Here is a 71,250-nt window from a genome sequence, read left to right on the forward strand (position 1 = left end):
CCCACAATTTACAATACTGTTGTCCATTTTCCCCTTGTTGGTCACGCCTGACATTTTTCCAGATGGAGTGGACTCCACGTCATCCCTTAAGCTCTAGAACCCAGGGCACTAGATGCCAGCTACATAATTCTACACATTCGCGTGACTGTGATGCTGTGCTTTCCCCCGCCCTGCCCCCGGCTCCCTTCTGCTCCCCCTACCTGTGTCTGTCCCACAGACGTCCTGATAAGGGCTCCAGGCTGCAGTGACCCAGTCTGTATCTGCCTCCCCAGGTCACCACTTCAAGGCTGCCTCTTGCCTTGGAAGTCAGTCTCGCAGGGCTTGGAAAAATGAATGACAGGCCTGGCTTTGAGCCCGGCACTCCCAAACTCCAGCAAACACTGTGGCCCCGCGTCCCTCCGGGCAGGCCCCCCTCCTTCAGGGACCCAGCATGGAGCTCATCTGTGAGGCCTCGGCCCTGCGAGCTGATGATGCCCACCCCCTAGATGGGAACAGTGCAGGTTGGCTGGCCAGGGCCCTGTGGGGGCTACGGGAACAGCCAAGCTGGGGCCCCAGACTTTCCAGCCCCTCTGCACCGCTCGCCCTCAGCTGTATACCTCGGCTGATGCTGTTCCCTGAAGCTCCTTATTGCCCGAATAGTCCAGACTCCCTCCCTGCCAAGAGGCCATCCTGCCTCTCAGCAGGCTGAAAGATGTCTTAGAAGGCAGATAGGATCCGATGAGCGCAGGTTTAAACACAAGAGCCTTAACACACAGACCAAACGCTTCACGTTTGCTCCCCAGGCCCTCCAAAGTTGCCAGCTTCTTCTCAGCTTCTCCACCCTGTTCCGCGCTCCCCTACACCAGCCTCTCTCTGCCCCTGAGACATTGCCCCTGAGACTGCACCTGTGTCTTAACCTGCAGAGCACCCCCTCCCCTAGACAGCGTCACCATCCCGACGATTTCATCCCAGACCGGGCCCCTTCCGGACCCGCTCCTGTCCTGCACCCTTTTGCAGGTCTGGGCAGCTCGCCTTCATCAGAGAGCTCTGCTGCCATTTTAAATGTGTCTTTAATTCCTTCTCCCCACATGAACCAAGAAGGTAGGACAGGGACTCGTAGGTGAGGCTCTTCAGAAGCACAGAATTTGGGGTCTGGCACGTTTAGCAGGGATCGGCCCCTGTCAAGGGAAGTCAAAGACAAGGGAAGTGGGACTGAGCCCAGGGAGAAGTCTGGCGTTGGCGTGGCAAGGCTCAGCCCAGCTGGTGGCGGTGGCTGGGGGTGGGGGCCGGGGGTGCTGCAGCAGGTGAGCCCGGCACCCGGTCCTGCCTCGAGCCCAACAGCCGGACCTTCGGCCCCAGAGCGGCTCAATCGCCAACGCTAGCTGCTCTGGGTAGGTGTGACCTCGTGAAGGACGGTCTCACAGCCGGGCAGTCCTTCCTTGAAGCGGAGGAGGGCACCTCTCTCTGCACAGCACACGGGCATCCAAGGGCTCGGCGGAGGACAGCGATCCAGCCGAGTGCTCCTCTTCCAGCGGCTCCGTGGAGCAGCCCCTTCCGGAGGGGTCGTGCTTCCGAATTTGCATGAAGGCACCATATGGCCTGGCAGCTGCCCCGGACATCCTGGAGGACAGGGCAGAGGAAGAGCCTTCAAACGTCTAGCCAGGGGCCCCGGACACATGCAGCTGCCCTGGCCTGGCCCCCACATTTGCCCAAGAGTTGATACCAAGCAGGTTTGTGCTGAATTAGAATTCCACGCGTCTGTTTGTTTCTTTGATGGAAACGTCTTCACTCTTGTTTTTCAAATCTGTCAGCCGGCACTCCCCGGCCCCGGATCTGTCAGGCCGGCAGGAGCTGGCGGTTTTCCTCCAATAAGAGGTCAAGAACCTCTTATTGTTTTCAGGCGTAGAGCTAGAAGGAGCGATGTGTCTGTGTGTTTCTTGCACAGTATCGGGGAGGAGCAGAGTGGACAAGCCAAGGAGCTCAGCTCTCGACTTACGTCTGCATTTCCAGCATCATCAGAGGCACGGAAGGACTTTTTCCTTCCCACGGAGAGTTCGTTCTGTCATATCATCTTGGCCAGCCAGGCAGGAAGAGAGATTTTTTCTAAGTCCAGACCCAAGGACGTCTAAGTGCTTGTCTCCCTCACTGCCTCGGCTGTCCCCCACTTGCGATTTAAATGCAATTTACGTCAGCGTCACTCCTATTTGCCAAGTGGCTTTTATTCTAAACATATCCCGTAACACTTCGCACAGATAAAGAATAACATTTACGAAAATGTGTGATGGCGACATAGAGAAACCCTGGGCTAGATTCCGATGAGTCACAGGACGGAGCAGAAAAGGCGACGTCAGGTTGGGAAAAATTACTAGGAAATAAAGTCGTGATGGGGTGGGTTGCTAATTACCTAGAAACAAAATTTTATCTGCTAGTTAATTTTTAAAATGTTTTTGATAGCCAATTAAATAGTTTAAAAGCTTAAAGGAACCCTACGTCTGGGTCAGTAAAGCCACTTGGTTAGGCCAAGACATGTCAATCCCCTACCGGCCTGGGAGCAGCCGCCAGCCAGCTACCGCCACAGTGACTACTCTTTATTGAGCTCTTGCTGTGTACCAAGCTCCTTACACATGTTTCAGCCCTTGAATCAACTCTGTGGAGCTGTCATTGGATGTCTACTTCATAGACAAGGCACAGAGGCAGAGGGAGCTGCTCTTTGCCCAACGTTGGCATTGTTTATGTCCACGGTCCGCCATCTGCTCATCCGTCCAGTGCTCGTCCCAGCCGAGGAGAGTCCCCCGAAATCTCCTTCGCGATTGCCCACCTGGCTTCATCATCGCTCTGGACCCACAGGGCTTTATTGAACGACGCTGATGCATTGTGGGTACGAGCACCTTGGCGGGCAACAGCTCGGTTCAGACCCAAGTTCAGGTTTTGGCACATTGTGTGTTCCCACCCGGAAAACAGAGGGAGTTACAGGAAGCCCCCACTTTTCAGAAGTTTGCCTCAGGTGACTCTGCTTCTGTAGAAGACCTGGGTTAGGATCTGTTTTTGCTAACGAAAGAAATCCGAGGAGAACGTCTGATTTTCAAAAAAAAAACAAAGTGAAAAGTGAGAATCGAATTCAGCGTTTGCTTTGCTCTGAGGTTTCCCAAGGCGGCGAGGGTGGTGCCCCCCAGCTCCTTTCCGGGGAACCACACGCAGCCTCCAGCCTCCAGACCCTGAACCGTGTCTGTGCTTTATCTCCATTTATTTTGTGACTTTGATAGCAAGATGTGTCGTAAGGTATCAGAAAAACCTAAGAGAGGTTGTTTTTTGGGTCTGGGAACACTCAAAGAATTTTCCATATAAATTAAGGGTAATTGCTTCTTGGCTTTATGCCATGTCTGCTTATGAAAGTTTCCGTGGGAGCACTCTACTTTCAGAGAGTGGGGGAAACCTGTATCACCTTGTTGAGTTGCTGTTAGTTATAAGTGAAATGGTTAAAAATTAAAAACTGTATCTGGCACATTACAGACACTCAACTTTTTATTAATATGGCTCTTAAATGTTACCAAGTGCTTCTGAGTTCAAGAAAATCCCCACCACCCTAGATAGTGTTTTTCCACGTATGTTGCATGGACCACCTTCATTAGGGAGGCTTCTAAAGCATGGATTCTGGGGTCCTACCCAAGCCCTCCTGAGCCTGAATAGTGAGGGCAGGGCCCGGGAGTCTGCATTCTTAGGACGCTCCCCAGCCTGATGATTTACACGCCTGTCAAGTCTGAGGATCCTGTAATACCACAGGTCAGTGGGGATGAGGGCAGTGAGCCCACAGTGCTGCCGCGGACTGAATATTCAGTTCCCCAAAATTCGTAAGTTGAAATCTAACCTCCAAGGGGATGGTGTTAAGAGGTGGCGTCTTTGGGACATGGGTAAGCCATGACAGGGAGCTGGAACTCCCACAGTGGGCTTCATGCCCTTTCAAGACCACACGGGAGAGCCCATCTCCCTCTCCGCCACGTGAGGACACGAGGAGAAGGAGACCGTCTGCACACCAGGAAGTGCGCCCTCCCCAGGAGACTCCGTGGTCAGTGCCTTGACCTTGGACTTCCCAGTCTCCAGAACTGTGGGAAAGTCTTGTCTGCTATCAAGCCCCCCACTTCTGATGTCGTTGTAGCTCCCCAGACAGACTAAGACAACTGGAAAAAGAAAGATAAATCAAAGAGCCTCGAATGTACTGTCTTTCACCTTCCTGAAAACTGGACAGGAGTGGGGGTAGCTGTCAACGCGGGTCTTACTCGGGAGGAGCGCAAGGACCTGGCGGATGGAACGGCTCCTTGCGCTGCTCACCTCACGGCCCCACAGTAGCAAAATCATACTCAACCTTCTGCCCTCGAGGGACCTTGGTGACCCGCATCTTCTTCCCCGAATCTGCCCCAACTATCCAAACCCCCTCTTGTCTTCACTTCCATCACAGGGCTGCATTTTTAGAAGGAAAAAAAATCAAGTCATTGATGCACAGTGAGTTATCATATAAAGGCAACAAAGTGTTGAGGGAAGAACTAGGACTTTGGAACTTTGGAAGCCCACTTCCGTCACCGATGCATCGGGACACACACACACACACACACACACACACACACACACGGACCACCTGTCCCCTGCCAGGCACCACGTGGGCATTTGGGGTGGCACGGTGGACAGGAAAGTGGTCCTGACCTTCCTCACAGGATTTACAATGGTGTGCACGCCTGCGTGTGCCAACAACTTACAAAGCACTTACCTTGCAGTCCTGTAAGGGCTGTGATTGGAGAAATCTGGAAGCAAGGAGACCGGGGTCCTTAAAGGAACGAAGAAGCTTCGGGCAGGGGTGGGGGGGTGAGAGAGACACACAGGCAGGGGAGAGAGAGAGAGAACGGAATGAGAGTGGAAACAGGACGGCTCTAACCAGACTGGGGGTCGTGACGAGCTCCTCTGGGAACCACATTAAGGAGTTTGTACTGTCTCCCCCAGAGCTCTGGAGAGCCCCTGAAGGATACGGAGCTCCCTCTGTAGGGCTTGACCATTTAGAGAACTCTGGCTGCAGGTTGGTGGACAGACAGAACAGGGACGGGGGTCAGGGTGGGGGTCAGGAGCTGTGCTGTGAGTGCAGACATGCCCCGTCTCGCCTCTTGCTGGCTGTGACCTGTTGGGGCGCCGAGGCCTAGGGGCTCCTTCTGGGCGGGTCTGAGGGAAGAGTAAGTGATCGCATGCCGTCCAGCCAGGGACACGCTCGGCGCCATCCCTGGCGATTCTCCTGTGGCTCCCCTTGGCCCCGTCTCGGGCTTGGAGTCTGGGTGACAGCCTTCTTGTCCTGTTAGAGCCTCCGGGCCCCCGCCCACACCAGCATCAGGACCTGGCAATCATTCCGGTCCCGGAGACTCACTCGGAACCCCAGGGCTCAGCCAGTGGGGGTGTGGGGACGTTTGGCAGTGCTCTTAGGTCCTGACAGTGGCTTTTCTTTACAGGGGGACGCTGGCGCAGCCCGCAGGGTGATGGAGGCAAGGCCCCCCCACGGCTCTGGACCTGAGCCCCAGCCTTGGTCAGAAATAGTCTTTAATAGCGACTTGTACCACTCGGCTGACGGAGGGGCCGGGAACTTCCTGCAGCCCGAGCACAGACCGCCTGAGACAAGGGGGTTTCAGAGATGCGTGTGCAGGCGCCCAGCGCCCGGCCTCTTCCCAGGCCCTTCCTGGCATCCGTCCTCTTTGTGTAGGGTTCAAGACCAGAGGCTGCCAAGTTTCTGCCTGTGGCTCTGGCCGTGGCAGCTGGCCAACCTCTTAATAGCTCCACAAGCTGACAAAAGCAAGGGGAAGCCGAGTGTGTACGATGAATGGTTCGCTCCCCGGCTGCGGGGCAGAGGGCAAGGTGGGGTGGCAGGGGCGCCGGGGAGAGGTCCTGTCCTCAAAAACACAGACGATGCTGGCTGCCCAGGCCTTCGGGGGTGTGTGTGGGGGGTGCTGTGCTCAGCACCAGCCTTCATGGCCTTCTTAGGCAATGAGGTGCTCCGAGTACGTGGGCCAAGGCAGAGAAAATCCACCGGGTCAGAAATGGTGCGAGTGACGATCCCACGGTGCAGAGGACTCCTCTCCGTCCGCTTGCTGGTTCGGTGTCCACCGAGCGGTAGCCTGCTGCTCCCTGTGGAAAGGCTGTGTTCTGTGGTGGTTCTGGGGGGGACGTGGCACAGATGGCCCAAGTTCAGGTCTGGTGAACCTGTGCTTCTGAGGGACAGGGAGGTCAGCCTGCCCTCGAGCCTCTGCACCCTGCTCTGTGGGATCAGCATGTTGGGAGGAGGACGTGAGCCGCCGACTGATTGGAAGCCAGGATAGTACACGTGGCATGAGTGTGCTCACACAGGTTTGGGGGACGCAAGTATGGGATGGGCACTGGAGCTGGGAGTGAAGCGGAGAACAGGACATTGGTGCCGTTCCAGTGGGACAGCCAGATGGAAGGAGTTGCTAGTGCAAAGGCCCTGGGGTGGGAGGGAGTGTGGTGTGTTTAAGGATGCACAGGGAGGCCACGGGCCTGGACGGGGGTGCTTGCAGAGAGAGCTTGAGGGCGTGCTCAGCCTGAGAGCCATGGTGAGGACTCTGGTGGTCAGTAAGGGAGGAAGCCATGTGGGGGCAAAAGATATCTCTGATGGAGCTCCTACTACGTGCCAGGCGCTGGGGATCCAAGAGTAGGAAGGCAGGTATCGCTTCCCTTCAGAATGCAAGGGGACTTTCTTCTGAAGAGCTTCAAGGCCGTCCGTGAGGACTGCCTCACTGGATGCCTCACCCACCATGTCCAGCAGCTCACATCCATTTGGCAGGTAGAGAAACCGAGGCCAGAGGGGACTCATGTTCCCAGGAAGACTGCTGTGCAGCCGGGCTCCCTTGCTCTCAGGTGACTGGCTGGGTTGCCGGAGAGGGTGGGAGGAGTGAGGAGCTGGGGTGTCGATGCCTCCGCTTCCCACCTTTGCGGCTGGTGTTGACGGTGCCTGCAGTCTTCACCTCTGTGGCGTGACTGCTAGCTGCAGGTCTTGCCAGGGGCCTGGAGCCCTTCTTTGGAAAAGGGGTCACAGCTTCTGTGGTTGCAGGTCTAGGTGGAAGCCTTGTTTCTTGGGATTCCCATACCTTTGTAAAGAGGACTGTCATTAACTTCATGGTTTTCACCCATTTTGAGTGGGTACTATTCTAGCCAAGACCTGCTGAACACACAGTGAACAGAGAACAAAACAGGAAGATGCCAGGGAGGGTACCCGTGACATTACCAAGTTGCTGAAGCCCGCCCTTGGCTGGGGGTCCTGTTACAAAAGCCAGTAAAAGACCTCGTGCCACTCAGAGGTGGATTTTCTGTTTCATCCATGGTGATTCAATCACGCAGCAGGGGGTACCCTACCCACCCCCCACTTTACTTCCCCCACTTGCCCAGTGTCCAGTGAGGAACACAGGCTCCAGGCTAGACCAAAGTGGGATCAAATCCCAACCTGGCCACTTAAGAGCTGTGTGACCTTGGGCAGGTTACTTAACCTCTCTGTGCACCAGCTCTCTATTTCCTACCCTGGGGAGGATCACGGTTCGTGCCCCCCCAGGGTTACAGCTGCAAGATTCAGTGAACGACTTCACAGTGTCTGGCACAGAGCGGACCCGTGGAAGTTTCTTTAGCACTGTTTTTCTATGTTTACTTTTGCACACTGGGAATAATTTTGCTGCATTTCCATTACTGAAATGATGGAATGGTGCTCATAATTTTTTTCTGCCTCAGCATACCCATTAGTAAATAGCACTTGTAAATAGCACTAGTAGCATTAGTAAATAGCACTGCCCTCGAGGGGATTCTGTTTGTGACCTGAACATTCCTCTGTCTCTGAATCCTGTGCCACCTGTGACATGCTGGGTGGCCCTCTGCTCCGACCCGTGAGGTTTGGGGTAGTTGACTTAATGCAGAGGAGGGTGTGTCCCAGGGTGCTCAGGTAGGACGTCAGATTGCGCCCTTCCCCTGTCTTCTATGGGGACATGTCCTCAGCAATGTCCCTGAGCCTAGCTGTCCCCAGACCAAGGGACCAGGTCTTAAGGAGCCCATGACACGTAGCCCAGGACCAGCAATGAGTCTTGATGGATGAGTTCCTTGTTTTCTGAAGGGGACTGAGGTGAGGATGCCAATTGCTTTTCCCCTTCCAGGATGTTCAAACTTTCTGGATCCATCCCTCCATCCCTTTGTCCTATCGACATGGACTGACCGTCCCTTATATTTCTGGTGACAGTTTTAGGTGCTGGAGATTCCGTGGTTAACAGGACAGAAGATTCCAAATACAGACCTTTCCTCCCTCTGGGACGTCCAATTAAAAATTGAAAGAGGAAACAAGCAGAAAATAGACACATAATTTTTTCCTCCCATTAAAAGGCCACAGAGGAAAATACGGAAAGGCACAAGGAAGGAAGGATCTCGTCTCCTAGAGACCATCACTGTCATATTTCAGTGGATTTTCTTCTGTTCTTCCAAAATGTGTGTTTTAAGTACCATCAAGACGCATCTGTGTGTGCAGGGGTTTAAACCTTCGTTGATTGTAAAGCAAAGCAGATCGAAAGACACACTCCACAGCTGTCGGCCTGGATGGGCTCCCATAGGCTGAACATCCTCAAAGCGGCCCCTGAACCAAGGAGCGAAGGAGCAGAACCTCACCTTCCACCTTCAGAGACCCGCCGCTCTCCCCACCCCCTCCTCCAAAAGGAAATGTTCCCTGCCTTTCAAGCAACATCTTTGCTTTTGCATTTGTCTCCTGTTTTACCCACCCCCTCCCGGGTGGGCTGCCCTAGCCACTGCGGTTTAGCGCTGCCCTTTGGAGGAAGTCTGTTATGTCTTTCAAATCTCTTTTAACCTGCAGTTTCCTCCTCCTCCCCCGCCACTCCCTCCCAGGATTCGTTATCATCTGTAGAAGAGCCCAAGAAAACTGACCTGTGGAATTTCCCACGGTCTGGAATGGTTTAACATACTCTTTTGTCCTCGGTATTTTCTGCAAATTGGTAGCCGATTCACTGGCCGTTTAGGCAAAGGCAGCAAGACACGGAGAAGAGAAATTACATGAGATACTTCTTTGAGTCTTGCAATTTTACTTAGAATACAACCCAGGGGTGGTCCTTCTGGGTGAATATCTGTGGGTACTGCATACCCTCGCATATGTAATTTTAAATCATTTTTTAAATGGAGATATGCTTTGCCTACAGTGAAATCCATGCTTCATGCTGTACATTTCTATCAGTCTTGACAGAGTCACGTAAGCACCGCCACGGTTCCGACCTGGAGCTGTTCCATCATTCCTTCCACGGGAGGAATCCGATCTTCTTGTGTTCAGGGATGTTTCCTGTTGGCCGTGTCCTTGCTTTGCTGGGCTTCTTGGGAGACTCCCCTTATCTCTTCCTTAGAGCTTCTTTTCCATTCTTCAAATCTTGTCACTGTCCCAGAAATCCTCTTCTTTTTGTTGTTGTTTTTAGTTCTCCCTGCATTTTTGGGTATTTTCAAAATTTTTTTGAATATTTTATTTATCTATTTGACAGAGACAGAGTGAGAGAGGGAACACAAGCAGGGGGAGTGGGCAAGAGAGAAGCAGGCTTCCTGCAGATCAGGGAGCCCATGTGGGTGGGGCTCGATCCCAGGACCCTGAGATCATGACCTGAGCTGAAGTCAGTCGCTTAATGACTGAGCCACCCAGGCACCTGAATATTTTCAATTGTTAAGTATTTAAGTTCACACGTCTTTTCTTCTGTGGTGTCTGGTCTGTTGGGAATCTCACCTAGTGTGTTTCTCTTGTCAGATATTATTAGCTTAATCTCTAGAAGTTTGGGTTCTTTTATATATTCTCCATGTATCTCTCTGATGCTTTCCCCATCTTCCTGATAATTGATGTCACCTCAAACCAAAGAAGCTACCCAGATGTTTTCCCCCATCCTTCTCTCTGGATCCCATTCTTTCTCTGGTGGGACCACTTGCCATACAGGAAGGGTTTGCTGTTCATCTGTCCAGCTCTCTGTCTGTTCAGCGTGTATTTATTGAGCACCTACTGCATGCTGGTTTTAGGGCTCGCAGATCAGGGCAGACGAGGTGCCATCTCTGCACATACAGAGCTTTCATTCTACTCTGCAGAGTTGAAAAACAGACAAAGAAGCAAATGTATAATCAGAAATTGTGATGATGCTACGAAGCACAAGAATTTGGGGGGAAATCTACAAAGAACTCTGAGAGGAGGTGACATTGAAGCTAATCCTGAAAGAGAGGAAAGATCAAATTGTGGAGGCAAACAGAGATCCCAGGCAGAGAGGACATCTTGACCAAAGGCCCTGGGCAGCAAACGGGTCTGAACAAAGGCCAGCGTGTGGTGGTTGGTGTCTGGAGAGAAGAGCAATGAAAGGGGAGGTTGGAGTCTCGATTCACAGAGTTTGGTCTTAATCCCAAGAACAAAGGGAAACCATGGAAAGTGTTCAAGGGGAAAGTAAGATAGTAAACTAAATTTCCTGGAGACATCAGTGGCAGTGCAGAGAATGGACTGGGAAGGGGGAAAGGGAAACGGGGGCCAGGTAGGGAGAGCACACCTTCAGAGGGGGCCACGCTGGCCTTGCTCAGGGAGCCAGTGAGCAGTGAGGGAGTTGGGGTAGGTTTGGCAGTGGAAGAGATGGGTTTGTGGCATTAGGGGAAGGAGATGTGATTCCATCCTTGGGTTCACCAGTGGTCAGCTGGATGGACCTGGAAATTTCTCATCCGTCCCCCCATTTTTCCTCAATTTTCAAAATTGTAATCAAACTTACATAACATAAACATTACCATCCAAACCATTTTTAAGAGCACACTTCAGCGGTACTAAATACATTCCCGGAGCTGTGCAGGCACCACCACCATCTCCAGAACTCTTTCATCTTCTAAAACTGGAACTCTGTCCACATTAAATTATAGCCCTTTGCTCCCTGCTCCCCCAGCCCCTGGCCACCGCCACTCTACTTTCTGTCCCTATGGTTTTGACCCCTGTACGTATTAGTATAAGTGGAATCATATAGTACTCACCTTGCGGTGACTAGCTTACCAGCTTAGCGCCATGTCCTCAAGGTTCATCCAGGTGGTAGCAAGTGTCAGAATTTCCTTCCTTTTTCTGGTTGAGTAACATTCCACTGTAGGGATGGACCACGTTTTGTACCTCTGTGTGCCTTGGCATCTGATAGGTGGTGCTTCATGTGTCTCATGAATGAATGGAAAGTGACATGGATGGATGAATGGATGAGTTGTTGGGTGGACCCGTCCATGGATGACGGATGGGTGGATGGACGGACAGGTGGGTAGATGGGTGAGCGGTGCACGGTGGACGGACCACGGGTGGATGATGGCTGGCTGGCTGGCTGAGTCAGTGGGCAGGTGAACGATGATGAATGGGTGGATGGAATGGTGAATGCGTGGCTAAGATAGATGCATGGATTGATTGATGCATAAAAAGCCTTTCTGCAAGAGGCATGTCTTGAATGGTTTTCTCTAAAGCTTTCCAAATGGGGCAGCGTGAGCCACTGGAGGAGAGAATGCACTTGGCTTGATCTTAGGCAGTGTAAGGTAGCGAAGCGTTCTCAAACCAGAGGCCTGGGGCCATCGTTGGCCTGCAAGTGGTGAGCACTTTCATCAGATTTCATCAGACTGTGAACTCTAAAAGTCAGGCTGTTTCCTCAAGAATCCAGAAGTTCTGACTCTCCTGGGGACTGTTTAGCTCTGGCCTCAACAGGCTCACATTCTGTCTGAAACCAAGTAGTTGGAGCTGAGTGGCAGGCCTCCCTTTGGGGGGCTGGGCCCACACCATTCCCTGATCCCCCACAGGTCTACCCTCTGGGCTCCTGCATTCTGTACTCACAAGAGAGGTAGCCAGCCCGGGAGCGGTGCGCTCGGGGATGGAGGCGCCTGGGGCAGAGTCTAACCCCATCCTGGTCTCTGTGTCCTTGGGCATGTCGCTTGCCCTCCTTGTCCTGTTTAAGAGGCTGTGGGAGAACAACGGGAGACGACCTCACACCTGTCGGGGCGGCTCAAATTAACAAGACAGGGAGCAACCCATGTTGGCGAGGATGTGGAGAGAGGGCAGCCCTCTTACACTGTTGGCACGGACGGAACTAGAGGGGATGAGGTTAAGTGAAATAAGCCAATCAGAGAAAGCCAATTATCATATGGTTTCACTTATATCTGAAGCATAGGAAATAACCCAGAGAATCATAGGGGAAGGCGGGGGGGGTGGGTACCGAATGGGAAGAGATCAGAGCGGGAGAGAGACTCTGGACTCTGGGAAACAAACTGAGGGTTGCAAGAGGGGAGGGACTGGAGGGAGAGGGTGACGGGGAGATGCCATTACAGACGGCGTGTGCTGGGAGGAGCGCCGCGTGTGATACACAACTAATGAATCACTGAACACTACATCAAGAACTAGTGATATACTGTATGTTGGCTAACTGACTTTAAATAAATAAAAAATAAATTGAAAAGGAAGAAAAAGAGGCTGTGGGAGAATCAGCTTTGGCTAAAGGGAATCCCTCAGCGCCAGCTCGTCCTGCTTTGCCGCAGACGCCGCATCTGAGACATGGAGCGATGGCCATGGCGGGGGTTTTTGCTACTCACGCGCGTCGAGGGCCTTACCTGTATCAGCCACCGAACCCCAGCTGGGTCAGTGCGGCACCCCCACATGAGGGGACCCAGTCCTGCCAAGTCCGCCCAGCCAGGACAGGCCGAGCTGGGATGGGGGCTGAGTCTCCGGTTCCCAGAGCGTCTGTCTGCTTCCGGCAAGAATGCGCGTGGCACGCTGAGCCGAGGCCCCTCTGGGCAACCCACGGCTCCCCTTCATTGTGCGTCTGCGACAACTTTGGGACAGGCAGGGCGACCCCGGGGCCTCTTCTCTGTGGAACATCCCAATGTAGAATCCTTGGCATGTGATTCCTCCTTTCCAGTCCCACTCCAGGCGCCTGGCGGCTGGGCGGTCCCTTTCCCACACAAAAGGGCCTGGTGGGCACTGAGCAACGTGTCAGACAGAGCGGAGGCCTGTGTTCCCAGGCTCCCGGAGCCCCAGGGACTGGCCGGCCTGCTGGATGCCTCCCAGCTTCAGCGGGCTTCCCACTCAAATCTGTCCAGCTGACTGTGTTCCCAGGGGACAGTGTCTTTCCCACGGCCACACGGGCCCCTGGAGTAGCCTTGGCCACCGGCTTGTCTCTGAGGTCCTCCGGGTGGGGGCTCTTCTCTCCCTGGGAGGCAGTGCGGACAGGAGCCAGAGCCCAGGACGGGGACTCAGTGAGATCGGGGCTGGGCTCTGGGCAAATGCCTTCTCTTGTCTGAGCGTCCCCCTTCTTCCTCTGTAGGTCGGGGTTGATTATGATTTCTCCCGGGGGCGTCAAAGAAGGCTCCTTGGATAAGCCTTTCTGCCGAACGAGCCTCAAACTGCATCTCCCTTGGGAAAGGCCCTTAAATTCACATACACCCCCTCGTGTGACTGGTCACTCACGTGCTCTCGAGTCTGCAAAGTTATTGGGCTTGTACGTTCCCCACTGGGCCCAGGAACCAGACTCCAGCCAACTGGTGTGACTGTCAGGCCTCACCCTAAAAGGACACGGGGCCCCTCTTTGATGACGCTTCCTGCTGGTGAAGCAAAGGTGACTCGGGTCCGAAGGGGTGTATGTTTCTTGCGGCTCCTGGGGACCAAGGTTGTCCTTTCTGGGCAGAGCTGGAAGAAAAGGAAATGTCACGTCTTCTGCTATCTTTACCTAAACAAGATAGAAAGAAAATAAAATCAAGCCCGCAAACATGATGGGCATCATATAAAGTTTGTGCACGAGGTCCTAAAATGGAAAAAAAAAACCTAATGACTAGACAAAATATTACACAACTTTCAGGTCAACTTCAGGGTTGGATACAGGAGTCACGGGATTGCAGGAGAAGGTAGCATCGCCAAGAATCATCAGGCATTTGCCCTCACTCTGCCAAATGTTAACTTGAAGTGTTCATAGGGCTGCCAACAGAGAGTCTTAAAACTCAAGGCCACCAGCCACTCAGCTCTGTTTTATATTAAATAGGAACAAAAGGATATTTCTTAGAGAACATGTTGTGCATCTGTTTCAAATGAATAGGCCAAGAAATCATCAGAGCAGGGGCTTCTTTAGAAGAACCTGAAGGCCCCCCAATGTCATCATGAAGGTTAAAACCATGTGAGTGATTTCTGAACGGTAATTCCTATGGCTTTGTGTAGGTAATTATGAAGGTCAGAGGTGTCCACCTGGCGAGGTGACAGTCCCCAGGTGTCCATTCCATCCCTCATCCAGGTGCCCCAGTGGAGGTATTTTGTAGATGTGATTACAGTCCACAGTCAGTGACTCTACGGAAGGGAGACTGTCCTGGATGCTCTGGTGGGCCTGGTCCAATCAGTTGAAAGGCTTTAAGAATTGGGCTCAGGCTCTCTGGTGAAGACAGAATTCCACCTGTGGACACTGGCCTCGACCTGTGCCTGAGGGCTCTAGCCCTTCCTGACAGCCGGTGTCACGGGTTCAGACCTGCCTAGCCAGCCCCGCACTCACCCATGCCCACACAGTGCAATAAATCCCTTGCCTCCTACTGGTTCTTTTTTTTTTTTTTTTAAGATTTTATTTATTTATGTGAGAGAGAGAGCACAAGGTGGGGGGAAGGGCAGAGGGAGAGGGAGACGCAGTTTCCCCATTGAGCAGGGAGCTGGATGCGGGGCTGCACCCCAGGACCCTGGGATATGAGCTGAACCCAAGGCAACCGCTTAACTGCCTGAGCCACCCAGGCACCCCCCTGCTGGTTCTCTTTTGTTATTAGAACCGTGACTGATACAGTAATTAACAGACAATACAGACCCCCCCCCTTTTTTTACTGACCTTTTGAGTTATGTCCTAAAATCTTCATCTAGTCATTAAGTGTGAAACAAGCCAGGTCTTTTTCCCCAAGCTCTCCGCCTCGGGGGTCTTTGCCTGTGCTGCCCCTCTGTCTGGACGGCTCTCCCAGTGGCTGGCTCTCACATGGCCGGAGCTCTGTCCTAGGCAGGTTGCTACAGTCATTCCACCTGCTGCACCTGCTGGGCCCCAAAGGAGCCCCTCCCCCACCATCCTTCTCAGACCCTCGGGAGCATTGCTTGCTTTGCGTTTGTCTTCGCTTTTTTGGATATTATCTCATTGATGTTTCTGCTTCCTGGCTTACTACTCCCTCCTAGCACTCAAGCCCCTTGGAACTTGTCTGTTCTCTTTCTGCTCTATCCAGATACCATGTCCCAGAGTCATGGCGCATATCCACGGAGGAACAGAGGATGAGTAAATGCATGAATGATATGGGGGCGGAACGGGGAGGGCTGGGGGCACGGCCAGACTTCTCTCATCCTGGTTCCTCCTTCTGCTTCTTGCTGTCTGCGGAACGGCCTCAGCCTGGCGCGGCCTGCCCTCCTTCTCCAGAGGCTGCCGCTGGGACCTTGGACCCAGAGGCATATTGGAGGGAGCACTGGGCTGCCTCTCCCCAGGGCCCGGCCGGACTCTGGGACGTCCCTGCCCTGGTCACTGGGCACCTGGCCTTCCTCCGGTTCACGTGGTTCCCATAGAAAATGTCTCATCCGCAGCAGGGTGCCAATGGTTCTGGGTCACACAATGTGAACAGCCAACTTGTTCTGATAGGGACACCTCATTTTCTGTTAAGGCAGTGGGCTGCACGTGGCAGGAGCAAAGAGTCTGGCCCGGCCCAGGAAGTATTTCAGTAGACTTGAACCTGGCTCCTGGCCTGGGCTCCGAGGTCAGGAATCAGGTTGGGAATGCAGTAAGCTCGGAGTCTCTCAGAGGTTCAGGGTCTGCAAACCTTCCCTGGACCCGGGCTGTGCGTCCAGATTTTCATTCCTCAGCCCTGCAAGCTTCTTGAGAACATGCCCCATCTTCCCTCCACGCCAAGACCACACGTCCCATAGCAATAGAAACACTCCTGCAGAGCCGGGCGCTAGCTCACACGCAGGGTCCCATGGCACCCCCAAAGCCTAGTAAGAGGGTATCATTCCTATGGTACAGAGGAGGGAAATGAGCCTCTGGAGGGTGAACAGACATCGTGCCCAAGGGCAGGCGGTGCGGACCATAGCCCAGATCTTCTGATTCTGTGAGTCTGGGAACAGGGAGTCACCCCCCTCCAAGGAGGGAGAGATGAGGGGCTTCGTGGGACCCCCTCAGAGAGCTCTAGGTGCATCCCTGCCTTGGGGGGGGGGCTCCAGAGACTCATTTCTGGTGGGGCCAAGTCAGCCTGTGTTGGAGACTTGAGGTTGCGTCTGGGAGGGGCGCTCCTCTGGGGCACGGTCTGTGCCATGTGGATCATGGGCACTGGGAGCCTGCGGGCCATGCAGGGAGAGAGGGCTCCTGCATGACCGTGGTCCTGGGGTGCGGCCAGGGACAGCTGTGAGAGGCCCTGTGCACCACCCAGGAGTCTTATTCCATCGGTGGAACCCCTGCCCCGAGGGAGAGCCCCACACAGTGCGGGGCTGTCCACCTTACTGCGCCTGGGCCCCGGGCGAGGGCTCCCTGGCTGGAAGCAGCCTCCTCACCGCAGGCCCATGGGGAGCAGGGTCCTATTAATCCCTATTAAACCTGGGCAAGTTGGTGATTGCCCAGGACTGGGCTTCCTCAGTGGTCGAATGAGACCGTTTGTGGCTTTCCCTGACCACGGGTCTGTCTGCGGCTGGAGGGTCCAGCAAAGTCATCGTCATCGCCTGCGTTCCCACCTGCTCAGGCAAACTTCTATCCCGTGGACACGGGACAAGGACCAGGGGTCGACAAAACGAGGTTGGCTCCTTAACTACTCCCACATGTCCAGTACATTCTATCTGCCCAGCGCTCCCCGCGGGGGCTCCCGGAAGGCCGTCCGCACAGGCCTTCTCCACTGGCATTGGCGCGCTCTAGGTCGTCAGAAGGGCCTATTGAGGAAACAGGGAAAGGGGATGTCCGACGGCTGTGCAGTTGGGGGATATCTTGAAGTGAGCGCACGTCCTCACTGTCGTCATCGTGGGACCAAGCTAACCCCAGAGTGGGGGTCAGGGCTGTAGCGAGGTGGGGGGCTCTGTGTGAGGAATTTTGGTTTTATTCTTTATTTTTTTTAAGATTTTATTTATTTCTTGGAGAAAGAGAGAGAGAGCAAGCAAGTGGGGAAAGAAGGGGCTGAGGAAGAGGGGGAAGCAGGCTCCCCACTGAGCAGGGAGCCAGATGTGGGGCTCCATCCCAGCGCCCCGGGATCATGACCTGAGCTGACGGCAGACGCTCAACTGACCGAGCCACCAGGCGCCCCTGGTTTTATTCTAAGTGCAGCGGGAAGCCGCTCAGAACTTTAAGCAGGGGATCGATGAAACACGGATTTTTGGAAAAGGGCATTGTTTACTTTTAAGAAAGCTCCCTCTGAGCTGGAGGGGCGTCGGTCCCTGCGAGGGGGCAGGAACCAGGTCTGTTCGTGGGCGCCTCAGACGGCTGACTCTCCTCAAGGAGGCCACACCGCTTCCTCCCATCTGGCTTGCCCCGCGGCCCCTTCTGGGGGAGAGGATGTTGTCATCCTTTCCCTTTGGGGGTGGCCCCTGGAGGGGACCCACCGACATGACCTCCCGTTGACCCATCTTCTGCCCAAGTCCATGGCTGTTGGATCGTCTGAATAGCCAAGAGATGAACTCATCGCCACCTCCCGCAGGGCCACTGTCTGAGTGTGTCTGCGGCTTAATCAAGGGACAAGCACGCTGTGTCCCAGGGCTGGGCCCGCCAACGTCCTTGATGAGTAACTGGGACAGTCGAGGGGACGGACTCGGGAAGTGGCGACAATGCCGCTATTGTTCTTTGGTGCAGGGCCCCCGAGCGCCGGGTCTGCACGGCCGGCTGGGCTGGGCTGGGCGCCACAGCTGCTGGCTCAAACCGCCGGGCAGCCTGGTCAGCGCAGCAGGAGACGAGGGGGCAGGTCTGGCGGCCCCGGGACACCACCTCCACAGACCCCCCCGCCCACCCAAACCTCCGCCCCGAGGCTTACAAAGCAAACGTCTCTTCTTGTCTACAAACCACAGAGTTCCTTTCTGGGAAAGGACTGGGCAGCCCTGCGCCCAGGAGGCCATCTGGATTCATTTGCGCCTTCATTCATTCTCTCCTCATTCATTCGATATTCACCCGGCCCCTTTGAGCATTTTACCCAAAAGACAAAAATAAGCAGTCAATGCTTAACTGACATACATTTTTTTGGTCTGAGAGACTGACTTCATTATGACATGGAATCCTCACCATGTACAGAAGCCTGGGGCCAGTGGCTGAGTTTGGACTCTCCCCGCTTCTCCCAGGGGCATGGTCTTGCGCTGATTCCTTCCCCTCGTGACGCGCAGCATGGCGTGGGGATAGTGGATAACTTATTTGGTTTCTGTTCGCAGAAGCAGAGACAAAAGCAGACCCATAGAGGGTCTGCATAATTTAATTAACAAATGCAATCCTATCGAAGGATTAAAAAAAATGAAAGGATGAATAGAGAATATACTTTCTCTTCCTTCTTCTTTTTTTTTTTTTTTTAAAGTCACAAATAAACCCTACAACCTCAATACATTCCGAAAAAGAAGTCATGGAGACTGATTTTGACCGTACGTTGAAAACCATTCACAACGAATGAAAACAAAACCCAGAAAGAAGGTAAGTATTTGTGATTCGTCCACTTTGGGAAACTGTTAGGCGTGTCGCGTAGGTCTAGAGATGAATCAGTGTCTGCCCCCTGAACCCACGACCTTCCTCCTCGGTGCATGTGCCCCGAGAAACTAGAACGTTCTGCAGATCTGACAGTGAGCACACACCACCACGTAAGGCAACGTGGGTGAATCCCACAAAATAATTTTCATTTTGGGCTTCCATTTATGTAAAATTCAGAAGCCTGCAAAACTGGTCTATGGCGTTAACAGTCAGGATGATGGTTATCCCTGGATGGGGGACTTGGGGTGCGTCCGGAAGGGGCACAAGCGGGCTTTCGGAGGTGATGGCCACATTCCATTCCCACATCTCTGGGCTGGTTACATACATACGTTTACGTGGTGCAGACTCATTGAGTTGACAGTTGGGATTTGATGTGTTTGGGCAAGTATGTTAATCTCAAGAAAAAGCATACCAAGAATATAAGATTTATGAATAAAAGAGAGCACGACCAACCAAAATAAAGAATTATCTCCTAGATAATTCTTGGGCCAATGAGAAAACCAAAACTGTGCTGGAAAACACCATTTGTCCTGTGAAATTAATCATGAGGCTTCTGATCACAGGGTGGTTCAGAATAGTAAAAAACGGGGCATCATCCCAGTGCCTGACAGAGGAAATTGGGTAAACACACTATGGCGTAGTCAAACAATGGACTATTATATAGTTATTAAAATTTCGTTGTGCAGAAAAACGTTTGATGATGTGGAGAACTTCATAATATATTATTAAGTGGTTATGATAGTTTCTTTAAAACATGCATTTTCTCTCTCTCTTTTTTTTTTTAAAGATTTTATTTATTTGACAGAGATCACAAGTAGGCAGAGAGGCAGGCAGAGAGAGAGGAGGAAGCAGGCTTTCCACTGAGCAGAGAGCCTGATGTGGGGCTCGATTCCAGGACCCTGGGATCATGACCTGAGCTGAAGGCAGAGGTTTAACCCACTGAGCTGCCCAGGTACCCCCAAAACATGCATTTTCCATAAGGAAAAATAAGTGGATACAAATACATCAAAACATTCATAGTCAACTTTGGATAACTAAACAATGGGTTACTAAATTATTATTTATTCTTTTTTTACATTCTCCAAATGCTCTGGGAACTTGTATTATCACTGTAATCCCCCCAAAAGTTTATTTAAAACAAGATACCTGCTTTATTATCATCATTATTATTATTACTATTATTTTGGCCCCTAGAAAGTGCTTCCAAGAGAATGAATTCCTGGTGGATGTTTGTCGAATGACTGAGTGATTGATTTCCAGAGTGAAATCTGAATGCTGTGACAGAAGACGGGGGAGGGGCGTTTCCATGAAGGGTCCGGGGAGAACGGCGGTGAATGATCGCCGTCTGTGGGAGGAGAGAAGAACCGAGAGGACTGTGGTCTGGGGGCCTCGGGGAAGGAGCTTTCCAGGCTTAGAAACAGACGGAGGAGCAGAACAGACAGGGTTTTACGAGTGTGATTTTTGACATCAAGAGACTCTGCCCCACCCCTTGACCTACTGTGGCCCCCGGGGGGTTACGGATGATGGCCTGCTTCATCCGTTCACTTTACTGAGCAGTCACTTAGGGGCAGAAACCGAGAAATGCCAGCTGGAAGAGGCCGTGTGTGTCTACCACTCGATACTCGGAAGACTTGCGAGCTGGTTCTTGAACCACAGACAGCTGGGGACCATCCCTTACAGAGCGTTTATGCCCGGGAACTGGTAAACCAGGGGATTTCTCCCGCTTTGTTCTGGGGAGCTGGCTACCAGCACAGCCCTGGACTTCATGTGCTGGTCATAAAATCATTGCAGCTCTCGTAAAACAAAACAAAACTGCTCATTCTGGTGGGGGTCAGGGTTCAAGATGTGCTGTGCCTGCAACCTGCTTCCAACCACCCAGGGTAGCCCCACCCCCAATCAAGCCCACAGGAGAGCTGGCGTGGGCCTGGAAGCCCTTTCACACATCACGGCTGCCGCCCACCAGCCCCTCCACAGATGGGAGACCCCCACTCTCTAGCCCCGCTACCCTAAGCCTCCTGGTATTCCTCCCCACCGTTTCTCCCGAACCTGGCCACCAGTCGGTTCCGGGGAGTCCTCCGCTGATGGTCGTGAGGGTAGAGTGGGGCTAGTCCACGACCTCCCAAGTGACACAGACCTTGGCCTGAGCCCCTTTCCTTTGCAGTTTGTGAAATCCTTCAGGGCAAAGGATGCCTCTTTGCGGGGAGGGCAAATGCGCCCAAGCTCTCCTCCCTCCACTCCCCCCCCCCCGCCCTTCCTCTGCCTTCTCCTGCCCCCCCCCTCCTCCTGTCCCTCTCTCTCTCTCCCTCCCTTCTTTCCTTGCCTTCCAGAAAACTGCAGCTGTCCTGGGCTCACTGCCGGGCTGGGCCTTCAGGGGGTACAGCCCCTCCCAGCCCATGCACCCCACAATCTGACACGTGCTCATCCTGAAACCGTGTCATCAGAAGGGTGAGCTCGGACTGTGGCTGAGCCTGGAACACTCTTCTCCCCCTCCCCGAGCCGACCATCACCACCGCTGTCAGTGGGCAAGTCTCTGTCTTCCTCAGGGCTGTCTTGCCAAAGGCACTGATTCTTAGGCCTCAGAGGTTTAACGATAACATCCCCAACATACCTGTTGAGCACCTACTCCGCGCCAGACTTGCGTGAGATGTGAGAAGCCCCTTTCTTGTTTTCTTTAGGCCCCTGCCTCGAAGCACCGTAGCCTCCCTTCTAGCACCTTCCACATTCCACATGCCTCTCTTGGACTTACGTAGAGCTCGTGGCATGGTGGGAGCTCGGGACGGACTGAGGGCCCACTACGTTCCATTTCTGTGAGTCGCTCACTGAAATACAGACCCACAGCCGCCGCTGACACCCCTGCCCCTCCACAGATGGGAGACCTGCTGTTGAAAAGGTGTGGATTTGCCTCCACGGAGGGTCCGAAGCGTTTTTTCTTCCTCTCCCTGCCTTCTTTAGCTCAGTTTTCCCAGAACGTGATAATTTCCAACTTGATGAACAGAGGCCGTTTTTACCTTTGACCAAGGCTAAGAACCACACTCCGCGTACGGGGCAGCAGGCATCAGCGCTGTCATCAAATTACGCTAATTTACTTAGTGCTGCAGGTGTCCTGGGGCTCCTTTTTCCGAAGAGAGCTTTTGAAAGGTTCAAAATGAGGAAAACAGGTTTTGCTCGTGAAACGTCTGCACTCAGCGCTCACTGACCCAGCCACGAATGGCTGCGACCTCCGAGCTCTGAGCACCTTAGCAGATGCCATAGAATTCGAGCTTCTGGAATGTTCCTGAATTTTCTGGTCATGAGACCAAGCTGGGGGCAGATGGGGTGGCTGAAGACGCCCGAGGGTTGGACGGCTCTGGGATGGCGATGACTCACACTTCCACGGAAAACCCTAGCCCTCTTTTGCGAAGTGGCATTCTTTCGTCCAAGTTGGGGGTTCGGGAGAAGGAGCTCTCCCGGGAGAGCTGCACCGGGAAAACCGTTGGAAAACCTATGGCTTCCCAGAGAAGCCAACACCCGTCGCCGAGTGGAAGGGATCCGACCCCCACGCCAAGACAGCCCACCGCCTCTGAGACGCCAGGCCGGAAGCCACCTTTCTCAGTCTGTGGGATTCTGGCCAGGCCGCCGGGGACTTTGTTGGCCTTCTTCTTCCATTTTTTTTTCTTTTAAAGATTTTATTTGTTTATTTGACAGAGATCACAAGCAGGTGGGGGGAGGAGCAGGATCCCCGCTGAGCAGAGAGCCCGACGTGGGGCTCAATCCCAGGACACTGAGATCATGACCCGAGTCGAAGGCAGAGCCTTAACCCACTGCACGCCCCCAGGAACCTCTGTTTGCCTTTTGACACTGACCCCGACTGCAGCGGGCTCGTGGGCTCCGGGCGCCGGCCTGGCTGGGGTGGGAGGGGCCCTCCTGAGGGCCCCGGCTGCAGAGTTTTCTGCCCCCATGGGCTTCCTGGGAGTACCTTGGCCGTTTTCCTTCTGGAGACACATGGCTTCCCCTCCCCGAAGCTGGCCATCAGGCCCCCTTTTCGGGAGCAGCACCACCCAGGATTTAGTTCCTTATTAATTACTAATTAATAAGAAGCCACTCATTTCCTTGCCTCCATCACCACCTGCCCCCTCCAGCCTCAGCTCGCCCCTGCCCCGCCGGGGGTAGAATCTTGACCCTGTGCCTCGAGCTGTGTGATCCCAGGCCTGTGGGCCCCCTTCTCTATTCCTTTGGTTCCTCCTTTATAAGACGGTGACAGTGATGACAACGAGCACCAGGGCTGAACTTGGGCTTGAACTTGGGGTAATTTGCATCATGCCAGCAGAAGGCAGGCAGTGGTGATAAGTGGGAGCCTCTGTGACAGTTGGAACATATCTCCATGCCCCCTTCCTGTCTCCCCCTTGTCACTGCCTTGACTCAAGCTGTTAGCCTGCCCCAGGGGGGACCCGGGGACAGCTTCTGTTGTGGCTCCCTGCTTCTTCCCCGCCCTGGGAATCGGTCCTGCGGGTTTCAGCCAAAGGGGAACTTTTAAACATTGCTTTAGTTTCCAAGACCAAATGCTCACACCCTTGGTGGCTCAAAACAACAGGTGTTTTCCCTCCTACCTTTCTGGAGGTCAGAGCTGGAAATCAAGATGCCTAGAGGGCAGTGCCCCCTCCTGAGGCTCCAGACAAACCTCCCAACCGCCCCCCGCCCCCCTCTCCGTTGTGTGCCTTCGGGAGGACTCAGCCACTGATGGATCCTGGCGGGGGAGGGCGGCGGTGAGACCTGACAGGGACGCTGTCTGGCCACTGATGTTGCAAAAACGGTTAATAACAGTCAGCAGGAAAATGCAGTTAGAGCCGTGCCCAGGGGCCAGGCCAGGCGCGCCCCGTAGGTCAGCATAGGATACAGATTATATTCTAATTGTGAAGAGAAATCACTGAGGGTTTTGAACAAGGAGGAAAGGATGTTGTTTGTACTCTACATAAGTCTCCCTCACTCAGGGTTGCCGAATTTAGCAAACCGAAGTACAAGGTGCCCAGTAAAGTTTCATTTTCAGATCAATAACGAATACGTTTCGTTTTTAGCGTAAGCGTGGGCTCAACTGAGACATACAGAGGCTAAAAATGTATTTGTTACTGATCTGAAACTCGCACTCAGCTAGACGTCCTGTGTTTTGTGTGGGGACCTCACGGTGGCTGCTGCACGGAGAGCGAGTCGGGTGCGAGCGAGGCTGGAGTCTGGACACCGCGGGTCTGGGCCGTGGCCCACGGCAGCGAGGATGGCGGCTGGGAGAGGCGGTGTCCGAGGGGGTGGAGAGCAGGGACCCGACTGGAGAAGGATTTAACAGCAGCTGGCATTCATGAGCGCTTTATCTGTATTATCTCATTTACTCTGTAGGATAGCCGTCTAACGTAGGTATCATACCCACTACACAGATGAGAAAAACAGAGGCACGGAGAGGAACTCGCTAGTTTGTGGGAGAACCAGCATTCGAGCCAGGTCCCAAGGGGTCTAGTCCTAACTATTCTAAGATAGTGGTGGTGTAGACGGACCCCCCCTTCACTGTAGCCCCTGTATACTGCCCCCCGTGCTGAGATCCCAGCTGTGCCGAGGAGGGGGTGTGGGTAGATGGGAGCAGCGCGACGGTGGAGGGGCCCCTGCACGGAGTGACGAAGGTCGCCCCGGGCAGTGACCGTGGGGTGGAGAAGTGGAGAGGGGGGCCCTCTGTATTCAAGAGACTTGGGGAGACGGATGTTGTCCTTCAGCACCCCGCTGTTTGCCTGGGAAAGAGACTCCTGAGGAAAAGCTCCCTGCCCCCCGCTCCTAAGACACACAGAAACACGAGGGACCGTGAAGAACTGTTTCTCCACACCCTCTTTGCAGGCAGGGGAACGGACTGTGGGGTGGCACTGGGAGGCCCTGTCTGAACCCTGCCAGGGGTCACGCTGCCTTACCCTAGCACTGCTCTGACGGCGGTGTGCGTGGGAGTCCCCTGGGGACCCGGAAAAGGGCCCCGGAACCTGCAAGGGCCCCGGAACCGCCACGCTGGAGCCAGTGGCGGGCTCTAGGTCGGGGTCCTCGGAGCCTGGTGCTGAGACCAGCCGCATCCCTGTCACCTGGGACTTGAGACAGGTGCAAATCTCGGGCCACCAAGGCATGCTGTGCCAAGACCTCTGGGTGAGGCTGGTTCTCACTGGGTATGGAGAACCGAAAGCCCGTGCAGCTGTGACAGAGGAGGGCCCTGCCCACCCCCAGAGGAGGAGCTGGTGAGGGCGGATCGGAGAAGGGTGTGGTGGTGCAGGCCCAAAGACTTGCCGGCACACGCCCCCCATCCTGGAGCAGTCTCCCATAGGCGGCCGTGCGACACAACCAGACCAGGGAGATGGAGAGACAGAGAGGAAGACGCGCACCCCCAGACACTGTCCCCCAAAGTTCTCCCCCAGGGAGGTTCACCCAGAACCGTCCATCTGTCCAGCTAGCTGGCTCCCTAGTCAAGACTTTGGGTCACACTAATTTTTCTACCTGAGACTCGGAAACCCTCGAGCCACTGGCCTCCCCCACTTCATGCAGGGAGGAGAGGATGCAGTAAACGCCCCCTCCCCACCCTCACCAAGGAGGCGATGCTGTTCCCCCGTGGGTCCCTGTATGTGAGCATCGCGTCCCTGCCTCCGGCCGCCGTGCGTCTGGGACCCCTGGTGAGAGTGTTGCGAGCTGGTCCTCCTCTTTCTTTGTTCACTCCTGTCAGATGAGGCAGGTCACCTTGGCGCCCAGTCTCACAATTGGGTCATTCGAATAAACAACCGGCTGAGCGGCAGAAATAATTGCAAAGCAGTTTCTGTTTTTGCTGAAATCTCTCAAAAACGCTCAAGGAGCTCGCATTCTTGATGCACACGGACGCTCTGTGACACCCTCTATCCCAGTGGCTCCCAGCCCCACCCAGATGGTTAGGGCCAGAATCCCCGGTCCCTGGGTATGCCCTTTGCTCACTCCCAGGTGTCCCCAAAGCACAGCCACGTGGGAGAAGCTCCCCAGATGCTCCCCCAGTGCACCTTCCTTTCGCTTCCCTGTACCCCCTTTCCTCTACCTCGTGCTTCTCTTCATTTCCCCTTTGCTTCTGCTTCTCTGCCCTCCCTGTCACCCATGAATCCTGCTTGTAGGACAAAGACCAGAAATGAGCCAGCCAAGTCAAAGTTCTTCCCGACAGGTAGGAGAAAGGATGGGAGTATGGGTTTGCCTATTAATATGGGGGCACACACCGGTCTGCCAACATTCCTTAATGCTCGCTGTGTGCCAGGCACTGTGTGAGGCCCACGGAGGCAAAGGTATTGAAATCAAAGGATGAGAAAGGGCTGTGGTTTGAGGGAAGCAAGCCTGAGCCAATGACAACAGCGGTCAAGACAGGCTGTAAGAACGATGGGGAGTTCTAAGTACCCGTCACCTGCTGGGTTCTGCTCTCAGTCCGTTATGTGGGTTAACCTGTTTAATTCTCATAACAAACCTGTGGTTTAGGTACCCATGTGAACTCTAATTTTTATAGATGATGAAACCAAAGAACAGAGAGGTTGCTATTTGTTTAAAGTCACACAACAGGTAAGAGGTAGAGCTGGGGGGTGCCTGGGTGGCTCAGTGGGTTAAGCCTCTGCCTTCGGCTCAGGTCATGATCTCAGGGTCATGGGATCAAGCCCTGCATTGGGCTCTCTGCTCAGCGAGGAGCCTGCTTCCCCCTCTCTCTCTGCCTGCCTCTCTGCCTACTTGTGACCTCTCTCACTCTGTCAAATAAATAAAAATTTGGCGGGGGGGGAAGAGGTAGAGCCGGGATTCTAATCAGGGATTTCTGGATTCCAGAGTCTGTCTCTTACCCACAGTGCTATCTTCACAGAAGGCTGTGGGGTGAGAGAGATGGGATTTTGAACAGCCTGGGAAAGCATGCTAGGGCATCAGGGAAGGCTTCCTGGAGGAGGCAAATCCTGAACTGAGCCTTGAAAGATCAAATGTTTCATCAGGGTTCCTCTGTCTCTGTCACATCTAGCATCCCAGATTAAGGCAGGACATGAAGGTTGAGGGGAAGAAAGGTGGGCAAGATACCCAGAGGGACGTTTCCTGACTGACTTGAACAAGAGAAGGAAACATAAAAAACTAGATTAACAACAACAATAGCAACAAAACCCCAGGAAATTTTTTGACACGCGCAGCTTCGAAGTCGAGCAGTTTGGCAACCTTCAGGCACGGCTGTATCTAGGGAGTCATTTGACAGCAGCAAGACTTGACTCTTCTCCCACAATCTCTACGCTCTTCCTATTTCTAGTTGGTTTCATTCCAAAGCAGGCTGGGTTCCAAATGACAACAGAGATGGCCTCCCACAGCCCTGAGCCTCCATTGCCTCCAGAGCTGGGGGACGTCAGAGAACAGATCACAAGCTTCCTGCAGAGTCCATTTCATTCCCCCAGAGGCTCTGACAGGCCAGCTTGGATCGTGTGTCTGGTGGCATCCAGGCAAAGGGGATCTTGGAGGAAGAAACCCCTCTCCGGAGGGAAGCAGCTCCCTCCACCCGCCTTGTGGCGCGGGCTCCCAGCCTGAGCCAGATCCGGTAATGCGACTCTGGTTCTGGACCTCTGCCAGGTTCCTCGTGCCCGCCCAGCCCCACCGTGAGGTCAGGAGCACGAGGAAGACGCAAGAAGGAGAAGGGAGACCAGCCGCACGTTTGTACGCGATTCAACACAAACAGGATCCCGATTCGTCCCATGAAATTTGCTGTAACTGTTGGAAGAAGAAAAAGGGGGTGTGTGTGAAGGCACACAAATCCCCTTTGAAGGGGAAACGGGACGGATTGTGAGGCTGAGCACCATGAAACTGAAAATAATTTTGTATGAAGCTGATGCATTCTTGTCTGGCTTTTTGCTTAGCATTTGGGGCACTTGTGATACCAGCAGTTGCCTGACTTGGGGACGTGGAGGGCGGGAGACCTCTGCTGGGAGGGTGGACCAGGGGCCTGGGGGCTCAGGGGCTGGGCCCCAGGATGTGGGGCTGCTCCTGTCCCCGTGAAGACCACGGTTCCACATGGTTCTGTAGGCAGCTGGGAAGATGATCGTCCGGCCAGGTCCAGGTGAATCAGAGTCCAGGTGTCCTGGATCCCTGAGTGAGCTGAGGGAAAACATGTCCCCTTCCGAACTTCAGTGTCCTTACTCGGTAAATTAGCAGCTGATCCCAGACAGGACTGGCCAGTTCTGGGAGCATATGTCATCGGCAGGTATGATGATCGGTCCTGTGGTACAGAAGCAAGTTAAAAAAATGTCTCATGTTGGGATGCTTGGGTGGCTCAGTCGGTTAAGCAGCTGCCTTCGGCTCAGGTCATGATCCCAGGACCCTGGGATCGAGTCCCGAATTGGGCTCCTTCCTTGGCAGGGTGCCTGCTTGTCTCTCTGCCTCTGCCTGCTTGTGCGCTCTCTCTCTCTCTCTTTCTGACAAATAAATAAATAAAATCTTAATTTAAAAAAAAAAGATTTTATTTATTTATTTGACACAGAGATCACAAGTAGGCAGAGGGGCAGAGAGAGAGAGGGGGAAGCAGGCTCCCCGCTGAGCAGAGAGCCCGATGCGGAGCTCGATCCCAGGACCCTGGGATCACAACCTGAGCTGAAGGCAGAGGCTCTAACCCACTGAGCCACCCAGGCACCCCTAAATAAATAAAATCTTAAAAAAAAAAAAAACTAAAAAAAAAAAATGTTTCGTACTGATGTGTTGATCTCCACAGCCGCCGTCTGTGTCCGTGTCTCCACCCACAGCAGGGATACACAGTTTTATTTAGAAGCAAGGCTGGGGGTGGCTCAGTCAGTTAAATGTCCGCCTCTTGATTCCGCTCAGGTGGTGACCTCAGGGTGGTGAAATCAAGCCGGGCCTCGGCTCCGACTGGGCGTGGAGCCTGCTCAGGATTTCTCTCCCTCTGCCCACCCCCTCCCCTGCACGCACATGCGCATGCCTCTCTCTCAGATAAACAAAATTTTAAAAAATGAAAATAAGTTTGCTTTTGTGAAAAGGGTGTGTCAACTGGAAGAGTAATTCTCGGGAAACTATAGTGCCGGTGCCCAAACCGATAAGGCAGTCCCCCCACGATCAACGTCTGGGAAATGCCAGGGGGGTGCCTTGGGATTTGGGGCGGGTGAAGGGTCGGAATCTTGGTGTTATGCCAATGGTACGAGTCCTGATCGCATTTGCGCACCGGCCGTCAGTAAGCGTGTGCAGAGCCCAGGGTCTGGCTGTAAGGGCTGGAGGGCGCGCTGGGCTTCCGGGACGTGCCGCCTGCGTACACAGCTGCCACCCCCATGACCCTCCGCTCTGAGTCCTGCTTTGCAAAACATAACACGCGCTGACAGTCGCCGCCTGCCATCAGCCGGGCTCCTCCAGCAAGCTCGTCGGTGCCGCTCCCAGGCCCCGCATCGGGGTGTCCTGGAATAGGCTTACCTAGCTGTTTTTGGAGAGGCTCGTTCCCATTGCTTGTGACGATAAGTGACAGTGCTTTGAGCTTCCTGCGTGGCTCTCTTGCCTGATGATTCCCCAGGATACCCTCCTCGGAAGGGTCTTGGCTGGATGCCTCTGTTTAAAGTGGGGAGGGGTGGTGGTGGCTGGCCGGGTGACAGAGCCCCAGGCTGCTGCGTCCCACGGCAGGAGGCCATTCAGCTCCCAGCTCTGTCTAGACAGCGAGCATGCCAGCCACTGCCAGGCCCGGGCCAGCTCTGTGTGTGTGTGTGTGTGTGAGTGTGTGTGTGTTAATTACCCTGGAATGTCTGCTCCGGCCGCCACCGTGGAAATGTAGGTCATCCCAGGGAGGCGCGCGGTCATGAGAAGGGGGGTCGGGCCAGCCAGCGGCGCACACACAGTATTGAGGTCACGGCCGTCTGGGAGTCAGCGGAACAGGGCCCAGGCACGTGAGAAGCAGACCGGCTGGTCTCTCCCTGTCTTTCTCTTTGTGCGTTTCATAGGATAGCTCACGTTTTCAGCCTCAAGCATGTCGCATTCCTGCAGCAGAGGCGAGGACAAGTGCCCCATTGTACACCTCAAATTGGATCTTTCATGTAGCAATCATTTATGGAGTCTGGACATTCTATTAAACAACTTCCCCTGCATGGTCAGTGGCTTTTCATCCTCCAGAAGCCCCAGGAGGAGGGTCCTGTTATCTTCACAAAAACACAGTATATAATCTCCATGGACACTTTACAGATGAAGAAATGAGGCTCAGACATGTTACCCAGCTGTTAGTAATAATAGGGAACAATTATTTGTCACGGGCTACACGCTGGTCTCATCTGGTCTCAGCTCTTTGTACGTAATGTCTCTGTTGATTCTCCAACAAGCCAACCGTGGTCCTTCCCGTTTTCCAGATGAGGAGATGGAGGTGCAAAGAGCCAGCCCATCGCAGTGTTAGTGGGAATCAGACCCAGGAGGTCCGCCTAGGGGCTGAGCCCTCAAATTCCATGCTCTCCATCGCTGCGTTAATGTCCCTGAGTTGGGTTGAGGTCAGTCTTTGGCTTGGATATGCCATTGGGACTTAAAAAACCCAGGAGTGAGAAAGGGACTATAGTCCCTCCTGCAAAGAAGCCTTTGATCGGAAAGATTTAAACCCGAGCCCTGGTAAATAGAGGCGGCTCCGGGAGAAGCGGCCAAGAAACCAGATCCTCTCGACGTGCTTGCTCCAGAGTCCAGGTCTGAGACATCCCTGTGTGGGGGCACACATCCCCACCCTTCTCACCCCGGGTTTAAAAAATCATCTCATCTAGTAGACTTCCCCATCTGCGGAACGAGACGCTGCTGTGTGGGGGCTTTGTTTGTGAACCGGACAGTAGTAATTGTTCGTGCATTTTAAACTGTACGGTTATGAGCAAAAAGGTTTAAGAAACTAAAAGAAATGAGAAAAAAGGATGCTTCGACCACCTTCCCCCAGAAGGCTGGAACAGACGGCACTTCACTGTCAATGTCGCGTCATAAAAATTATCCAAACGACAGAAATGTTGAAGGAAGCGTAGGGTGAACACCCAGAGACCCGCCATCGAGACGCTCCCTTGAGACGCGCTCGCTCTGCCACACATGTCTCCGTCCCTCTGTCCGAGGCAGGCTGCTCTTGAAAATGACATGTAGAATCTGCGGTGGCTTTCCCTCCAGAAGGAAGGTACTCCCAGCCCCGTGCGGGTTTGGCCATGACCTTGATACAGAATATAATGTTTGAGAAGGCGGTAACGGTGCTGGCCCCGGGGGCTGTCTGTGCCGCAGCCCCGTGCGGCGTGTCCCACGCACACTGTGGCTTCCAGCCCTCACAGCCACCCTGGGCTTCTGCTATTCTCACCCTTCTCCCTATCACCGCCCAGCATGGAAGTGGCAGGGGACGGAGGTGTCCCCAGACACAGAGCTGCCCCTCCAGGACCGTGCCTTCTGACCCTTCCCCCAGCCTGGCCCAGTGTAGATGCTCCATCAATGTTTGCCTAATTCACCAAGAAAAGAGAAACTCTGCCAGTTTGAAGAAGAAACACCTGACATGCATTACCTCGTATGTCACCCATAGGGATGGCTGCGAGCACAGAGGTTTATGAATCAGATGGAGAGAGGCTCAGAAGACCCGCCCACTGGACCCTTCACCTTACTGTTCCGGTTGCTGGCCACATCTGTCCCTAGCGCCCGCCGCAGGGCAGCAGGCTTCTTTGGTCTAAAGGTTATTCTCATGCCAGTCTCCCTCCTCCTTCCAGAGGGAGCCCTTCCAGCTGCCCAGGCGGGATCAGCCTGCTGGTGCTGATTTCTGCCATCCTGAATGGGCCTGTGAGGACGTGGAAGAGTCCTGCAAACCTAGATCTAAGTCTAATGGCCGTCTGTGATCAGCTGTGCAAATATGGACAAGTTTCTCCGTGTGGAAAAAGGTAGGGATCATGCCTTCTGAGAAGCAGCTGGTGTGAGATTTTGAAACGAACAAGAGGGTATGTGAACAACTTCTTGCACACGACAGGTGCTCAGTAAAAGGTCATTCTCTCTGCTAACATCTGCTGAGCTTAGGGGTTGTAGTGTGTGATTTGCCCATGAAGGGGTTGGTACTGGGACTTCTGTGACCCATGACCAGGAGGAGAGTTAGATCTTAAACAACGTGACAGGAAAGCTCCTCCTCCCTCACAGCTTCATAGGGGTGCCTCATGCCCTGTGGAGTTGCTCAAGGAGAAATGTGACTTAGCCTGATAATTTGACCACATTTTAACAATGAGTTACATATTATTCTGGTCTGTTTCTTGTGTATTTTTACCTGTTTCTGCCCTCAAGGAGCTTAAAGTCTATGGAGATGTTTTGCCTCTTTCTTATGAAACCAAAGTACCTAGCAGAGGGGTCAGTGTGACTCAGTGTTCCTCAATGCACCCCATGCCAACTCAATCTAATCTAACCCCAACCTGCTCAACCCAACCAAACTCAACCCAACCAAACTCAACCCAACCCAACCCAGCTCAACCCAGTCCAACCTAGTCTAACTCAAACCAATTCAGCCTAACCAGCCCAGCCCAGCTCAACCTAACCCAACCCAACCTAACTCAGCCCAACAACGCCTAGCTCAACCCAATCCAACTTAATCTAACTAAAACCAGTTCAACCTAACCAGCCCAGCTCAACCCAGTCCAAGGCAACCTAACTCAAACCAACTCAACCCAACACAGCCCAGTTCAGCCCAATTTAACCCAACCTAACTCAAACCCACTCAGCCTAACCAGCCCAGCTCAACCCAACCTTACCTAATCTAACTCAAACCGACTAAACTCAACCCGCTCCACCCAGCATAGCTCAAGGGCAATAGTTTTTCAGTGGAAAGCACACACCGTTTAAACTGAGGTAAACTCTCAGTTCTTTTACTTACTAGCTGTGTGACCTTGGGCAAGTTACTTCACTTCTGAGTCTATTTGCTCATCTGTAAAATGGAGATTAAAATTCTACATTTGCAAGTAGATAAGATTAATTTTCTGTCCATCAGGTGCCTTCTTATGTGACACCAACCAGCCCACCCTAAGCCACTGAATGGATTCAGTCTTGTCAATGTGCCCCCTTCCTCCCCAGCCCACCCCCCACCCCAGCAAGGGTGTAGGAGCGCCTTGAGAAGAGCGGGAGGCGGACCTCCAGCCCAGTCCTCCTGGTGGCTTGGCACTTCTCTAAGAGGACATGGAGTAGGAATTCATATTTTTCAGGAAAGCTTCCTGGTAAAAATTGAGTGACTTCATACGCACTAGCTAATCTTTAGACTGCAAATATGGGATGTTCGAGGTGTTGCCGTGGTGTCAGACATTACTGCAGGGCCCTCCCACTGAATATGTAGAAATCGCTGCAGCGGCCACAGCTCCATTACCTCCAGCTGGACAAGGGAGTGGGAACGTCCTTTACCTGCCTCAGTGTCGCAAGAACCCGCACCCCCACCCCCGCCGCCTCTATAAACACCGTGTGGATGCCCGCAGCACCTTGAGTGTCTGAGGGTGATTGACGACACCCCCCCCCTGAGCCCTCCCGTTCTGCTTCTGGGACTCTAATGAGTCACCTGGGTTCTTGGTACCAAGTCAGATGGATTGGTTCCCGAAGTTGCTCATGCTGGTTACACTTGTAATTTTAATTCTGTAATTCAAGGGAGTTATTATACAAGATGAAAAACCGTTAAGTGTGAAAAGAAAGGTAATAGTCATTTATGTGAAAAATTAGGCGCTTTGGAATGACTTGAGCAATGTGAGTCGCTAAAAATCTTGCTGGAGAATGAGGTATGGGAGAGGTGACTGCAAAGATTCAAAACTACCTGAACCGTGAAGAGTTCTACATTCTGAAGTTTGGCAAATGTTTGTCAGTTCTTTTAAGTTTGTATTTATTCATTCATTTAGGTAATCTTTACACCCAACGTGGGACTTGAACTCAGAACCCCAAGATCAGGAGTGACATTCTTCCAACTGAGCCAGCCAAGCACCCTTGGCTTCAGTTATTTATTTCACTTTAAATCTTAAAAAAAAAAAAAAGACTTAATTTATTTATTTGAGAGAGGAAGAGAGAGTGAGTATAAGCGGCGGCAGGCGGAGGGGAGGGTGGGGCAGACGGAGGGGAGGGTGCGGCAGACGGAGGGGAGGGTGCGGCAGAGGGAGAGGGAGAAGCAGACTCCCGCTGAGCAGGGAGCCCGATGCAGGGCTCGATCCCAGGACCTCGGGATCATGACCCGAGCTGAATGCAGCTGCTCAAGTGACTGAGCTGAACGCAGCCGCTCAAGTGACTGAGCACCCTGTTTGCTTCACTTTAAAGGGTTGGAAATGAGCAATTCTAGGTCGTGTAAAAATGGGTGTAACTGATGTGAGAAAATCAACATGGAGCTCCAATCTGCAAAACTAAAAACATCTTGTTGCACGCAAAAAGACGGGTGAATGGTTGTACCAGTGGGTCACGAACCACCAGCTTAAACCGCACCAGGATTTTACAAAACCCTCACTGCCTTGTAGGCATCGAGGAAGCTGCGAGTGCATATGATGCCTGGAGCTTGACTCTGCACCGGGCTTCAAATCTGTGTAAGAGCCATGTGTGACAAGTCCCCTCAGTAGACAAAACACAGCCTGGTGGACGGATCCCCTCCCTCTCTCTCTGCTACTTGCATATCTGGGTGACCATGTCCTTGCCAGGGCTGAGATTTCGCTCTCAGCAGAAGGGGATGCTAAAAGCTACCTCCCAGGGTGTGAAGGTCAAGGGACAGGTAACGAGAGCCCAGAGCTGGCTTCCGAGCGAGGAGATGGGCTGTCGGGAACATCTGCCCTCCTTGCCATGGGCTTCCCTATCCCAGAGGTCTCGGGTGAGTCTGACTCCTTTGTCTCCCAGCCCCCAGTTCCAGCTTTCAGCTGAAGGGCATTCTGGGGTGCAGTGTCTATGAAATTGTAAAGATGCCTATGGAACATACCACCCCTGGAGCTCAGAAAATGCACTTGACACATTGGTCCCTGGGGGAGCCTGAAGTTTGGGTAAGGCTGAGAGACTGCAGCAAACAGAGCTATACAAGCCGGGGGGCTGGGGGTGGGTGGGGCACGGGTCCCAGGAACAGGGTCAAGGCGCTGCCTCCTGGCTGTGTGCAGGATTCCAGAAACGTTGCCCTCATGGATTAATTAATGATGGCAAGCTCATTAACCGCTGTCTGACCTCTGACGGGCAGGCACTCTGGGTGGGCAGGGAGGGCCGGGGTCATTAACAATGAGGTGGGTGGATTTATTGGAAGGACAACCGTTTTCCTCAAGACCCAGTTTCAAAGTGGAAATTGCGAAGACACTTGGCTTCTGGGTCCACATTATTCCTGGTATAGAAATAACGAGAGAAGGGCTGTGGGCTTTCTTGGAAACACGAGAGAAAAGTCTGGACACAGTGGGCCTGGGGAGGGCTGGCCGGAGAGGAGACCCACCATGTGTCCAGACTTTAGGGAGAGTCCTGAGAAAGGCTCTCCTTCCAACTTCCCTGACTTTTAAAATGTACCAAGCTCATCCTTGTGTGCTGACTTGTGCCTGGCACTGCATGAAATCCTTTCCATGTGTGACTCAGTTTCATCCTCAACAACGCAGGGAGGTAGGTCCTATAATGTACCCATTTTATGGATGAGCGAACTGAGGCACAGAGCAGTTCAAAGACATGCCCAAGATTGGTAAGAGGTGGACCTCGGGATGAACCAGCTCTGTTGGACTTTATGAATGATACTGTAACGATGAAGCTTTACTGTCTCCTTGGTGATGATTCTAATAAATAGTATTTGTCCAGTCAGGAAGAGGGTCCCAGTACTTAACACACATGAAGTTATGAAGCCACCAAACAATCCTACGAAGATAATGCAATGGTCTCCTGATACCTTTTGATACTTTCTACCACCGCCTTCCAAACCGAGGGGGTGGGATCTTGCTGAGTGAGGTCTCCTGGTGAAGGTAATGGGCTTGTACATCGGGCAGATCCGGTCTGCGGCCACTCACCAGCCTCATACTTCACGCCGCCTGCCCAAGCCTTACTCTTTCAATCCGCAAAGTGGAACGGAGTGCACATGGGACCAATGGCCTCGAGATGCTTCCGCCAAGAAGCCGCAGATGGGAAGATGGGACACTCCCTTCCCCATCATGGTCAATACACTGGTTTGCTTATTGACTAAAGGAGGATTTTTTTTTTTTTTCCCTTTTAGGTCTTGGCTGTTGGATTTCACAAACTGGAAATTTTGGTTTGAGTGCTCAGGTATCTCCACATGGACTTGAAATGATCTGCTCAGGTATGTCGAGTATCCTCCCACATACCACCTTACGGCCTCTGTCCCCACTTTGTCCCCACTTGGTAGGGTTGCCAGATCAAATACAGGATGCCCCAATGAACTTGAATTTCAGGTAAAAAAGAAAGAAATTTTTAGTAGAAGTATGTCCAATGCAGTATTTGGGACATATTTATATGAAAAACGTATTCATGGTTTATCTGAAATTCCATTTTAACTGGGTGTCCTGTGTCTTTATTTGCTCAATCTGGCAACTGTACCACTTCCCCGTGGTGTGGGCGGGAGGCCACAGGGCACCGTACTTGGACTTGGTCATATTGATGACCATGCTGCTGATTTGTTTCTTGAGAGCCGCTCTGCCGGGCCGCTGCTGCTCCTTGATGTCTACCTTCCCATTTTTAATCCTCAGTCTCTTTCCGCAGATGTGGAAACAGAGGAAGAGACCTGCCCTAGGACACATGTCACTGAAGCCTGTGCCCTTACCTGCTCCAGCTCCTGCACCCTCCAGCGCCGAGACCCAGGGGTTCCCGGACTCCCTGTCCGCCCTGTCCCTGTCCCCCCGGGAGGCTGGACGGCCGGACCGCACCCTCCTGCTGCCAGACCTGATTTAGATCACTGCTATTTTGAATCCAGGGCCTGTGTCAGCACATCAAACCTGTATCTGTCCCGTCCAGATCAGTTCCTGGAGAGACCCAGCACCTCCTCAGCTTTTGACGCTTCAGTTTGGCTCAGGAAAGGAGAGACGCAGCCCTGACAACACCCAGCTCTCCAGCGAAGCGGTGCGTTGTCTGCTCTTGGCAGCAGCTCTAGCCTGGTTCCGCGTGAAATGTCTGCAGCAGACCAAGCCCCTTCGCAGCCGTCAGATGGTACGGATCGGGCAGAATCGCCTCTTCCCTGGGCCCGTCCCGTCTCAGGGGCCGTGACCGGAGGGCACGCACTTTGGGGCTGCTGGAGACTCCTTCAAGAACAAGCAGCTCAGCCTGACCCCAAAGCTTGGCTCTTACTCTGTTTCTTGTTTGATGTAGTTGGCCCTATGGGAATGGTCGCCAGCGGAGAACCCGGGCCCGCGAGGGTCGCGCTGCCAACGCAGGCTCCGCAGAGAACTGGAATTTCAGACGCAAGTTCTGTTTGACTTTGCCCCGGCTCCAGCTTGGAAAGAGAGGTCACGATGGAGAGAGCTGGAAGGTGGTAGAGTCACCAGATGAAGCCAATGACACCATCTTGCAAATGCTTGAGGATGAGCAGCTCTGGGAATGAGATCCTCGTGGAGGCAACAAGGTTCACGGCCACTGAGGGTTATACTTACAGGTTCATGCATCTAAGAAGTGTTAACTGAGCCCTTACGTTGTGCCTGGTGTGCTGGCTTCGGCGACATACTGAGATGGTGCCGGCACGTTCAAGGCACGTTCATTGCCTCCCAGGGTTCCGTCAGCTTCAGGGGAGCTGGACACACACGCCAACAATCCAAACCCACGTGGTAAAAGCCACTGGGTGAAGACCACTGAGCCCTACAAGGGGACCCTCCCCTCCCCACGCTCCTTTGCCTGACATCATATTTTCCAGCCTCCGCTGCAACCACAGGTGAGATGTACGTCGAGGTCTGACAGGGAGTTTCTGAGAAAATGTTTGCTCTCCTCCTAAAAAAAAAACAAAAAACAAAACAAAAAAACCCCATATTCTCTGGCTTCCCCTTTTTACTTTCCTTTTGTCTTGAAAATGTCAAACTCCAGCAGCCATCTTGAGACCAAAGTTCCCCAAACTGAGGACAAAGAGCCACGGGGCCTGGAAAGCTGGATGGGTGGGCAGCGACAGCCTTGGCTCCTGAGGGGACAAGCCTCTCTCCTTCCCCCTTGAAATGCAAGAAAAATCAACTCCACTTGTTTGTGCCCCTGTCGGCTGGGTTTTGTGTTCCTTGCAGACTCCAGCATTTTCAACGGAAGTGGAATTCTGTGACTTCTATCTGAACAGTTCTGGAAAATCTAGACAGAAGAGTTTTTTAAAAAAAAAAAAAAAAAAGAAAGAAAGAAAGAAAAGAAAAAGAAAAAAAAAAGGCACAGAGTCCCTTGTCCTCAAAAATTCACAATAGTCAGGGATAAATAACACATACCACAGCGGCTGGTGTGTCTGACAGATACAGGAGCCCCCCTGCCCCGGGGTGCTGGGGGCCGTGGTGTGGGGTCTGAGCTTAAGAGCTCTTGCCCCAGGGGCGAGGGATGTGAGATCAGACTTCTGGCATCCTGCTCAGTGTCCCCCGGACTTCTCTGGAAGCCGCTTTAGTCTGCCTCATGCACTTGTGCTGTAGAAACACAGAATCCATAGACAGTGTCTCTCAAACCGCGTCCCCTCGGGGTCATCTCTGAGAGCAGATTTACACCCGGCAGCTCCCAAGTCTGGTTTCCCGACCAGCTCCCAGGCGGGGCCCCAGCCATGGGCTGGAGGTCGGTTCTTGGAACCTCAAGAGTCAAGGGCATCCAGCTGTGTCTCGAACCCTCCCATGGGCGGTCAGGCATGCCGTCCTGCCTACAGAATCAAGGCCAAGTCAGGGGCTCTGGACTTGGATGCATTGGCTAAATGCCCTCATCTTGTCTTCTAGATGATTCCCTCCTGCAGTCTGATAGGACTTCACTGTGGACTCTACACCAGCTCCCTGGGGTTCAGGCAGACTTGAAGTGGCCCCAGGATACGGGACTCTCAGTCCCCGCCGACTGGGAGGGGTGGGTCGGCCTGTCTAGACTGAAGTCTGAATGATTAAACACAAGACAAGACAACTCAGTCAAGTCCTTGGAAGCAAGCGAGGTGGATGGCTGCCGGGGTCAGGCAGGGACGAGAGCAGCCCAGGCCAACGAGGACATCCGTCACAGCCCTGCTGCGGTGAAGTGCGACAAGCCTGCTCTTCGGCATTTGCTCTACATGTCCCGGATCTGGGTCTGGAGGCCTGGACAGTTGGGGAGGGGGACACCAAAACAAGCCCCCAAGTGCCTCGGGCTTGCTGCCGCCACATGGCGGGGGAGGTGACGGCCCTGTCCCTGCTCCTTGCCGTGACCCTGAAGATGGGTTGGGACAGAATGAGGTCGTGGATCCTCTGCCTGTCGGGGGTTTATGCGCCCCCAGCCCCACCTCCCATGGCCCGGGGCTCTTCATGAACCGCTCAGCAACTTAACGGAAAAAATGTGCTCTCTCGTTCCCAGCCGAATGTCCTTAATTTGCCTCATTTGTGCCTAAAGCACAGGGTACACCAATGTTAAGTGAAAGGCTCTTACCAGAACGCGGTGTCCCTCCTCCCAAAAGTGTGTTGTCTCGCTGACCAGACGGGGTGGCAGGGAGGGTAGCGCTGACCCGGGGACCGGGGACCGCAGGTGGCGGCCGGATTCTGCCCTCTCTGCGCAAAGTACGGCCCTTTGACTTCGGGGCCCTTTTTTTGTTTTGTGCTTATTTTTCAGAAGTGGCAAATATTTCCAACATATGAGAAGTTTTAAGTAAAAGTCCGTATTTCTGATTCTCTTAAATCTAGCGGTGCTGACTCCACGTTGGGACACACAGATGGCTCTTGGTCAGGGCTGAGGGCAGAGGTGGGGGTGGGGTGGGGGGAGCGGCGTTGGGGAGGGGGAGGGGAATATGAACTCCCCAGCCAGCCTGGTCCCAGTGGCAGTGACTGAAGACCTTCTCGGAATTGTTTCTTGCATTATTTTATTCAGTGAGCAACATAGGACTACTAGCATGATCCTCACATTATCAGCAGTGGATTTATTTTCACAAATAATTTCTGACTCACTGTCGCTCCGAAGGCGGGACTCCCCACATGGGCCGGACTTTGGACTAACGCAGGAAGGAAGCAGAAAGTAAAGAGGCTGAGGCCAGCTCAGGGGCTGTGTTGAGGGCCGAGGGCCGTGGGGTAGAATTTCAGAATTAAAGTTTCGCATCTTCTGTTATTGGGCAAAAGTGCGAATTCATTGTGAAAATGGTTATGATTTTTCATAGAAATACTTGGGAAGAACGTGAGTATCTATTAAGGGAGAGAGGGTTCCGCATGTCCTCCAAGGTATCCTAGGAAGCCATCTGGAAAACACCCCTCACAGCAGCTTTGGAGTCTTTGCGGATGCACGTTGAACAGGAAGTGTCGGTTCAGGTGTCTGTGGGGTGCATGTCCGCTTGTGTAAGTGCAAAGATCTGCTCCTTAGCAGGCAAGTCCGGAATAACTGGAGGATCAGGGTCACCTCATTGCTTGATTCATTATTTTTACTGGGAGGCAAATTCAGTGCCATGAAAAAAGGTGTTCGCATGAGCTACATGAGAAGTAGCAAGGCAAGGTGTAGTGTACAGTCCCGTGATAACTGAGTGAATTCTTCAATGTGTCTGCAAAAAGAAAGATGAAGCGTTCCAAGCCAAAGTGTTGGCTTTTATTGGTGGATAGATAGTGGGATCATATTTTCTTTTAATTCTAGATTTGTAATGAATCTTGGCAATCAATTCTGTTTCTCAAGTTAGGTCTCCATCAGACTGCCCAATGATGCTAGCAAATGCTTGCCAAGGATCCAGGTTGAGCCGGGAGTGAAGGTCGGAAACGGTCAATAACAATAGTTGTTGTCCCCGTGGCGTGCTGATTCAGACTGCGTGAGGCTGCATGACATAGAAACAAAACAATAGCTCAGCAAAATCGGGCTCACCCCTGACTCTGAGGCCCCATATAACATGGAGCCCGGAGACAGGTAAATGCAAACAATGGCCCCATAATGCTGTCGGAGTCCGTCCACGCTCTTTCTCTCACTCATCCTGTGGTGTGTGTTTCAGCCTCAGGAGAGCAAAGTGGTTGCTCCATCTCCAGACATTGCATCCACAGTCTCAGAAAGAGAAAGGAAGGGAAGAAGGCAAATGTTAAAATTCTTTAAAAAAAAAAAATTTAGATTTAAAACCCTGCCAGAGGATTGCTTCTGACTCCCCGCTGTCCACGCCAAGCCAAGGAGTGCTTTGCTCCTGCTCTCTCCCCCAGGAAGAGTCTGCTCCCCACAATGAGTGACATCCAGGCTTCCAGACGGAGCAGGATGCAGGACCCCGACCCACGAGGGCACCGAGAACTTGGTGCTCTTGACACGTCTGCCCCCATGTTCATGTTCAGAGTCCCGGGAGCTGGTGGGTCATGACCTTAGTTCTTTGCACTAAGATGGCGGTGATGAGGATGATGGGGAAGAGGGCTGTGACGCAGAAGACCAGAAAGCAGATAGGAGCATCAGAAAGAGGGGAGGGCGTGCAAGGAGGAAGAGGAGGAAGAGGAGGTAGATGTTACGGGAGGTAGAGGAGGGAGGTGACTGAGTTTACTGACGATGCCTGACGTCATATAACCCTCAGAGTCACATAGGGAGGGCTGTGCTCCCTCTGCCCCCATTTCACAGATCAGGCAGCTGAGCCCAGAGCTGCCCAGGCCGTGGGCAGGTGATGGATCTGGAGTGGAATTCGGACACTCCCTCATCCCGAAGCTTTGAAGGGCACACACGCCGTCATGGGCCTCTCCTTGCCACGGCATGCCACGACTCCCACCTAGCCCACCTGCCTCGGTAGCAGCCCTAGAGCCAGGCTGCCACGGAGAAAAAGCAGGAGAAGTCTGCAGAAACATATCACAGAAAAGAACAATCTGGATGCCGGAAACAAACCAGCATTCCCCGGACGGCCCCGCCGCCGGCTGGGTACAGCGGGGCGTCCTGCAGCGGCTTGGGAAAACACAGATGTTTTCCGATGGGGTCCATGGAGGAGCGCACAATAAGAACATAACAGGCCTTTGCTGTTTGCTCAGATGCGACACTGACCTTAAGAAATACGGGATGGATGTGGAAATGTGCTCCCGGCTGGTTCAAGGCCTGGCGGGTCCGCACACACGGGCACACACGTATACACAGCCCGCAGCATGCCCTCTGCTCAGCGGGCGGCTCTGGAACACGCCCGTCCCCACCCCGTGTCGGACCCTCCTTCCTCCTCTTTGGGGTGATTCCCAAAGCGCAGCCCTCGCGACGCCCTTCGCAGGCAAGCTTCCAGCCTCCTGCAAGCTGGGGGCCACGTTCGCTGAAGCATTGAGGTGTTTCCTACCTGGTTCACATGTCTCCAACTGAGCGAATTTCTAACTTTTATTTTTTAACGTCTTATTGATGTTTTGGAGGTTGTGTTCCTCACCCCGTTTTTACCATAAGCCCGGCGGTTGTGACAGTGTGGCTTTGCGCAGGATGGTGATTTTTTTTTTTTTTTTTGAAGATTTTACTTATTTATTTGACAGAGAGAGAGAGAGATCACAAGTAGGCAGAGAGACAGGCAGAGAGAGAGTGGGAAGCAGGCTCCCCACTGAGCAAAGAGCCCGAAGTGGGGCTCAATCCCAGGACCCTGAGATTACGACCTGAGCCAAAGGTAGAGGCTTAACCCACTGAGTCACCCAGACACCCCTAGGATGGTGATTTTAAGAGCCACATGTCACCTCAAGGCAGAACTGACTGTGCAGGAGTTGGGTTAGTCGCCCGGCCATCGGGGAGCCTCAGTCTCCTCTTCTGTGAAATGGGCACAGGAATGACCATCTCACAGAGGACAGGGAAAAGAGCCTACTCCTGGCGGCGAGGGACCAGGTCCCAGGCCAGGCTCCCAGACCCCCAGGGCCATAGGCTATTAGAGAGGGACCCCTCCCCAGCCCTGCCCACCTCGCAGACCAGCTGGGAGGCTTGGAGAAGTCCGGGGGGTCAGTAATCTGGGCACTTCTGTCCTTCGCCAAGGTGCGACGTCCCTGGCAGGCCAGGACTTGGGCTCAAGGCTGGTGTTCCCCACATCCTTCTGCAGACCTGGCAATGGAGGGGGGACCAGCTGCACGGTCCCTCCCCCTGCGCTCCTTCACCTGGCGTGACTGCCCTCTCGGTGGCCCTGAGAGGAGGGCGGGCACTACTGGTGTGGCTTTAGCGACACTGTTCGTTTGGGTATGTTCCTGAGAAGACGATGTGGCTTCCTACAGCCACCATCCCGAAAGCCTCGACCACCCCCCAACAATAACTAATGTAGTTCAAGTTCATATTTTCCTATGAGGAAAGGAAATCAAGTCAATTTTTTAAATTGGGGAGAAAAAATTCGAATGGTGTAAAGGAGGAACCAGAAGTTCCACGTGTTCAACCCCAGATCCCTCTCTCAGAGGATTTGACTCCAGGCCCTGCTCTGCCCCTCGTCCTCTCTGGGTGATATGGGCTCAGGATCCAGCATTCACCCAGCATTATGTCCCAAGCATGCCATTTTCCCTTTATTAAAAATGCTTCGTAAACATCAGTTTTAATAATTGTATAAATATTCCGCCACAAGGACATTTTTATAATTTATTTAACCATTTTTTTTTGCAGGGTTGGACATTTAATTTTTTAAAAAGTCCAATAATGCCAAGATTACTCTCTGTTTATATTAACCTGTTTTCATTTTCTGATTATTTTCTTGGGCCAGATTCCCCAAAGTGGTACTACTTAGTAAAGTCGATGAGTGTTTTTAACATATTTTTGGGCACCCATACTCCACCAAGTTGCTTTTCATCATGAAGGTGTGTCTAATAACATGTGAGACTCTGCTGTTACCCCCTCTCCAGGCTCTGAGTATTATTATTTTACAAAGATCTTTCTTGCATTGACTTCTAAAATGGTCTCTCATTGTCTCGATCACACTGATCAACTCTGAATATGTTTTCCCTACAGGTCCATTGCTAACAATTTCATAAATTAGAGCCCTTGAGGGAACATCTCAGCAGGGTTCAAAGGCTTGTCCTCTCTGAATGAGCTCAAAGGGGCCCCACTAAGATATCTTCCTGCCTTCTAGTCTCGGTCAGCTGGGTGGGAATGTGTGCAGCCCTGGGGGAAGCAGCTTATCTTTGTGGTTCTACAGCGATCTGAGCTTTAAGATTGCGTTGGCATTGGAGGTCCTGAGTGGGGATGGATGGTCTGGGGCATTCAGGCTGGTGGACTGGGGCGCTGGGCATGATTCAGGATCTGCTGTGCTCTGGAGAGAACCCTGTGTATAGCTGTGGTAGGACGCGTCCGTCGAGCGGGTCTACAGAACACTTTGGTCTGCGCAGACGATTATAAAGACCACAGGAACAGGTCTATCTTTTCACGGACTACATTACATGGCCCCGCTGGGAGTGGAGAACTTGGGGTGACTGGCCCACGGGGCTCTGGGTGACTTTCATGGCTTTATTCTGCTGTAACCTTCGGGAGGCGTCTCAATGACACGGCAGTGGTTTCCTCGCCCCGTTCAGCTGGCGCACCCAACCTGTTTTTTCTTCCCAGGACTACATCCATCATGAGCCTAAATTCAGGAACTGTCTTGGCATTTATCAGTCAGCCAGAGTGCAGGTCCAGCGCCTCGAAGACATCTCATTAATTTTGCAACTTTGATTTATGCCCTATTTAAACTATGGATTAAATTCCATGTAAGGGGGGAGAAATATCGAACAATTGAAGCAGCCTTCTCCCTGGGACAATTTTGAGGTTCGCAGAACGGTGAGTGAGAGCCACGGGGCGGCAGCAGAGAGGATAGCCTGCGGCGTTTGGAGTCAGGAGCCCCGAGTTCGAGTCCAGCTGGGCGACTGCAGGCCAGTCAGAAGCCCCTGACCTTCAAAGTTCTCACCTGATGGGTAAAATAAAACCCATGGGAAAAGGCGCCTCGTGATCCGGAAAGCAGCACCCACACAGTGGTGGGGATGGGGGCGCTGCCTATCTCCCTTCCATGCTGGTTTTGGCACAACTTTACTCTGTAAAGGATTATATAATGGAGTGCCTGGGTGGCTCGGTGGGTTGAGCCTCTGCCTTCGGCTCAGGTCGTGATCCTGGGGTCCTGGGATCGAGCCCCGCATCGGGCTCTCTGCTCGGCGGGGAGCCTACTTCCTCCTCTCTCTCTGCCTGCCTGTCTGCCTTCTTGTGGTCTCTGTCAAATAAATAAATACAAATCTTTAAAAATATATATATAATTATGACTTATTTTTATTTATAATTATTATTTATTATAATCGTTATAATAATTTTAAAAGGATATATAAAAATATATTTTGTGAATGCACATGTCAATTTTGTGTCTATATGTGCAAAATAGTGTGTATTGGCCTAGGCTATATATCGCATAGAGATGTATGTGTACCGGCACCAACATTTATACACATACATGGCTGTAGACGTGTCTGTAGATGTGTATAAGTACACTGATATCTGTATATATATTAATATGATGTACATACAGGTATATAAAGACACAATTTTTTCCATGTTTTGAAAGCTTTAATTAGAAATTACAGGCAGATTACATTTTATTTTTATTTTTTTAAAGATTTTATGTATTTATTTGGCAGGGGCGGGGAGGGAGAGGCCAAGGAGGGGGAGCAGCAGAGGGAGAGAGAAGCAGGCTCCCTGCTCAGCAGGGACATGGGCTTGATCCCAGGACCCCAGGATCATGACTAGAGTCGAAGGCAGATGCTTCACTAACTGAGACACCCAGGTGCCCCCAGACTACTTTTTTTTAAAATGACAGAATACTTTTTTTTTTTTTTTTGTAAACCCTGTTGGTTACTTCACCGTTGGCCCCTTCATCGAAATCCTTTTTGAAGAAAAACCTACAGTGGAAAATACAAAATCGGACTGAGCCAGAGTTTGCTTCGTAACACTGGTGGGGCTGGGGTAATTTTAGCAGGCGACATGGACGAAACAGACCGGAGGATAAGCCTGCCCCTGGAAGGAGCCCCACAGTGGCCAGATAGAGGCTCCCGGTGTCAGATTTAGCATCTAAACTCTAACTTCATGGTCATCGAGGGGCTGCAGACTTTCTCCGTGTTTACTACAATCTCAACAACTCGTTCGTGCTTTTATGGTGACGGCACCATTTATCTCTCCGGGCAGATGGCCGCGTTCATGCCCATTTAGCCACAGCAGACTGTCCAGTGTGGGGCTGGCCTGCTTCCTTCCCCAGCATTATCCGCTTGGCTAATTGAGTTTGGTTAATCGAGGTCATGATGAATTGAGCCCGAACTGGGTGCCTGGGGCATCGCCTGTTGGCAAAGTCGGGTGGGGAGAGCAGATCTTCAAAGTGTGGGCAGCTTCAGCAAACCCAAACAGGGTATCTCGACGGGACCCGTGGGACGGGGCCGACTTCTCCCTAAGCACAGTGCCTTGGGAATGCAGGACTTTCAAAGGCCCGAGGGAATGATCCAGCATCTTCTGGAATCAGGAGGAACAATGGCTCGGAGGAGACAGAGAGCAGGGTGTCTGGAAAGCTCTGGAGGCTGAGTTGGGAGGGGCTGGCAAGGGTAGGAGGAGGAGGGTCCCACAAACGTGCTGGAGACTCGGTGTCTAACCAGGGGGCACAGAGACCCAGGGCACATACAAGATGACACTGGGGTAAGGACAGGGTAAGAGCCCTGGGGATGGAGTGCAGGGGTGAGAGACTGAGGTGCTGTGCAGGGGGAGGTGGAGAGGCGGGTCTGGGATGCGGAGAGAAGTGGCAGAGACGTTCTGGCTACATGAGCACATGCTCCCCCTGCCTCCCCATTGGTGCCTCACTCCTCCTCTAGCAACCCCACGGCTTTCGACTTTCGTTCCTTCTCTGTGCTCGCCCTTGCCCCTGGCTGCACCCCTCCACCTGCTTCCCACCCTGTGCAGAGGAGCTGACGAGCATCCCCACGACCTCCCGGGGTCCCGGTCTCACGCCTGCCGCTCTGCTTCTCCTTCCCGACATGGTTTTCAGGAGCTCGAAGCACTAAATGATCCTTTGTCTTCTAATCTTCACCCCAGCTGAGCTGGAACTTCTCTAACGTTTCCACCCAGATTCCACTGGAAGTAAAAGCCGGGGCTTGTCTCCCCGGGACCTGGGGAGGGGCTACAAGGTTGGAATTTATGTAGAGCCTGTGTTTTATCTGGAAAACTCTCACAGCTCTCCTTCTTCTACAATAGCTGTCTGTATCTTCCTAATGGAAGCATAAGTTTTCCTGGTAAGTCATTCTGCGAAGACCGGCTCCGGGCGAGACCCGCAGGGAGCGTAAGTAAGGAGGGGTCCCCGTCGGGGTGGACCCCGAGGCTGACACCGCCCTGCTCTGGGCACCTGGGCTGCGCCTTCCTCGGGGTCTGCCCAGCCTGCCGGCATCCCATTTTGAGAGATGGGAGTAAAGGTAAGGGGTGTCGCCAGCCGCCCCCGGCGTCAGCCTCTCGGGCATCAGAGCAGAAGTGCCTCCTTGAAGATCTCAGGGGGGACAACGCAGACACAATTAGGTCACTCACCAGGTTACTCATTCACCCTTAAGAAATAGTTTCTAAAAGCAGACTGTGTCCAAATGCCTCGCTAGACACTTGGGAAACAGCAGTGCCCAGACAGACCAGGTGTCCCTCTTGGGGTCTGGCATTCCAAACGGCTTCGGTGTTTTTGCTCGGGCAAAACCGGACTGGAAGGTAGAAAAATGCGTCTGCGTCTGGGGGAAGCTGGGCGCATGCCAGGCCGTGCCCAGCCTTCCTGCTTCAGCATTTGCAAAAGGTGCTGGTCCTTGGCGGGTGCTTGGCCCAAGAGTTAAAGGAGATGCAGGGTCAAAGAGACTTGGAGATGCTGAACGGCCCGTGCCCTTCAGACACCGGTGGTGTGCATTTACAGATCGGACTCTGCATTTCCACAGGGAGCCCCTTTTGCCTGCAACAGCTGTTAACATCTGGCCAGAGGTTCTGCCACGCCCACTTCCCCCGAAATGCTGATCTTCAACTTTCCCACCAGTTTGCTGGGCTCGGCTCCCCTCATTGGTCTGTATCTGGGGGAGCGCTAACCTCTTTCCTCCTTCCGAGAACGTGTGAAGCTGCGTGGACACAGCTTGATGGTGTTGTTCGGGATCGTGCCCTGGGGCCGAGGTTGCGGGGCGCAGAGCCCGCCCCGGGGTGCAGTGGCCCCGAGCTATGGGACAACGCAGTGATGAGGAGGATCTTGCCGCTTCCCACAGCTTCGGCATAGTTCCTAATGTGGGAACAATCGCCCAGAAACATTAAAAATCCCACCAACAGAACAGAACGGGCTGCGGGCAGGGAGGGCCACGGGAAGGGAAACAGAGGTGGTGCAGCCGAGAGCGGTAATTTGGAAATAAAATGGAAGCAGCTTCCCGAGACTGCCCTGCTAGGCTGTGAGCTCAGAGAGAAACTGGTCCTCGCTCAGGTGTGAGCGTGGAACCCCGGGCGGGGTGGGGGGTGGTGATGCCCCCTCGCTCCCAGCTGGCCCGGCTGTCTTTGCAGCCAGCGCTGAGAAGCCCTGCCGTGGGGACCCAGGGGCACCACCTCCCCGTCCACCCCCTCTTTGTCCCAGGGAGCTTTTCTGGCATCTAAGCGTCCAGGTTCCAAGGATCCAAGAAACAGTCCTTGCTTCCCATCCCTCTCCCTTCAGACTCTGCTTCCATTCGGATTTCTCCTCCTGCTCTGCTGTCCTCCCCCTACCCAGCGTCTCCCCGCCCCCCGCCCCCTCGCCCTCCGCGTACACAGAGGAACCCAGCAGCTCCCCGAGTCACAACAGCCAGGGTATTTTTGACGGTGCAGCTGCAGTCTCTCCGGGAACCGGGCTGCACAAACCCGGGGAGAGGCGGGACCCTAAATAGCTCCTGTGCCTCTGCTTCTTCCCGCCTGGGCTCTGCAAGTCCCAGGGTGACCCTCAGCAGCTCGGGGACGTAGGTGTGTGTGTGTCCTGGGGCGGCTGCCCTCCCAACTCCCCTCGAGCCTTCTCGGCTTGTAGCCCTGTTGCTGGGTCCCTCTGGAGGTCGATGGCCAGAGAGGATTCCAAGCCCTCTCCGGGTCCCCTCTTACCACTAGAACGACAGTTCTCCTCCAGGACATGCGGCAGGGTCTGGGGACATTGGACTATCACGGCTGGGGGCGGTGGGTGCTGCTGGCCTCTGGCGGAGAGAGGCCAGGGATGTTGGCCCAGCACTCGGCAGGGCACAGAAGGACCCTCGCCTCAGAGAACAAATGTTCTGGTCACAGATGTCACTGCTGTCCAGACTGAGACACCTGGAACTCTACGCTTTCTCTCCCTTCCTTGGCAGCCCTACGGTTGATTCCAGCAGAACCTGGGCTAAAATCGGGTCGAATCGGCCTCAATTATTTTTGGATATCTCTTATTTCCTTCATGGATTTCTTTACATTAAGGCCTTCTCAAGTCAGACAAATGTGTCTGAAGTGGGAGCTTTCTGTGATGGTAATATTTGGGAAAGTAGGGTCATGTGCCGCCGACGGACGGTACTCCCCAGAACACGAGTCCGCAGACTCGGTCAACGTAATTCACCACATTGGCCGGGGATGGCGGCCCGTGAAGATTCTGAGCACGAGGCTCCCTTTTTGGTGGTTGCTGTTACTCATGTGTCAGAAGGAGGTTAAAGACACGCTAGCACCGCCAGGAGACTTTCTCCACGAAGGAGGAGGGACCTGCGGGAACGAGCTTGCTTTCTCTGCGAGGCGATATTCCCTCCAGCGCTGTCTGCGTGCCACCTGGGTCTTCCCCGGGGCTGTGGCTGGTGCGTATCTCATATTAGGGGAGAGCACAGCCGTCCTTCTTAGCCTGATCAGGGGGCCGGACCTCTGCCCTGGGAGATTCTAGGAGGGAATGCCGGGACAGCCACCCCCAGCTCTGCAATCCCAAGCAAGTTACTCAAGTGTTCTCAGCCTCAGTTTCTTTACCTGTAACATGGGGCTGTTGTCGCTCCCACTGCCAGCGTAGCCGTGAGCCGTCAACGAGAGAACAGACACACATTCCAAGCTCAGCTCCTTGCGGAGCACCATGATGCTGAATGATTGCGCTCTTATCAGGATGCGTCGTCTGAAAACAAGGAAGACAGTCTTTACTATGATGTTGAGCAACAAATGCCTACGTATCTTTCATGAGGTTCATACATTATGTTAACATACACAGACGCACAGGCACAGACGGCTAGAAACGCTCTAGAAGCCCAATCACCCTGCCCGATCTTCAGATTCCTCAAGGACTGTAGATAAGGTTTGGTTTCCCAATCGTCTTCCTCCTTCTAATGTGCCTGGATAACATCTCCCTTGCTCCAAATGGCCCAGCTCTCTAGTCTGAGCCCTGAAGAAATTCCCAGGAGGTCTGGACAGTCTTGGAATCCAAGCCCGGGGAGGTATTAGCCAAAGACCCAGAAGGGTGGGGTGTCATGTCTGAGCACCCTTGTCCCTTGTCCCAAGCAAGGCTTCCACCCATGCTCCAGACCCCAAAAGCCTTGCCTAGGTTCCCTCCCCAAGCAAAGCCCAGGCCAGCATCTGTCCCAGCCGAGGAGCCTGGACTTGGCTTGGCTGAGGGTGTCATTTCCCGCGGCTGGAGCCCACCTGTCCTGGTTCTAACCTGAATGGGTAGCATTTGGACTTGAGGTTCAGGGAGCTGTTCCGCAGCTGTGAGTGTGAGTCCCAAGTACAGAAGTGATTGTGAGGGAAGACGTCCCTTTCTGTAGAATGAGGCTAATAATCCTTCCAATCTCCAAGAGCTGACTTGAGGATTTGGTGGGACGGTGTCACCAGACGCTTTGCAGGGGCCTGGGATGCAGTGCACCTGGAATAAGTGGCGGCTACTGTGAATATTTTTAGGTCCCACAAAGCTCTACCCACGAGAAAGAGACCGTCGTAGCCCACAGTAGTCAATAAACAGAAACAGGAATCTTGTTTCCAAAGAGCAGGCCCTGCGGGCGATTGGACTCTGCTGCCAGGTGCTGATAAGTGCAATGGAGAAAAATGAAGGTGGAAGGGGAGATGTGTGCATGTGTGCGTGACTGTGTGTGCAAGTGTGTTTATGTGCAATTTAAAAGTATGGTGGTGAGATAAAGCCTCAAAGGGAAGGCAGTATTTATGTGACGATCTAAAGAAAATAAGGAGGTAACCCACTGGAATAGCAAGGAGCTTATTTCAAGTGGACAAAACAACCAGTGCAAAGGCCCTGGGGCATCGAAGGACTGGCAAAGAGGCAGGGTGGGCTGGAGCAGCGGGAGCCAGGGCAGAGTGGGCAGAGTGTGCAAAAAGGCAAGGGGTGGTGGTGTGGCACCCAGGTCACGGCCAAGATGTCATGAGATGTGAATCCTTGGGAAGATCACGAGCCAAGAAGTGATAGGACTCGACTTGCACCTTAACAGGACATTTTTAGCTGCTGAGATGCAGACTTGGGGGCCAGGCGGGCCCAGGAGGCCGGGAGAAGGCATTGCAGGTGTCTGGGTAAGAAAGGGTGTGGGTGGCAACACTATGGGATCTGGAAGAAGCGCTCACATCCAGAATCTATTTGTTGACCAATTGGGAGCCCAGTGAATGTGGGGAGCAAGGGTGATGGGGGCCCAGAAGGGCTCCTGTGTTCCACGTCTGAGCTCCACGAGTCAGGGCCACTGTGCCTTCTTTCCAGCCTGACCCCCTTGTGCCGTCGCGGTGGGGGCTGAGAGCGAGGCTGGGGCAAGGACAGAGCTGGTCCGAGGTGCCCGGGAATGGCGGCAAAGGGTGTGAAAGCTGGCAGAGACCGAGCCCTTGAGCCTGGGGTGGCAAGGTTGGAGGCACGGCAGGAGCCAGGACCCCACGGCCGGATGCAGGCCAGCGGGTCGGGTAAACAGATATTCAAAGGTTTCCCAGGCCTAGCGGAGGAGCACGGCTGTCTCCACGGCCCTCTCCCCAGCGGAGGCTCGGACCCCTGCAGGCCTGGTGTTATTTCAGCTGGAGGCGGCAGGAACCCCGCGGGCAGAGGATGAGAAGGACATTCTGCGCTGGGTGAGGGCGAGGCCGTGGGGGTGCAGAGGCTCCGCGTCCCTTTGTGGAATATTCCACGTGGACAGGGTTGGAGGGGTGGCATTGGGAAAGGGCATCTGGCTGCCAGAGGGGCAGGCGATGGCCTTTTTGAGTGTCTGGGTCCCCGGGAAGCAGTTTGGGGAAGCCCAATTCGCAGTTATTCACAAATAATCTGGAATGGCAGAGAGAGGGAGGGGAAAGGGGAGACAAAAATCGGAAAATGGGAGGAAGAGCCAGAGATGAGCGTCGCCTCCTGCTCGCCTCTGTGTCCCTCGTACCCTGGGGTTTACTGAGGCCTTCGTGGAGGTGGAGCTGGTCCAGCCGCGTGGCACCCCGCCCGGCCTCCTGGGCTCCCCCCATAGCTGGGGATGTTCTCTCCACTGCTCCTGACCTGAGGACGGCCCGAGGGCTTCTCTCTCCAGGATCCTGTCGTGGGTCTCGTCTGTCTTACGTGGGCTCCGCGCTTCTCTGTCAGGGATCCTCCTGCTCTCTGGGACATTTGCTGGTGTTTGGGGGCAGTCTGGGTTGTCAAAGGTCGGGGGAAGGGGGTGTGCTCCTGGCATGGGGCCGGGGGCAGGGGTGCTGAAATTCGGACATGCCCAGGATGGCTCCCCACAGGGTGTGGAGGTGGGGAAGCCCTGGGCTGGGGGCGGTGGAGGGTGGGCGTCCTGGGTGGACACGTACGTGTCCCTCCCACCCCAGCCAGCCTTTGCATAGCCAGGTGCTGTCCTGACCTTCTCGTTAACAATGTCGTCCTCTTTGTCTCTCAATCCTTGCCGGAAGCCCCATTTGACAAGTGAGGAACCGAGGGGGGCTGTCGCTGGCCTGGGGGGTGGGGACAGAGGGAGGCAGACAGCTCCTCGAGCTGAGACACGGCCGCAGCAGGTATTTAAGCGTACCTCAGCCCCACACAGATCTGGGTCACCACCACCTCCGTGCCCATATCTGGTGGCTGCTTCTCTGGGCTCACGGCCGTCCTGGGCACAGGAGAGGCCTGCCTTCAGGGAGCCCGGGCTCTCCCGCTGCCATGATGCTGTGATGGACACAGATATGCCTCCCAGATCCCCGTGTGGGTGGTGGAGGGGGGACTGGCCACCCCAGCTGCTAGGATCTCCATCAGCAGGCAGCCCTTGGCCATCAGCCCCGGGCTGGCCTCGACTTAGATGGCCGTCCTGCCCAACACCTCATCCCTCCTGGCTGGCCAGTGGCCACTGACTGAAGGATTCAGGGCTGTAAAGGCCTGCCCAACTTGGCCCTACTCAGGACAAGTCGCCCCCGGGGCAGACTGAGCCTGTCATGAGCCTGGACCTCCACCCACTCCTGTTCCTCCTCAACCCCGTCCCCCCTTGTGGATTCCAAGGGCCCCTAATAATCCTTCTGGTGCTGATCTACTTGATCTCAGAGCCTGCTTCCTGGGAACCTTGGCCAAGTCAGTCCCTATTTCTCTACAAAATCCTCCTCCTGGGAGTCTCTGTTCTCACACCTGCTCCACAGAGACAAAAGTGACCTGAAAACCCAAACAGAATCCTGCCACATCCTAGACTTACCCTTTCTATCCCTTCCTATTGCACTTAAAATAAAATTTTATCTCCAGGTAGCCTGTGCACACTGAAATGTCACCTCCTCTGGGAAGTCCATCCTGACCACTCTGGCCAAATCACGCTCTGTTCTGCTCCTTGTCAGCCCCTGCGGGTTCCTGGTCACAGCTTTGATTACAACTGTGATTAGTGTCCTCATCTGTCTGGGGCTGTCACCCTGGATGGTGAGCAACACGAGGCAGAGACCTCAAAGCTTCATTCATCATGGCTGCGTCTTACCTGGAGCAGGACAGGCACATGGGGCGGGGGTGGCTCAGGAAAAGTCTGTAGGATAAATGAATCGGGGCAGAAACACCCTAAGGTGAGTCCCCAAGTTGCACCCCTGTGTGATCTTCTCCCCTTAGGTCTGGGTGGAACTTTCAACTTGCTTCTAGCCAACAGAGTATCACAAAAGGGAAGCAGATGTCACCCCCTTGCTTAGGTTGTTTTTATACAACATGGGCTAAGCCGATTGGAGAGTGAGTCTCTTGCCGACCCCCAAGAAACAACCACGCCATGAGCTGCCCGCAGAGTGGATCAGTGCCCCAGAAGTGCGGGTGATCCTAGCACCTGAGGCCAGCCCCCGACTGGCAGTCTGTCAGCTGTGGCACATGAATGTTGTCAACAACCACGCTGATGCCTTTGGGACTGGACACTGAGCTTCCAGATACGAGTGCAGCCCTCAGAGACCTCCACTGCTGCTTTCAAAACCCTCACGGAAGGTCCAAACTCAGCCATGCCCAGCCTCTGACCCACCAAAACAACCATGAAATAGTAAATGTGTGTTGCTTTAAGCCACTAAGTTTGGGGTAATAATGTTATGCAGCTGTAGAAAAATGATACTGTTATTACTCGAGAAATGGATGTAAGAGTCACACGTCCAGCAGCAGACATTCATTGGGCGGTACTGCTGCTCTTCTATTCATTCATTATGCATCCGGCCTGTGGAGTGAGGGTCACCACAGGGAAGCTCTGTATCTTGCAGCACCCTGGTGTTTTAAGCAGTGATATCGGGAACCCCAGGCATGAATGGGCTCCATCTTGGCGGGGGGGGGGCCTGATCAGCAGATCACCTGATCACCTGATCAGCAGACAAGCTTTGACCAGCTTTGAGAAGGCACTGAGAGCCTTACCATCTAAATCCAGTCTCGGGAAAATTAGAAGTAGTTTTTAAATTATAAAGAATTAAAAGAAAATGAGAAGTATTAAAATTAAAGGTGTGCGGGGCACCTGGGTAGCTCAGTGGGTTAAAGCCTCTGCCTTCGGCTCAGGTCGTGATCCCAGGGTCCTGGGATTGAGCCCCGCATGGGGCTCTCTGCTCAGTGAGGAGCCTGCTTCCTCCTCCCTCTTTCTCTGCCTGCCTCTCTGCCTACTTGTGATTTCTGTCTGTCAAATAAATAAATAAAATCTTTAAAAAATAATAAAATTAAATTAAAGGTGTGTACATGTGCATCTGCATATGCGTGGGTGTGTGTGTCTCTGCATGCAGCTGGTCAAGGTCAGGATAGGCAAGACAGATTGCTGTCCCTCCCACTGACCTGGGCTTAAGCCCTGAGCGGCTGCAGGGTGGGAGCAAGGGAACAGGGAAGTGACTGCATGGGTCCTGATCTCTGGCTGGCCATCAGGGAGACCAGACACAGATGTCAATGTCTACAGCAAACACGAGACGATTTACGTACACGTTAGCAGAAACGAGTCATCCTGCAGACATAAACATTTTAATTGGAGTGACAATTTATTCAAACAATTTGACAACGCTCACACATGCAGAACAGATGGGCTGGGGTGGGGGGCCCTGCAAGTGAGCTGGTGGGGGAGGAACCCCCCCAGCAGATATTGGGCAGCCTGCTGGTGGTGCAGAATGGAAGCTATGGGGCTCCCTGCCCCTTCCTGTCTACAGATAGCCTCCTGGACTAAGCACAAGTCCCTACCCATGGGGGGTGGGGAAACATACTGGCCTGCCTTTTTGGGCACCTCTGTTCAATGTCCAGACTGCTGGAATGTGAGGAAGATTAGGGATGGAGGAAAGCCGATCATTTATTCATTCACCTATTTGGAGAATTTGTTGAGCAACTATTATGGGCCAGGCAATGTGTTGGCTGCAGTGTGTCTGTGTGTGTGCATGCACACATACACATGTATGAGTGGGTGCAGACATATGTGAGTGGGTACACGTGTAGTGTACACACACGTGTGGCACAAGCTCATGCATCATTCCAGTCTTAGGGTGTGTGCATCTGAAGTGCATAGCTACCTGAAACTGGCCCAGAAGCAGCCCCAGGACAAGACTTTGGTCAAGGGGTTCATTTGGGAGGTAACCCTGGGATGTTCCCACAACATGTGAGGAAATGAGAGAAGGTAGGGCTGGGGGCTGACACAGGGTATGTTAATGAGCAAGTCACTCTGTAGGCGACTGGGGCTCAGTCTCACTGGACCCCTGGGAGGTGGTATAAGGTATTCCTCTGGGGAGTCCTTCCCAAGGGGTGAGGGAGCTAGACACTGGTCCTTCACTCCCACCCCCTTTCTCTTTGTTCTGGACAAAGACACTTCCATGTTGAGGACATTCAAGGAATCTATAGAGAGATGTTCGTGACAAGGAAATGAGGCCTTCTGCCAACAGCTGCATGAGGGCGCCATCTTGGAAATGGGCCCTCCAGCCCCAGCCAAGCCTTCAGATGATACAGTGCCTGTCAACATTCTAACCCCTGTGTCATGAGAGACGCTGAGCCAGACCCCCTTATTTAAGCTCCACCCAAATTCCAGTCCACAGAATATGAAACACAACGTCTGTGGGGAAATTAGTTGGACATAGTAAGTAACTCGTACAGTACCCACTTCTCCAATCAATCCTGAAGGAACTTGCCAAGTACTTATGGACTGTCATTATCCTCATTTTGCTGAGGAGGGGACGGGGGCAGAGTGACAGAGCCAAACACTTTCAGAGCTGGGATTAGCTCCCAGGTCTGTCCCCATCTGAGACTCTCCTAGTCAGGTTACTCCAAGAAACAGATCAGTAGGATATGTAAGGAAGAAGATAGAGGATAGAAATTGCCTCATGCTATTATGGAGGCCAGGAAACCCCATGATCTGCCATCTGACAATGAGAGACCCAGGAAAGCTGTTGGTACAACTCAGTCCTAGTTTGAAGGTCTGAAAATGAGTGGGGTGTGGAGTGGGTCGATGGTGGAAGAGCCCTGATATATGCCTTAAAGCCCAAGATCCAGGAGCACTGATGGATGTCTCAGCTCAGGCAGAGAGAGCAAATTTGCCCATCCTCCACCATTTTGTTGTGTTCAGGCCCCCAGCGGATTGGGTGGTGTGCACCTGCTCTAGCGAGGACATCTACCCAGCCTACTGATTCCCATGCGAGTCTCTTCCAGAAACACACACACACACACACACACACACACACAGAAAAAAGGTTTTACCAGTTGTTTTACACATAAAATTCACCACCACAGAGACCAATTGTCTTAACACTGCCCATTACTTGGTTTACAGTTGAGAGGCAAGATGGGGAGTGAGGTTGAACTGGATGTCAGTAATTTCTGCTTATATTCTTCTTATCCTCAGTGTTTAGTTCACCAGGAAAGAGCCGTGAGGAATAGGCGACCTCCCAGTGTGCAGGGCCAGTCAAGCCCCGCAGCGTGCAGGGCAGATGTGCTGTACGACCCCCTCCTCCAAGCAGGGGTGAGCCTCAGCCCCTCCTCCCGCCACACGATTTCTGAGGATAGACTCTTCCCCATTTATCTCTAAATATAATCACCAGTTACCCACTTCCCCCCTCCCAAGCAAGTGGAATGGTTTTGCAATTTAATTTAATCACCCACTGAGTTTCCAAAATTAATTTCCTCTTAGAAATAAATATTGTACTATGAATTATAAATCAGACCAGGCGGTAATTTACAGAGAACCTGTAAATTAAAATTTTGACTGTTGTTCTCTGCTGCAAATTGAAGTGGGAGCGTTGAGGGTGTCCCCAGGATTGAGAACATTCGTGAACTCCTAGGGAGGGTCAGGTCCGAAGGGACACGTCATTGACAAAGGAAGGCCCAGGCTGCCTAGACTGGTTTCCCAAATGAGCTGCTTCCATCTCCTGTGATTTGGATCGTCCAGCATTTGGAGTGTGTTCTGTGTGTTTGGGCCCCTGTGTCTAAACAATGACAATCATGGTCCCTGCCCCAGGTCCCCAGAACCTCTTGGGGGCGTCTCTGTGGAGTGGTTGCCATGGTAAGGCCCACAGGATGGCCTGGGTTGTGGTCAGCCCTTGGAATGACAGGTTCTATAGTCTTCATGGGAACCCAACATAGTAGGTTCTATGATGACACCTTTTCATGGATGAAGAAACAGAGGCCCAGAGAGTCTAAGATGCCAAGTCAGCAGGGGCCAGTGTCCAGGGTGTGTGAGGCCACCAAGTTCCAGAGTTGGGGTCCCCATTCCCACACTCAGTCCTGGCTGGTCTACTCTCCCTGGCCCACTGTTCTCCTGAGGCCAGAGCACTACTGTCCCTTCCTGCTTGGGTGGCCGTCTTGCCTCCCAACCAGTGCCCCAGCTGCCATTTGTCCCCCTCCTGTGCCCCCTCACACACACACACACCCCAAAGAACTCGGGGAGATCTTTAGACACGTAAATTCATTTTTTTCCTTTTTTCTTTAATTTTTTTTTCAGTGTTCCATGATTCATTGTTTATGCACCACACCCAGTGCTCCATGCAATCCGTGCCCTCCTTAATACCCACCACTGGGTTCACCCAACCTCCCACCCCACCCCCCTCCAAAACCCTCAGATTGTTTCTCAGAATCCACAGTCTCTCACGGTTCTTCTCCCCCTCCAATTTCCCCCAACTCCCTTCTCCTCTCTATCTCCCCGTGTCCTCCGTGTTATTCCTTATGCTCCACAAGTAAGTGAGACCATATGATAATTGACTCTCTCTCTCTGCTTGACTTATTTCACTCAGCATTATCTTCTCCAGTCCCATCCATGTTGATACGAAAATTGGGTATTCATCCTTTCTGATGGCTTCATAATATTCATTGTATATATGGACTATATCTTCTTTATCCAATCATCTGTTGAAGGGCTTCTTGGCTCTTTCCACAGTTTGGTGACTGTGGCCATTGCTGCTATGAACCTTGGGGTACAGATGGTCCTTCTTTTCACTACATCTGTATTTTGGGGGTAAATACCCAGCAGTGCAATCGCAAGGTAATAGGGAAGCTCTATTTTTAATTTCTTAAGGAATCTCCGCACTGTTTTCCAAAGTGGCTGCACCAACTTGCATTCCCATGAACAGTGTAGGAGGGTTCCCCTTTCTCTACATCCTCTCCAACACTTGTTGTTTCCTGTATTGTTGATTTTGGCCATTCTAACTGGTGTAAGGTGGTATCTCAATGTGGTTTTGATTTGAATCTCCCAGATGGCTAATGATGAACACTTTTTCATGTATCTGTTAGCCATTTGTATGTCTTCTCTGGAGAAGTGTCTGTTCATGTCTTCTGCCCATTTTTTTGACATGATTATCTGTTTTGTGTGTGTTGAGTTTGAGGTATTCTTTATAGATCCTGGATATCAGCCCTTTGTCTGTAGTGTCATTTGCGAATATCTTCTCCCATTCAGTGGGTTGCCTCTTAGTTTTGTTGACTGTTTCCTTTGCTGCGCAGAAACTTTTAATCTTGCTGAAGTCCCAAAAGTTCATTTTCACTTTTGTTTCCTTTGCCTTTAGAGATATGTCTTGAAAGAAGTTGTTGTGGCTGATGTCTAAGAGGTTACTGCTTATGTTCTCCTCTAGGATTTTGATGGATTCCTGCCTCACATTGGGGTCTTTTATCCATTTTGAGTTTATCTTTGTGTATGGTGTAAGAGAATAGTGGAGTTTCACTCTTCTACACATAGCTGTCCAATTTTCCCAGCACCATTTATTTTAGAGACTGTCTTTTTTCCACTGTATATTTTTTCCTGCTTTGTCGAAGATTAGTTGACCATAGAGTTGCGGGTCCATATCTCCGCTCTCTACTCTGTTCTACTGGTCTATGTGTCTGTTTTTGTGCCAGTACCGTGACATGTAAATTTGAATGTGAAAATCTGTAGTCCCCCCAGGACTGCCCTGCACTCTCACAGGAACGAGACCCTGTCCCTGCCCTGAATGCCTCCCAGGGTGTAGAGCAGACTAACCCACAGCAGACAACCCACTGGCTGGAACCCGGCAGAGGGATGCCAGCCATTTGGGCTTCTCACAGCAAAGTGATGATCTTGCCAGTTACGGGGGGAGAGACAGGAAGGTCCTGGGGGTAGTTAGCATTTACCCATGTAAGCATTTCTTGGGTGAGCAACCATCACAAACCAGTGATGTGAAACCTCAGAAACATATTTATTGACTGGGTGTACAACTTTCAAAAGTGGGGGGGGGGTCTTGGTGATGAATGGGACAGACAATACCCTTGCCCCAAAGTAGTTCCCAGTTTGAAGAAGAAGATCTGCAGACGACCCCAGGGCAGGGTGAGGAGCACTATCATGGGGACGAAGAGGCCTGGGGTGGGGGGGTGCTCCTGATGGCTTCTCGCATTCCCCCGCAGCCCTATGAGCCTGGAGGTGTGACTACCATCGTCCCGTCTTGCAGGGGTGGGTGTTATGAGAACTGGAGCGAACTTCCCCTAGTCCACATGGCTAGCGCATGGCAGACCCCAGGCCTGACCGAGCAGCTGGTGGCAGAGCCCGGGGGTGATCCTTGCCTCTTCTTCTCCAATTCTCAAGTCAATTGCTGAGTGAGCTGGTCAGATGAGGCCCACAGTTGAGAGGCCCTATGCCCCGGGCAGATAATTCTCTCCTTGCAGACAATCTTTGCGTATCAGTTTGCTTTCCATAGCAGGTGCAGAAGCCAAAGAAACAAATGGAACCAGTGAACTAGCTGAGAAACAGAAGGAAATTTGCTGACTCCTTTTCATTAGGAATTCCAGGAGTATTTGGCTGCAGGTTTGGCTGGATCCAGGGACCCAAGCTCTGCCTTCTAGATTCTTCGTCTCTTCTCATTTGATTCTACTGGGTCCTGCTGTCTTCCAGTAAAGAGGCTGCCCTGCCCCACATGAGAATGGCAGTCACCGCAGTGTGCAGGTGTCCTCAGAGTGCCACACCCCAAAGCAGAAGCCTTTTCTCCAGCTCCAAACGGGCCATAAAGGGAAGAGCCGTGACTGGCCATCTGAGTCCCCCGCCCCCGAGGCTTCGCTGACCGGGACCGGCTGGACAGAAGGTCGTTATCCTCCTCGTGTCTCCCTTGTCCTCTTCCTCCTCCTTCAGCCTCACTATCCGTGGAGCCCCTGTTGGGCTCGGTTTGAGGGGCACAGTGCCGGCTCGGGCATGAGTGTGTGCCCTCCAGCTGAGCTCAGGGAACAGAGCTGGCCCCAAGCCGCCAACAGCAAACCCGTGCTCTTCAACTTCTCCGCATGAGACGGAAACGGTGTCCTGCAGCAGGGGGTCACCTCCCACGTGGTGGGAGGCCACGCACGGTCCCCAAGAATGTGACTGGCTGTGGCTGGAACAGCTGGGCGGAACATCTGGCTTTGCTTCTTGCCCAAGTTTTCTCAGTGCATAAATTCCTCTTTCTTTGCTGCTTTCATCTGGCCCTAGGCCTGGTCCCCTGGGAGCACAGAGGAGCAAAGCAAATATTTACCTGAAGCATACTTGGCTTCAGTTTATGCTAAAAGCCTTCTTAAAACAAGGAGTGGAAACAGCCAGACCCTCTGGGCGATGTCCTCCTGGCCCTGTCCTGTTGGTACTAGAACAGGAAGCCCCATGGGGTGGCCTTGCGGGGACCAGGCTCTGGTGGGCCATCCCTGTAGTCTCAGGGGTGGGGAACTGTGGTGTGGTGGGGGCTGGGCGGGGAGGCAAGAGCTAGAGGCACCTGGGACCCCAGTCTCCAGCGACTCGGGTTCCGGACAAGGAGGTGAAGCATCTGAGCCTTTGATGGAAGTGTGAACCGTTAACCCCCAAGGGTCATGTTTGCAAAGTCAAGAGTGGCCTTTGAGGAAACTTTAAAAATTGTGGTAAAACCTACCTAACATAAAGTTTACCTAAAGAGTGTACAGTTCAGTGTCATTAAGTTCATTTCACGTGTTTGTGTCACCATTACCACCATTCATCTCCAGAACTTTCCATCCTCCCAGTCTGAAACTGTCCCCACATAACAGCTCCCCATCTGCCTTCTCCCCTCAGCCCCTGGAGTCACCGTTCTACTTCCTGTCCTTATGAATGTGACTCGCCAGGTGCCTCCTTGAAGTGGGTTGAATGGCTGCATCCCCCAGATTCACCCATGGGAACCTAACGCCCACCGGGACGGAGTCAGGAGGTGGGGCTTGGGAGTCGGTCGTGAGGGTGGAGCCCATGTGGGCTCAGTGTCCTCTATCACAGCCCCCCCCCAACCCCAAGAGCTCTCTCGCCCCTTCTTCCACATGAGAACATGACCCCACACTGGCTGTCTGCAGCTCCACAGAGAACAGAACCCAGCCATGCCCGGCGCTCTGCTCTGGACTTCCAGCCTCTGGTCTGTGGGAAACGGGTGTCTGTTGTTTGAGTCCCCAGCCTGCGGAATTTTGTTACAGTGGACCCAACGGGCTAAGACCCTCCCGTAAGCGAATCCCACAGTACCAGTCCTTTCGTGACTGGCTTCTTCCACTGAGGAAGAACTCGTCTTCAACTAGTCCAGCTAGTCTTCGAGGTCCATCCATGTTGGAGCAGGAAACTTTTCATGGGTCCTTCTGGCCGGGACGCTTGATGTGCTTACTAAGGGACCCAATGAAAGGATCCTGCGTACATTGCCAGTGGGGACAACCATGTCTTTGAAAGATGGACATTCAGGGCTGGCTGTGTGAGGGATTTCCATTTATATGATCAAGAATAAACCTCATGAGAGACCCTCCTAACTCGGGCCACGCCAGTATTAACTGAGTGACAACAGAGATGCTTCGGGAAACTTTCCCCCACCTCCAGCCTGCAGATCTTCACGGTATTTGCAATGTGGTGGTCCCTGGGACCCCCTTCATCAGCAAGGCTGCCCTCAGACTCCTGCAGGCATGGCCCTTTCTATTGGCACTGCGCCATTTTGCCCGAGTCTATCCTTTCTTGATGGAAGTTCTCTCCCCACAAGATGTATCTAATTCGGAGGGAGAGGGGCACATGGACTTCGCGCATCAGCTTTTCTCCCAGTGCACCCCATGGCCCCCGCCCCCAAATCACCCAAGGACAGGGAGTCACGCCCAGAACCTGCACTCTTAATCATTTTCCCAGAACATTCTTTGCCCAACAAAGGCTGAGGACCAAGAGATTCTTTTATGTTTAAATTTTTTCTAGCGAAGTTTTGTTACTTTTATAATCAAATAAGAATCAAGATTCATGATTCATAGAGATTTCTCTTTCTTCCTTTCCAGGCTGTTTCCCTTTCTCTCCCTCAACTCCCTCCTTCCTTCCGTCCGTCTGTCCGTCCGTCTCTCCTTTCCTCCCTTCTTGCCTTCCTTTAGAGAACTGAAGCTAAGACCTTGCTCAGAGATGTCTCAGTCCCTCCCTGCGTGGACCTCCTGACTCAGGGGCGTGTATATTCGAACGGTTCCCGGATGCTGTTGAGTGACCTGGGTCTGCAGGGAGGAGAGTTTGCCCTCCAGGAAGCTGGGATTCTCAGGAACCAGGCCGCCTGCTGCACTCCCTGGAAAGGCCTCCTGTGCTCAAAGCTCACCGTCTGTGTGGGGCACTTGTGCCCAGACAAACATGAGCAGACCGGCTGCACTGGAGGCCTTTGGTAGGCTATCCTCTTTTCTTTTCTAAAAAGCAAACAATACAGCTGATCAAAGGGATGAATTTGGGGGCCCTTCCAGGAACTTAAGGGAGCTGCTCCCCAAGCCTCCATGGTCCTGGCAGACAGGCCATCGGAGAGAGTGCTGGACCTCAGGGGCACAGTCTCTGCCCGGAAGAATCTTCTGTTCTGATACTCTTTCCTGCTCATGACCTTCATAGCAATTGGCCCATGGTGTCAGTCCCCTGCCTTGTGCTGCGCACTCCCCAGGGCTGGGGACTAGGGCCAGGACCACGACCATGGTGTTTGCTGCTGTGACCCCAGTGCCGGGCACACAGTAGGCCAGCAGTGTGTGTTGTTTGGCTTAACAGATAAAGGGCGTACGGTCCCCCAACCTTCTCCTGAGGCCCCGCTCTGTGTCAGGAACTTTGCTGAGCCCCGCTGGTTCCCTGCCTCTCTGAGCTGAGTGACATCATGGAACAGATGCAGAAAACTGGAATCAGAGAGACGGGAGTTTGAACATCACAGGAGGCAGGCCCCTTACCTGGATGTGTTTGAGAAGCAAAGCATCCTGAGCCCCAGTTTCCCCAGCTGTAAGATGGACCTAAAGGGAACATCTGTTATGCCTGATGGACAGGCAGATTGGAGAAGATGCTGATACTGCACTCGACAAAATACTTAGCACATAGTAAGTGCTCAGTAAATTACCTCCTGTATTAATTTCGTAGGGCCATTATAAATACCACCAATTGGGTGGCTTAAAACAACATTTATTTTCTCATGTTTCCAGTGGCCAGAAGTCTAAAATCTGGTGCATGGCGGAGGCTCAGAGAGAGAGAAACTGTCCCATGCAACGCTCCTAGCTTCTGCTGGCAGCCTGTTCCTTGACTCGTAGCCGCAAAACCCATAGTCTCAGATTCCACTGATACCTGCCCCTCTCCTGCGTGTCCCTATGTCTTCGTGTCCCTCCAGTCTCATAAGGACACCAATTACTGCTTTTAAAGCACACCCTAACCCAGCATGACCTCAAAGACCCTATTTCCACATAAGGTCACGTTCTGAGGCTCTGGGTAGACGTGAATTCTGGGGGGACACTGGCCAGCCCAGAACAGCTCCTGTTGTTTTCGTGCTTGGTGCTTTGCAGACACCATTTCATTCCGTCCTCCAGGCCCCTGGGGAGGAAGGGACGGCGAGGAGGGGCAGGCAGCCCGCAGGATGGCCCCTGTTCTTGCCTGGGCTGTGAATCCATGCGATTTCCAAGGCAGAGCCCGCACGGAGCCGCAGCTGGGCTCCTCTCTCAACATGGCGTCCTCCCAGAAAGCACAGGGAACAGCATGGGACTGGCTCCAAAGCGCCCTGTGTTCTCGGACCCCACGGCCAGAAGAAACGTCGTGGTTTCAAAACGGACACGGAGCCGACCAGCTGGAGCCCCACGAGAGAGCAGGAGCGCGCGGCCTATGTCCAAGTTGACCTTGGCGGCGAGAGCAGAGCCCGGAGCTCCGCGTGGGGGCTGCTTTCTTGGTGGCACAGGCCAAGGCCAGGCCGGGCGTCCAGCCTGGCTCGCGGGTTCTGGGTTTACACTCCTCGGTGTGAAGGGCTCTTGCTTTCTCCAACATTCCGGGAACCTGGCCTCAGCCTGGCACAGGCCTCATCTTTCCTGGGGACACGATGAATGTTCGCTGCTTGACATCAGCAAAATTCAAGCCCAGGATGTCTCCCCCGAGGGTGCATTTGTGGTGGGTTGACGTGACCCCATTCTGAGGACAGAGGCAGAGGGATTCGCTGTGTCTCTTGGGAAGATGCCTCCGGGAAGCTCAACCTCCACCCGGAAGAGAACCATTTCTTTGTACGGATGTGCAGCAGCTGACCCCGGAAGGGTAACCCAGACAGATCCTCACTCTTGAAACTTGACTTTTTCAGCACCAGTTCAAGAACGGGCCTGCTCTCGTCAGCCTCCTGACAAGCACCCGTCCTGTTTCTCTAACCTGAATGCCACTCCTCAGACTCCAATCCAGGGGTGGGGAGTTGGTGACAGGCAGATTCTGGGGTCCTCAAGCCAATGATTTTTGACTTGGGAGGTGGGCATCCGGGAATCTGGGTCACTGATCCAAGCCGTCAGTGCTGGGACAAACCCTAGGACAAAGGCTGAGCAAGATTCTAGACCTCCTAAGTATGTGTCCAATTAGATCTTTTTAGGAAAGATTCCAAACCAGAGTTTTCTAAAGCGTAGGGTCCCTGGTTGAGGGTAAGGTGGGTTTTGCTGGTGTATTCGTGTGGCATTAAATAACACTGGCTCGTGCAGTGCAAAAATTATGCCCCTTTCGGGGTCCCTCAGTGGCTCCGTGGGTTGAGCATCTGCCTTCGGCTCACGTCATGATCCTAGACTCCAGGGATCGAGTCCTGCACCGAGCTCCCAGCTCCACGGGGAGTCTGCTTCTCCCTCTGACCTTCTCCCTCTCTCTCTCTCTCTCTCACTCTCTCTCTCTCTCTCTCAAATAAATAAATAAAATCTTAAAAAAATCGTGCCCCTCTCCATCCCACTGGGTGATTCCGGGGGAACGTCTCATCTGCATGAATAACCGTTAGCATCTTCTGATGCTTCTAATCTCCGTTGTGAACCGACACAGGGCCCCAGGCCCGACAACTTCCGCAGGCAGGAGCACCTGGCTGGCACAGAGTATTATTAATTTAGAAATATTTATTTATCAAAATTATGAATAATAGAGAAATTATAGTTAAAACAATCATTTGAAGACATTTATTTCTGTAATTACTTTCTATTAATGGCAGGGGATGCTCATTTCCCTATATGCCGGCGACACCAAGACTCCTTTTAAATTAAATTAAATTCCTTTTAAATTAAAAGTTGGTGAAAAATGCAAAGTGACTCACAGAAACTGTGGCTGCCACCCCCCACCGTACGGGTGGCTTGAGGGGCTGAAAGTGTGGGGGTAATTCAGGAAATGCTACTCCAAGGCAAGCTTCGTGTTTTGTATATGGGGAAAGAGAGACCTAGGGAAGGGAAGGGACCTGCCCGAGATCACACGTCATCTGGGGATAGTCTGCGGTCACCTCCAGGTCCCCCCTGTGGGTGCCTGTGTGCCCAATGCTGCCGAGGTCGGTTCCCTGAGAACCGGGGGATCTGAGCTCACTAGGAAGGGGTGATTCTCAAGACAACAAGAGCTTTAAAACAGATCAAAGTGAAGCAGCCAGAAGGACCTCCCTGCACGTGGTCGGTGGCTGCTGGGAGCAGAGGGCCGTGTGTCTGGTGACCTGATGCATGGGCAGGCCTCTCTGACCAGGTCACCCGAAAGGAGGGGGGGGTGGGAGGCGGGGAGCGGGAACATTCTTTGGGACTGACAACAGTGGTTCCACACTGATCTCACCCCAACAACTGAAGGCTTGTTATTCAAAACTGAATTTCGTTTCGTTTCTAAGAGCTCAGGAGCTGGGTGAGTGGCCTTTGTCTTCAAAATGGAGATGCGGGTGGTTGAAGAGAGGCCTCCATGGCTGCTGACTTTGGTAGCTGCTGGTTCTGGGTCTTCCCAAGCCCTGGCAGAGACACCCTGCTGGTCTTTTATGGGGCTCCAGCTGTGGCTGGAGGGAGCCAGGGGGCATTCCCACGTGGGTGTGCCTGGGGAGGCGGGGTCGCCAGTCAGGCTCTAGGAAGCAGAGCCTGAGACAGGGGTTCTGGTGCGGGTGCTGAATCTGGGAGGGCTCCCCAGAGCAGCTGGAGAGGCAGCGAGGGCAGGGAAGGAGGTGAGCTGTCAGCTAGTGCCCAGCTTCAGCCGGGTCCCCCAAGAAGGACGCCTGCGTTGTAAACTGCCTCAGGCGGGAGGTGAGGCATTTGAACCCCCTTGTGGGGTACACACCCCACAAGGGTATGTGTGCTGCAACCCCGGCTGTGGGGTGCCCTTGGGGTGGGTGGGGGGCTCCCCCTAGTCAAGAACACATTTCCAAAGAAGGGGCAGCAGTCTTAGGAAGTGACAGCATGCTGAGAAATGAGCTTTCCAGACCTGGGAGGACCAAAGTCCTGATTTGTAACTTTTGCCATCTCCGGGGTATCCATACCCGCTCTGTGCCCGAGTTCAAAGCTACTAGTGGTGTAGCAACGGGCCACAAACTCCTAGCTATTTGCCAGTTAGCTCCCATAGGCCAGGAGGAGCTGGAGGGATCAGGGGAACTGGAAAAGGGTCTGGGGCCACCAGGACAGCGTCCCTTCGGCTGGGTGACTGCAGCTGCCTTCCTGCTTCCTTCCTGAGCCCCGGAATCTTTCCTTCCACCATGAGCAGACACACCTTTTGCACACAGCTCCAGCATGCCACCCCTGAATCACAGCTTTCAGGGCTCCCTGTCACCTCTAGTATAAAGTCCACTTCTGCACCTGGGTCCACGGAGTCCCGCCCCGTTGACGCCTGCCCAACTCCCCAGCCTCGTCTCTGCCACTCCCTCTCCCGTGGCCCTCCCACTCGGCCATCCTGGACACTCTTGTACCCTCGAAGTCTTGACCCTCCCTCATTGCCAGGACTCCAAACCCCTCCCCGGGCAGTTGTCCCAGCCAAGAGCACCATTTCCATGCCCTGTTCACTTATCCCGGTCAACTTCTATGCAGCTTGGCTAGAACGTCTTTCTCTTTCATGAAGAGGGCATTCAGACCTCGCTGGGCCAGCTTGGGCCACTGCACCCTGTCTCTGGGCTCAGTCCCCGGTGTCTTCTGCACTAGACTGGCTACTCCTTGACCACAAAGACCTTGCTTGGCTTTGGTACGCCTGAGTTCGTGGCACCCAGCATGGGGTCTCGATATAGATGAATGAATGAATGAGCAACTCAGTCTATCAAGAACTTTTAATGACCTGGTGATCAAGACACAAGCCCAGTGACAAATGTCACATGGAGGAGCCACCATCTGTCCCCCTCTGCTCTGGAGGACTTGCAGGTGTGATGTACAGCTCAGAGCTGTCCAGACACAGTCCCCACGACGCACCTGCAGCCCCCAGACTGGGGGAGAACAGAGTCCCATTTTAGAGACAACGACATTGAGAAGGTCAAGAGATTAAATCACTCACTCAGGGCCACACAGCTTCTTAATGGTAAGGGCTTGACAACTTGCCTTCCAACCAACAGCATGCCCTTGGCCTCTTGCTACATCAAGCACGTAGCAGCGCCTCCTCATTTTATCTGCTCTGTAGTCCTCAGGATGGGCATGTCTTTCCCTGTTTAAATGTGCCCTCGTCCTGAGCATTTGTTTGGTTTATTTCTTTATCCCTTTTCTAACCAATGTTACACTGGCCTTCTTTGTGTCCATCCAAGGGCATCACTGGCCTGGCAGGAAGGGGAGGAGAGGGACAGATTGCAGAGTTCAACTTCTGGCAGTAAAGGACTCACCTTGCTCAAAGAGAGCAGGCCTCTCCAGGCCTCTCCAGGCTGCTGGGAGGCCACTCTGAATTCCTCCGCGTATCTAGACTCATAGAGTGGCTTAGTTTACTTATTGGCCACCTTGAGCCTTGTGACATCAACTTGACCTCTAGAAGGCCTGGAGACAAGAAGGTTAGCCCTGTGGCCAGCCAGCCGAGTCTAGTGGCTGAATCCTATAAAAGGCCTGGATGTTGAGGCTCACAGAACATGCCCAGTGGGCAGTACGCTGTGTTTGCAGTCATATGTCATTGCCAGGAAAGGCAATCTCTCCGTGATTTCATGGGGAGAGGCCAACTGGAGGTTCCGTGCTTGGAAATGTCCTGGTCATTGTCCCCTGTGTCTCTTCTCTTCGCTGACTAACACCTGTATCCTTTGCTGTAATAAACTGTAGCCATGACTCCATCAGTTCTCAGTGAATTCTGAGTCCTAGTGACTGACCAAACCAATCGTGCTCTAGGAGACCCCCAAACTTGCAACTGGTATCAAGGTGAAGATGCTCTTGGGGACACCTGTTCTCTGCAGTTTTCATTTGGAGAACTCCTCTTCTGTGACTGGCCAAAGGAAATAAGTGCCCAAGGGGCCTCAGGCTGGGTCTTGCGCGGTAGGACCCCTTGGCCCTAGCGCTCAGTGGACATTCTGCAAATAGTTTTGAATTGATCCATTCAGCCATGACAGCCCTTGACATACAGTAAGGCTTGGATGTCGGTTTTGTTGCACTCACTTTACAATGTGAAATTGGACCCAGAGAGGGGCAGTGACTTGCCCAGATCACACAGCCGAGACAGGATTTGAACACTGGTCTGAGGTTTCAAAGCCACTCTTCCTCCTGTGCTCCAACCCTCCCCTCACTGTGTGGCTGGGAACAGGACAGGCTGAGAGCAAGGAGGCCAGGGAAGCAGGAGCCTGGGGTGGGCAGTGCCCAGGGAAAATGTGCAGTGGGGTCCCGCCCAGCGGCCACTCAGCTGCTCAGAGCTGGGCTCAGAGGAGACATGTTGGGGGCTCGCAGTGATGCTATCTGTCCTGTGAGTGTGTGTGGCCTCAGAGAAAGGAACGAGGGGGAGGGAGACCGAGAGTTAGGAGGGAAGCTTTGTAGATTTACGAAAGGAGAGCCAGATAAGACGAGATGAGGACTTCGGGGCTGTGCTTTTATTGCACAAATCTGCACTTCGAGTTGGAAGAAAAGATTTCTTTCTCTTTTTTTGGTTGTTATTTGCTTAAGAGAATTGGAGAACCAAGAGCTGTCTGGGTGGATGATTAATGGGAAAAAAATTACATTTCGATGAGGTCTCTCCTCCTGAAGGGTGGCTCTCATCAAAGGGATGTGTGGAGTGAATGTCAGGTTCATTTCCTCATTTCCGCCCCAGCTGGGGCTGAGAGAGATGCTCTCGGCGGGGACGGGGTAGACAAGAAGCCGCTGAAGGCGGAGGGGGTCTCGTTAACAATCCTTGCAGCTAACGTGTACGGCTTGCTTCCTACGGGGCCTGGTGTGGTGCTGAGCATGTCTCACGTATCGTGTACAGATGGCGGCCCCATGAACGAGGGGCCACGAGCAACCCCATTTCACAGATGACAAAATGAAGCTCGGGCTGTGAGGGAGTTGGATCAGGGTCTCGGGCTTGAAACACGACTGTAACTGGATCTGCCTAGCCTCTTCTTTCAGACTCATTCAAGGTCTGGAAGAGTCTTTTGGAGATAACCTTGGGCAGGTGTCCGTCTGTTCCCAATGAAAGGGTTCAGGAGAGCCAAGAAATGCTCCTACTTGGCAATGGACCACCCAAACTGTGGCGAGTGGTCACCTACCCACCACCTTAACCGGGCTTAGACAGCTCGCAGAGTGTCTCTGTCCTGGGTGTGGGGACAGTGGTTCGGGACTGGGAGGGGACGGAGGAGGCTCTCTGCCCACCGCCGTGTGCTCCAGGAATGCAGAACTCAGAAGGAGTTCTTCTCCCTCTCTCCACTGGAGACCCAACCTTCTGCCAGCCCCTCAAGGTCATCAGAGGTGGGGCCGTTGTCTTGTGGAGCAGTGGACATGCTTCAAGCAGCCTGTGGACAGGACGTGCTGGCAGGATCATGAAACATCTCAGGGGGAGGCTGCCTTAGCCAGCTTGAGGGAGTCGAGGCAGGCAAAGCTCTCTTCTCCTTGCTCACTGGTTGTTCCAAGAGGGTTCTTCTGCAGGGAATTGTTGTGAGTTAAGATAAGATTCATCCTTAATTCTTCAAATATTTACAAATGTGCTAGACCCTGGGGTTAGAACTATAAGACTATCATGATTTCTGTCCTTATAGAACTGATGGTGGATGGCTGGATGGCTGGTTTGACAGACGGATGGGTGGATGATTAGACGGATGGTTAGATGGGTGGATGGTTGGCTGGAGGGATGGGTGGATGGTTGATTGGATGGATGGATTGACAGACACATGGAGAGACACAGAGACAGACAGAATGCCTGGGCTCAAATCTCAACTCCTCACCTCCCTAGTGTGACCTTGAGCAAGTTGCTTAACATCTCTGTGCCTCAGTTTCCTCATCTGTTAAATAGGGGTGATAATAGTATCGACTTCAGAGGGTTTTCCTGAAGATAAAATGAGTAATTATGTAAAGTACTTAGAACGGGATGTGCACGAGGTAAATGCTATGTGAATGTTGGATTATCTTAGCAGAGAAGACAGACGTTAACAAAAGAATAACATAAAAAGTATAAAATTATAACTGATCAGTGCTACAAAGGCGAGGAAAAGGGTGTGGAGAGAACATGAACAGAGTGGGGAGGGAGAGGGAAAGGAAGTC

The sequence above is a fragment of the Mustela erminea genome, chromosome 7, assembly GCF_009829155.1.
Source record: "Mustela erminea isolate mMusErm1 chromosome 7, mMusErm1.Pri, whole genome shotgun sequence".
In the NCBI taxonomy this organism is placed as follows: Eukaryota; Metazoa; Chordata; class Mammalia; order Carnivora; family Mustelidae; genus Mustela; species Mustela erminea.